This window comes from Mesoplodon densirostris, chromosome 1 (genome assembly GCF_025265405.1).
Source record: "Mesoplodon densirostris isolate mMesDen1 chromosome 1, mMesDen1 primary haplotype, whole genome shotgun sequence".
Lineage (NCBI taxonomy): Eukaryota > Metazoa > Chordata > Mammalia > Artiodactyla > Ziphiidae > Mesoplodon > Mesoplodon densirostris.
In genome coordinates, this window is record NC_082661.1 from 220,706,498 (window position 1) to 220,778,586 (window position 72,089).

A 72,089-nucleotide genomic window follows, 5' to 3' on the forward strand; every position below is an offset into this window, starting at 1 on the left:
CAACACTGACCCAACCATAATATATGCCAGTGGATAGGTCAGCTGGAAGATTATCTACTACTTGTTCAGGAAAGTTAGCTGTAGGGATGCCCAGCTACTTGGAGCTGCGACCGAAGCCCTGCACCACCTGGTTGCGGCAGAAGTACGGCAGGTGCCTCATGACGCCATCAGCTAGGGGTGCAGGCTGTGGTCCAGTCCGCGCATCCTGTGGAGCCGCCGTTGAGGTGGTGCCTGGACACCCTGGACCAGCCAGGGGACACGGGTGGGAGCTCCGCAGGCCTGCCGGCTGGCTGGGCAAGCACACGGGCATACAACAGGCCTAGTGGCACAGACCACACACCATGGCGAGACCCTCACGCCACTGACCAAACAGCAGGTGCCGGGTGACTCAGATGCTGCCTCTGGGCTCTGGAAGGCCGGCGACCACGGAAGAGCGTGTTTCTATGTATTTTTTAATTTCTTCTTTGATTTCTTCAGTGATCTCTTGGTTATTTAGTAGTGCACTGTTTAGCCTCCATGTATTTGTGGGTTTTACAGGTTTTTTTCCCTGTAATTCATTTCCAATCTCATAGCATTGTGGTCAGAAAAGATTCCTGATACGATTTCAATTTTCTTAAATTTCCCAAGGTTTGATTTGTGACCCAAGATGCGATCTGTCCTGGAGAATGTTCCATGTGCAGTTGAGAAGAAAGTGTATTCTGCCACTTTCAGGTGGAATATTCTATAAGTATCAATTAAATCTCTCTGGTCTATTGTGTCATTTAAACCTTCTGTTTCCTCATTTATTTTCTGTTTGGATGATCTGTCTACTCATGTAAAGGGGGTGTCCCCTACTATTATTGTGTTACTGTTGATTTCCCCTTTCATGGCTGTTAGGATTTGCCTTATGTATTGAGGTGCTCCTATGTTGGGTACATAAACATTTATAATTGTTATGTCTTTTTCTTGGATTGATCCCTTGATCATTATGTAGTGTCCTTCCTTATCTCTTGTAACAGTCTTTAAAGTCTATTTGATATGAGAATTGTTACTCCAGCTTTCTTTTTTTTTTTTTTTTTTTTTTTTGTGGTACACAGGCCTCTCACTGCTGTGGCCTCTCCCGTTGCAGAGCACAGGCTCCGGACGCGCAGGCTCAGCAGCCATGGCTCACGGGCCCAGCCGCTCCACGGCATGTGGGATCAGCCCGGACCGGGGCACGAACCCGTGTCCCCTGCATCTGCAGGCGGACTCCCAACCACTGCGCCACCAGGGAAGCCCCAGCTTTCTTTTGATTTCCATTTACATGTAATATCTTTTTCCAGCCCTTCAGTTTCAGTCTGCATGTGTCCCTAGATCTGAAGTGGGTCTCTTGTAGACAGCATATAAACAGGTCTTGTTTTTGTATCCATTCAGCCAGGCTTTGTCTTCTCGTTGGGGCACTTAATCCATTTATATTCAAGGTTATTACCAATATGTGTGTTCCTATTACCATTTTCTTAATTGTTTTGGGTTTGTTTTTGTGGGTCTTTTTCTTCTCTTGTGTTTCCTGCCTAGAGAATTTCCTTTAGCATTTGTTGTAAAGCTGGTTTGGTGGTGCTGAATTCTCTTAGCTTTTGCTTGTTTGAAAAGCTTTTGATATCTCCGTGGAATCTGAATGAGATCCTTGCTGGGTAGAGTAATCTTGGTTGTTAGGTTTTTCTCTTTCATCACTTTAAGTATATCTGCCACTCCCTTCTGACCTGCAGAGTTTCTGCTGTAAAATCAGCTGATAACCTCATGGGGATTCCTTTGTATGTTATTTGTTGCTTTTCCCTTGCTGCTTTTAATACTTTTTCTTTGAATTTAATTTTTGTTAGTTTGATTAATATGTGTCTTGGTGTGTTTCTCCTAGGGTTTATCCTGTATGGGGCTCTCTGTGCTTCCTGGACTTGATTGACTATTTCCTTTCCCATGTTAGGGAAGTTTTCGACTATAATCTCTTCAAATATTTTATTCTTCTTCTCTTCTTCTTGAATGATAGGAGACCCCTATCATTCAAATGTTGGTGCATTTAGTGTTGTCCCAGAGGTCTCTGAGATTTTCTTCAATTCTTTTCATTCTTTTTTCTTTATTCTGCTCCTTGACAGTTATTTCCACCATTTTGTCGTCCAGCTCACTTATCCGTTCTTCTGCCTCAGTTATTGTTATTGATTCCTTCTAGTGTATTTTTCATTTCAGTTATTGTGTTGTTCATCTCCGCTTGTTTGTTCTTTAGTTCTTCTAGATCTTTGTTAAACATTTCTTGTATTTTCTCAATCCGTGCCTCCATTCTATTTTTGAGATCTGGATCACCTTTACTATCATTACTCTGAATTCTTTTTCAGGTAGATTGCCTATTTCTTCTTCATTTATTTGGTCTTATTGGTTTTTACCTTGCTCCTTCATCTGTGACATAGTTTTTTGTCATCTCTTTTTTTTTTTTTTTATGAGTAAAATTGTGTTCCTTTCTTACTGGTTGTTTGGCCTGAGGCTTCCAACACTGGAGTTTGTAGGCTGTTGGGTAGAGCTGGGTCTTGGTGCTGAGATAAGGACCTCCAGGAGACCTCACTCCGATGAATATTTCCAGGAGTCTGAGGTTCTCTGTTAGTCCAGTGGTTCGGACTTGGAGCTCCCACCACAGGAGCTTCAGCTGACCCCTGGCTCATGAGCCAAGATCCCGCAAGCTGCACAGGGTGGCAAAAAAAAAAAAAAAAAAAAAAAAAAAAAAGGAGGAGAACAATAACAAAGTAGAAAATAAAATTAGACTAGGAAACAAACAGATATGTTAGAAAGAAAAAAATATATATAGAGATGAAACAACAACAGGAAGGTAAAACAGAACCACAATAGTAAAAAAGAAGAGAAAAAAAAAAAAAGGTGGAAAGGCCTTGGTTGTGGAGGGCGGGACCTAAGCAGGGGTGGGGTTTGGGTGGTGGGTGGGGCCTCTGCTTAGGACCCACAGGGCTGGAAAAGGCCCTGGAGGTGTGGGGTGTGGGGCCTCGGCTCAGTGGAACAGAAGGGGCCCAGCCGTGCCTCCCACCTCTGGTCTCAGAGGACGGGGGACCCCACCAGGGAACTCAGCAATTTTCCCAGGCTCGAGTGGGTGAGGCAAATATCCTCCACTCCTCTCCCACTCCTCTGGTCCTGGAGGGCCCCTCCTGCCTGCCTCTTGTACTCCCCCCACCACCCCACCCTGGCCTCCCTCCTATGCCCCCAGGACCCACGCAGCCTGGAGGGGGCTTTCGAGCCCGTGAGCATCCCTCCAGGCATGGGAACCCCTCACCCCTCTCAGCCACACCCCTCAGGGGTACCAGTCCTGTTCGGCCTCCACTTCTCCTCCCCAACTCAGTCCCCACACATCCTACCAGTTTGCTTTGGGGTTCCTCCCATCTCCTTGGGTGTTGAGGTCCCCCATCCGCATCCTGCAGGAGCCCTAGTCGTGGGGAGATGCAAACTCCAAGTCTTCCCACACTGCCATCTTGACTCCGCCACCTAGGATTTACCCTTTTAACATCTTTCATATATAATGTACAGCAGTTTTAATTATATTTATCATGTGTGCATTATATCCCTAGTACTTATTTATCTTATAACTGGAAGTTTGTACCTTTTGACTACTTTCATCTAATTCACCCCCGCCACCCCTACCTCTAGTAACTACAAATCTGATTTTTTACTGTTCACTCCATGACGTTTAATCACCTTGTAGCTGCCCATGAGCTGCTATGATTGGTTGGAAAGGGAGGATTCCCACAGCATCTATTTTCTAATTGTGAATGGCTACATGAGAATCATCATAGTATTCCACTTCAGATGTCAGCTTCTTAGCTTCATCCCTCATCTCCTGTGGTGCTACACAGCCACTTTCAATAGCTGTAAAACAGTTCTCTGTTAGGAAGAATAATAAGCATTATACATTGTATCGTGGCAGGTACCCTAGATGTGTGCAGTATTCAAATTCCATTGTTCTAAATGCATTTGTAATATCTTGGCTCATTAACACGTGTTCTTATTTATTCATTTATTCAAACAGCTTTTTTTTTTTAACTGAGCCAATCCCATATTTCAGGCATTGCATTTGATGCTGTGGTAATGATGATGAATGTGATATTCAAAGAGTTCACAGTCTAATAGTGCAAACACATAATTAATCAGACAATTACAATATAGTGTTTGACATGTTATAATGGGGGGAGTACAGGGTGCAATAGGAACAGAGAGGAAGTATATGTAACCTAGATTTCTGGGAGCTCGAGGGCCCTGCTATAATGTGACTTGGACAATGGCTGGGAGTTAAGGAACATGGAGTTTGGTGGGGATGGGGTTTGGGCATGGATGGGTTTCAGAACAAGGAACTACATGTGTGAAGGCTCAGAGACAAGGGAGCCTGGTATCGTTTGAGGGGCAAGGACTGGGAGAAGGCTGAAAGAAGCTCAGTGTAATCGAGGCACTGTGCGCAAGGAGTGAAATGAAAGATGTGGGAGTAACATGGAAGATTCATGTAGAGAAAGGAGTGGTAAGAATACAAAATTTACTCAGCTGGTAATTGGCTATGTGATCCTGGTAAGTCACTACACTGCACTTACCTGGGTCTTGATTTTCTTCCCCGTAAAATGAAGGTGACAGCCAAATGGCCTCAGAAATTACATCTGCCCATATCCTATCAAAGCTAAGTTCAATAAGTCCCTTTGCAGAAAGGTTTCTACAAATGGCTTCTGTTAGTGGGGTTGGGAAGGGTTAATAATATTCTATCCCAGGAGTCTGCATAAAACCCAGAAGCTTGGTCTGCATTTTACTTTTCTCATGAAAGTTCATCTCAGTTTCTTTGCACTCCGTTTTGTTCTATTACTACATACACTGTTAATACTACAAAGAGTGATGTTATTTATTTTAACCTTTGGTACCAAAGTCTAATGTTGCTAAATCATAGATAATTATCAAGCCAACTCCAATAAAGTAAATTTAAAGAGAAGTAACATTTCCTCATATTCCGATTCAGTAATGTAAATTGCTTGAGGACTTTGTGAATAAGTTGGAAAAAACTGCCTGTTTCTAGGGTCAAACTCTGAAATTAGGTTTCAAGGTAGGCAAGATGACTATATTAAATTAATATCTGGGGCTTATTTATAGTCATTACCTGTTAGTCATAGTAAATGTGAAGAGCAGAAGTGGCAACTTTTCTGATCTTTTTATGTGCTTGTAAACTCTGCAGAAGTGGCCATTTAGCAATAAATGCATGTTCTCCATCAAATTAGCATCAATGCCTACCTCATCCCCTCAGGAAATTAGATTCACCTTTTGCATTTTCACCCACGATTTGGTGACCATGGTCTTTAAATATTTTGAGAATACTAAATTTAAAATGCTTGAAAATCTATGTGTTATTTAATTTTCAGTTTAGATTTTCTCGCATACACCATTGTATGAAACATTGTGTTAACCTCTTGCTTCAATGGAGAAGAATCTAAGTTCTAAATTCTCAGCATGCTTATCTTTTCCTATGAATGTGAAGCTTCAATCCACAGTCAATAATGTGGGAACTGTCTATTGTTGTTCTAGGCTAGTGATGGATGGATTTTGGTACTCTCTTACTGCTGGTGACAAAATAGGATACATTTATTTAAATACTGCCGGGAGATAGGACTGAAATATTTAGCTGAAGATTTTTAAAGGAGAGCTACTTAAGGGTCAGTTTCAGAGTTCTATAAAAAGTATTTGGGCCACATTGTTTCAGAACCCATAACCATAGTCTCATAAGCTCTGATCTCAATATACATAGAAGCATGGGCGGACTCATAGAGCTAGAAAGTGGCTTCAAGGTCAAACACTCCAAAACCTGTATTTTTGAGATGCTTTGTAGCTTGACTGATTTCAGTCAAGCTACAAAGTGCAGTTTAATAATTTCAACCAAAATTATTGTTGATTTATGTCAGTCACTACTAGGTGGGACTGCATAGCAATATCATATAGTAAGGCCCAGGAAATGCAAGATAATATCCTAGGAAAACCCAGTTCTCTTTAGATGTAAAAATTCTTGCACTCTTACTTGTTTACATAGAAAATATTTTGCAATCAAGACCTTTAAACTCACTCAGTACTCTATACAAATACAATCTTGCCCTTGCAAATGGAATTGTTTGCTGCTTACCATATGCAAGTTTTGTTCTCTCTTTTATGGGTTCTTACACACAGTTCCAATTTCTACAATGTCTTTTACCCTGTTATTCATGTTGTAGTTCTATAAGCTCCCAAGGCTCAGCTTAGGGCTGACCTGCTCCCCGAGGGCTTCCCCAGTCTTCCAGTCAGAAATGAGGTCTCTATGCCTTCAATCTGTAGTCTTCTGGATTTCATTCAACTCTGCTTTTCCAGTGTGTCTAGCACAATGTTGTTATTAAATATTTAATGAATGTATGCTGAAGAGAAATATTTCTGAAATATCAAACAGTAAACTGTTGATTGAAAATAAACCCATAAAAGCAGCACAAATTGTACCTTGTAAATAAATAATTTTCTGGAAGAAGTTAGGTCATTTCAAAATTGTGTTATAGTCGGTTGCTAATTAAGTTGTACTATAATTTAATTTAATTACCAATTAAATTTAATTTATTGGTCATATATATCAGTACTCAAACAAATCACAATGAAAATTTTATTATAACATAATTTTGTAGTATTTTTTCTTTCATTGGTCTTTCCTTTTATTTTCACATTTGTTCTTCATACCTGTTTCTCAAGAAAAGGGGTATCATTATCCCCATTTTATAGATGAGGACAGTGATGACATGGGCAAAGGTAGCTATCTGGGGTCACACAGTGACTGCTTAAAGGGCTCTTCAAAACTGACTTAAAGCTCTTTTATTGCCATTCTCTAAATGGTTTCCCACAGCCACCCTCTTTTATACTTGATCTGAGACCTCTCACTTCTCATAAAATCTTGGGTGTAAGAGTCATATGCATAAGATATTTCACATTACACAAACACACATACACACAAATGCCAATTTCCATCTTGGAGCAATTCAAATGCCTTATTGATATCTTTCAAAAGGCAACTTATAGGGGGGACTTCCCTGGTGGCACAGTGGTTAAGAATCCGCCTGCCAATGCAAGAGACACAGGTTCAAGCCTTGGTCCGGGAAGACCCCACATGTCATGGAGCAACTAAGCCCGTGTACCACAACTACTGAGCCTGTGCTCTACAGCCCACGAGCCACAGCTACTGAGCCTGCATGCCACAACTACTGAGCCCATGCGCCTAGAGCCTGAGCTCCGCAACAAGAGAAGCCACCGCAATGAGAAACCCGCACACCACAACGAAGAGTAGCCCCTGCTCGCCGCAACTAGAGAAAGCCCGCGCACAGCAACAAAGACCCAATGCAGCCAAAAGTAAATAAATAAATAAATAAATAAAGGCAACTTATGGGTTATAAGTAGATCTATGTTAATTTTTTTTACAAGTAGTCAGTTACCAGTTTAGGAATAGAGTCTGGTTTTAAACTCTGTAGAAGGAGAGATCAATAATAACAAGACTTGGGGAAAAAAGAATCAAAACTAAACAAATAATCAAATGAACTGTTTATGTAGAAAATTGGCAAAAGCATTCATGGGGATAGTAAACCATTTACTTTTTGACTCCTTTCCTAATCATCAAAAGCAAGGTAATTTAATTCATAGCAGAATCCAGTTACTGCTCAGTAGCACTAAGATTACCAATATGGTAGCTGAGCCCTACATGGGCTATTGTGGTCTGTTGGAGTGGATCCAGTACTGCCATGATTGCAGACCATCAGCCCGCAGCTATCCTTTGTGTTCAGGGCACCAGTGATTTCCTATAACAGCTTATCCTCCAGCTGGTATGATTTGAGTTACCATGTACCAAGCCTCTCTGAGGCTCTAGATGTATCTCCTTCACAAACCTAACATTTCAACCTCAGAAATAAAATTCTGTACTTTAATAGTGTTTTGAGAGTAACGTAGTAGAGTAGTTGCAGAAGGTGCTGGTGGCATCCTGCCTAGATCCCATTTACTATTTGATCACAGTGAGTAAGGCAGAAGCAGGTATTATTTTCCCTATTTTTCTAACTTTGAGGGGACTGATGTTCGGAGAGGTTAAATATTTTTTACTGATTGTATTTATTATGTTTTTCTTTTTTAAAAATATATTTTAGAATACTTTGATATCTTGGGACCTTGTGGACCCAGCGAGGGACTGCCTCTCCCAGGGTTAGCTAATTTCCAGAGAGAGCAAACAGCTTGCTTCAGTACATCTTTGATATGCAAGCCAACCAATCTCAGTCCTTATCCCCCATCCACCTCCTTTTGTTGGTGCCAACATTCTGGGACACTATCCTCCTGCCCTAAATCACCCCAGGGCCAGTTACCAGATAACTGGGACCACCCCTATGGCCCAGAATCCACTGAAACTCACTTAGCTTGCCTACCCCACCTTGCCTGTTCCTTTTCCTGAAATCCACATAAAGCCCCTGACCCATGGTTTTCCTTAGCTCTTTCTGCCTCCTGACTGACCCTGGGCTTCTCCATATGGCCCTGCATGGCGTGGCATGCTCCCTTCTTTTGGGGGAACTGTGGGCAATAAACTCTTCTTTCAAGGCAGCTGTCTCTGTGTCTGTCATTGTACCATATCTGACTAAATCAAATCCTGGGTACATTTTAAGACACTGATGCACATCTAGAAAGTGGAAGTGCTGAACCTAGAACCCAGGTCTTTTTTTTTTTTTTTTTTTTGCTGTACGCGGGCCTCTCACTGCCGTGGCCTCTCCCGTTGCGGAGCACAGGCTCCGGACGTGCAGGCTCAGCGGCCATGGCTCACGGGCCCAGCCGCTCCGCGGCATGTGGGATCTTCCTGGACCGGGGCACGAACCCGTGTCCCCTGCATCGGCAGGTGGACTCTCAACCACTGTGCCACCAGGGAAGCCCGAACCCAGGTCTTTATATTCCTAGCAGGGTTGTGTTTCTACAACATTATGTTCTTTATAAATGTTATGTAAAATTGCATTTAAGGCTATTTTGAAATGTTAGGATATGGTAAAAAAAAAAGGGGGGGTTGACTTCTTTTTATAAAAGATAGCTAGTACACTTTATCAGAGCCTTGGCCTCAAATATTTTATGTTGCCTAATGGGACAATTTTTACTAAAATATTTGAATATTATGTAATTGTTATGCAAGATTTTGAGTAACTTAGAAACTTGTCAGCATGGAATTGAACGATAGGAAAAACCCATCACAGATTTTTCCATCCAAAACAAGAATCTTATTAAGGGTGATTTTCTTCAGTGTGTTGCATATAGTGAGAGAGGATGGAGACATGGCAGATAGGTGAGGAATGTTAGAAAATGTGAATAAACTCCTTCAATGAAGCAAAGGGTTAGTGCTGAGAAGAAATATCAGTGTCAATTATACTTAGTCACTCCAAGCACCAGCCTCATCACTTCTGAAATGGTTTAATTTTTAAATTGGGTTTTTCTTCAAATTGGAAATTCAGACATCTAGAGTTTCTGGAAAAAGAAACGTTCATGATGGGAGGTTGGTCAATGGTAAAGTTTTCTCTAGTATTTGACATTGAAATACTTATACAATCTTATTTACATTTAATCAACTCATGGGAAACCGCACCAATGAAGAAATAAAAGAGCACCCAGATATCTTAAAACAGCAAGAAATCCTTCATTTATCTTTTGCAATATATGTGCCTTCCTCCTCAACTTTTTTCTGAAGCTACTGTTATCATTATTGTTTCTGCTTCAGTTAAACGTTAATTTTGTGCCTAATATGTGTCAGCTTGTTTGCCAAGTGCTTTACCTGCATTTTCTCCTTTAGTTCTTACTACACTAGGTAAGAAAAGAACTACAATATTTACCCTGTTTTTCAGATGATGGGACTGGCAATTAAGGAGTTTAAAAAACTTGCGGGCTTCCCTGGTGGCGCAGTGGTTGAGAGTCCGCCTGCCGATGCAGGGGACACGGGTTCGTGCCCCGATCCCGGAAGATCCCACATGCCGCGGAGCGGCTGGGCCCGCGAGCCATGGCCGCGGAGCCTGTGTGTCCGGAGCCTGTGCTCCGCAACGGGAGAGGCCACAGCAGTGAGAGGCCCGCGTACAGCAAAAAAAAAAAAAAAAAAAAAAAAAACTTGCTTAAAAAATGGTTATGAAGAACCTAGGGGCAGGACAGGAATAAAGACGCAGACATAGAGAATGGACTTGAGGACACGGGGAGGGGGAAGGGTAAGCTGGGACGAAGTGAGAGAGTGGCACGGACTTATATATACACTACCAAATGTAAAACAGATAGCTAGTGGGAAGCAGCCGCATAGCACAGGAAATCAGCTCAGTGCTTTGTGTCCACCTAGAGGGGTGGGATAGGGAGGGTGGGAGGGAGACGCAAGAGGAAGGGGATATGGGGATATATGTATATGTATAGCTGATTCACTTTGTTATAAAGCAGAAACTAACACACCATTGTAAAGCAATTATACTCCAATAAAGATGTTAAAAAAAGAAAACAAAACTTGCTAAGGTCGCATGTCTAGTAAGTGATCTGAAAGCGAAGCCCATGTGTTTAAGCTTTATGCCATAGTTTCCTCAAATTAATCTTATCTAAGCATCTGAGCAAAAACCAGAGAACAAGATACTCTCAACTGTGCCGCTAGCTGTATGTGCCTATTGAAATTTAAATTATGTGAACTTAAGTATAATTAAAAAGTGAGTTTTCCAGCTGCACTAGCCATGCTTCAAGTGTTCAATAGCTGTATATGGCTTGTGGTTAATGAGTTGGACAATAAGCTATAGAACATTTTCATCATCGCAGAAAATTCTCTTGGACAGAGCTGGTCTGGAAGCATACTGGCTGTGGGTGTGAGGGGTGGTGAGAGAGAGATTTGGAGGTGTTGTTTGGAGAAGAGAAATGCAAATAACACATTAGAATTGTCTGTTTTGTTCTTAAATAGCAAATTAGGGTGACAGTTAAGGTGAGAATTGCAGGTCAATACAGTGAGATTGTCTTCTGGATTTATCCTTTGCTGGGGAGTGGCCCAGAGACTTAAGATGACTTCCCAATTATGGAATGTCTGGGTGCCAATAAGAACACTGAAATGTGACTGTTCTATATCTTATTAATAATGTCAGGATATTAATCTGTTTTTGTTTCCACAGGACAGGTAAGAAATATCTGTGGGGAAGGTAAAGTTATGCTTCTCTATTTTAACACATTGTCTTCTATTCCTTTCATGGAGGAATATTTTTCCTACCTTTTCACCCCTCCATTTCTTGCCAAGGAGAATGCAAGGTATCCAGATTTCTGGAAAAGACGATGTGAAGTCAGAGACCTACCTCCCATGACATCACCTTTTATGGTTCTCCCAGAGAAAATCAGCATTGGGTCAAAGGAGAGTTGTGCATTTGACAGAGCTACTCCAATAATCATGTGTACTCCATAGTTCCAATGGCATGACTCCAAAACCATGACCTAATTTCAGAAATAGACTGATTAGCATCTCAGTGGCCCCAAATCACACACCTCTTCTTACTCACAATCCTAAAACATATTTTCCAGGTAGCTATATGAGAAAAATAATATAGAGTAGAACATATGGCACACGCCCTGTGAGATCTTAGGCAATTAATTACAATTAAGTTTTTCAGTCTTTAAAATGAGGATGTTAGTACTTAATTCATAAAATGATGTTAAGATTAAATGGGATAAAGTATGTAATATCTTGGCATAGTGCAAGGCACATAAGATGTCCTCAAAAAGACTGGTTAAAAATTATAGTAATATCATATCTTCATAAAGTTAATTTAATGTGTACCCACACGTTGTCAGGCAGCTGACCATCACTCTGCCCCAAGACCACATACCCTAGTATCACTGAGTCTGATGGCCTCAAACGCAAAGTTGACCCCAGAGCGCATCATTTCCACCACTACGTGCTGGATGGGCTTCTTGAAGTTCTGAGGGTTGAGAAAATCAGTGACCCCCTAATGCTCTTGCCCGGGGAAATTTCTCCTCATTGATGTCAACTCTGGTGATCCCAGAAGCAACAAGGCTTTGCATGCCATAACAATGGCTGAGTAGATTCCTCCAAGTCCAAAGACCATGTAGGTAGAGGGGGGGTGACCTACAAATTTAGAAGATAAACTTCTATTAGTCATTCAAAGCTGATGCTCCTGTGTTAATAGGAAAGAAAAAAGTCACTTTGGTTTTATCTCCAGTGGGAGAAGCTCTCTGACCGCATGGCTCCCTGAATGTTGATAGAGTCATGGAAAAACAACACAAAAGTATATTCTTACCTTTGCAGTGTTAAACATAGGTCCAAAGCCTGTAGACACTTCACAGCTTATGATACAGACTTTATCTTTGGGAGCAGCAGCAGCAATTTTACCCACTGCAATTTCATGCATAACAGTATATTCAGTGAATGTGCTAGTGCCATAAAGGTGATAAGTCTGCCTTCCTCTGCAGGTAAATCTGCTGGTTCCATCTAACATTAATCCATTTGGAGAAAGAATACTGCTTCACAGATATATAAAGTGACAAGGAGAGAAATATAGGATTTTAGCTCCCAGTCAATACGTGCACCAGTGAAAGCAAATTAGATGAAAGGAGGTCAAGGGAATTGGAGCCAACTTTCCTTCAAGCATAAATTGCTCTTGAGGCACCCGCAGGAGCCACAGTCTCTGGAAGAGGGAACATTAAGACTTTATCTCCTGAGGAAAGACTATCAAAGAAAGTGATTATCAGCTTGGGTGGAGGCATAGAATGCGATAACTACCATATTTATTGATAGGAAATTGTTATTACTAGATATCAGTTTGTTGTGAAGTTAATTATCCTTTTGCTTTAGAATAGAAACAGATCAATTTTAATGCAAATGGACCTTCAAAATACAAAATAAAAATTAAGAATTTGTCTCTAATAACATTGAAGTTCAAAAGTAATAGCGAGCTAAGTCTAAGAATGACACCAATATTTGTGGTATGAAGTTTATCTATTTTAGTTAGTGTTCTATCCCAGGAGCTTAGCAGAGTGTTGTACCTATTATGTGCTTAATTAATATTTGTTGAAAGAATGAATTAGTGCTCCAGTATTAATGCTAGTATTAGTACTCATTTTGAGATATTATAGTATTGATTAAGAGCCCAGAATTTGAGGTAAGGAAGCCTGTGTTTTAATCCTAACTCTGCCATTAAGTTGCTAAATCAACTGAAGATAAGATAATTAATTTGCCAAAGCTTCTATTTCTTCATACATAAAAGGGGCACAAAATATCTATGACATATGTTCATTGTTAAAATAATTGTTGTTAGAATAATAATTCCTCCTTCAGACAATTTAAAGGATTATCATGTGCACATGTGTGTGTGTGTGTGTGTGTGCATATGTAGAAAAACTCTTAATCATACACACTTTTTTAGATCCCACATGCCGCAACTAAGAGTTCGCATGCTGCAACCCGCGTGCCACAACTAAGACACAGCACAGCCAAATAAATAAATAAATAAATATTTTTAAAAAGACATTTGTAATTTAGATTCAGTGAAATGTTTCATGTAGGAAGTAAAAATTTGCACTTCAAATTTTTCATTCAAGAAATATTATTACTCTTGTAATTCAGCCTGAAGACCTTCCTTGAGTATTTCTTGTAAGTCAGGCCTGTGAGCAACACATTAACTCAGTCTTTTAAAATCTATGAATGTATTTCACCTTCACGTTTGAAAGATAGTTTAGTTGGATTTTTGGCTGGCAGTTTTTTTCTTTAAGCACTTTATATACTGCCCTCTGGAATTCATTGTTTCTGATATTAATTGTTAGTCTTATTGGGGTTCCTTTTTATGTGATGTGTCATTTTTCTCATGCTTCTTTCAAGATTTTCTCTTTGTCTTTCAACATAGACTTTGGCTATGATATGTCTAGGTGTGGATCTCTGCGTTTATCATACTTGAAATTCACTGAGCTTCTTGGATGTGTAGATTAATGTTTTTCAGCATATTTGGTAATGTTTTCAGCAGTTAATTCTTTCAATATTTTTTTTGTTTCCTTTTCTCTCTCTTCTTCTGAGACACCCATTATGTATATGTTGATAGGCTTGAGAACATACCACAGGTCTCTGAGGGTCTCTTTGTTTTTCTTCATTCATTTTTCTTTTTGTTCTTCAGATTGTATAACCTCTAACGATCTATCTTAAAGTTTACTGATTTCTTCTGCCAGCTCAAATCTACTCCAGTGAGCACCTCCAGTGAAATTTTCATTTTGGTGATTATACTTTTCAAATCCATTTGGTTCTTTTTTTTAAAAAATGTCTACTTTGTTGATATTCACTTTTTGATTAGTCATTGTCATCATGCTTTCTTTAAATTATTTCAATATGATTTTCTTTAGTTTTTTGAATATATTTATAATAGCTGATCTGAAGTATTTGTCTGCTAAGTGTAATCTCTGGGACCTCTCAAGTGTAATTTTGATTGTCTTTTCTTTTTCTTTTTAAGGGTCACACTTTCCTGTTTCTTTATATGTCTTGTAATATTTTGCTCAAAACTGGATATTTTTAATAATATATTGCAGCATCTCTGGATTCTGATTAGTTTCCCCTTCCTCATCCATTCCCATTGGGGCTTGTTGATGTTGTTGTTTTTGTTAGTTTGTTTAGTGGCTTACATAGACTAATTCTCTGAAGTCTATTTCCCTCTCCCCCACTCTCCACCAATGTGTAGTCTCTGATGTCATGTTCAGGTTTTCACCTTTTTCCTTTGGTTTCATTTTTAAATAAAATAAAACCTAAAAGTTACCCTTGGATCAGTATGGCTTACTGTTTGACTAGTGCTTGATCAGAGGTTGTGCTCAAGCTCCTTGAGCCAGTAAGGCCTGTATTCTTTGCTGATGAATCTGCATATATCTTGGGGAATGCTTTCAAGACTTCCACATGTTCACCCAATGACTAGTAGCTCTCAAGTACCCACTCTGGTTGCTCCTGAGTGGGAGCAGCCTTAGTGCATGCCCACAGCCTTCTGGGACAAATGTGATCTTAGCAGGACCTCTTTTAACTGTTTCTTTCCACAGTTCTGTGTTAAAGTTGCTGATACTAGGTTCATGGAGCTTTTAGCCTTCTTTTATTTGTTCATCACTAAGACCTCTATTTTTTTTATATAAATTTATTTATTTATTTTGGCTGCATTGGGTCTTTGTTGCTGTGTATAGGCTTTCTCTAGTTGCGGCAAGTGGGGGCTATTCTTCGTTCTGCTGCACGGGCTTCTCATTGCGGTGGCTTCTCTTGTTGCGGAGCTCGGGCTCTAGCCACACGGGCTTCAGTAGTTGTGGCAGGCTCAGTAGTTGTGGCGCATGGGCTTAGTTGCTCTGCAGCATGCGGGATCTTCCCAGACCAGGGCTCAAACCCGTGTCCCCTGCAGTGGCAGGAGGATTCTTAACCACTGCGCCACCAGGGAAGCCCAGACCTCTATTGTTTTTGACAATGCCTTAAGGCCTGAGTTCCTCCACACTGTCTTCCCAATAAAGTCTGCCCACTCAATAGAACTGCAGTTGCCAGTTCTCCTTTCTTGCCTTCCCCTTAGTTAGATCTTCTACACTACTACATCAGAGTTGGGAGTGAGGGTAGTGAGCCAGCAAATGGTATCCTGAGTTCTTCTCATCTTGCCCTCCAGTGTGGAACCTAGCAGTGAAAGCTGGGGAGGAAAATGGAGGTTATCTGGGTCCCAGTAATCTAGGTTGGCCACGTCTTGAGTAGAGCCTCTATGGATGGGAGCCGGGTGGGAGAAGAGAGCCTCTGCCTTCTCAGCCCCTGGAGATAGAGTGTCTGATCTATTATATAACTGCATGTCAGAAATACTATATAATTGTGAAAAAAATAAGAAGCTTACGGTCAATAATTGCCTGTGTTAACTTTCATAATACTTAAAAACAAAAGTGTAGGGACTTCCCTGGTGGTGCAGTGGTTAAGAATCTGCCTGCCTATGCAGAGGACATGGCTTCGATCCCTAGTCCAGGAAGATCCCACATGCCACAGAGCAACTAAGCCCGTTCGCCACAACTACTGAGCCCGCGCAGCACAACTACTGAAGCCTGTGCACGTAGAGCCCATGCTCCACAACAAGAGAAGCCAACATAACGAGAAGCCCGCGCACTGCAACGAAGAGCAGCCCCCACTCACCACAAGTAGAGAAAGCCCGCACGCAGCAAGGAAGACCCAACGCAACAACAACAACAACAACAAAAACCCCAAAAAACCAAAAGTGTATCTAAAACATTTGATGACATTTCAGTATTTATCTATATTTGTGCCACTTTAACAAAATGAAATGATTTTTACTCTTATGTATGGTCCTGTAGATCTAAGTATAAATGGGAGGGAGCCTTAGTTATTTTTAAGTAGAAAAAATGCCATTTGTTCTCCTGAACTTATAAAATTATTGTAAACACATATATTCACATCCACACCTGCTAAAAGTCTCATTTATATTTACATTAATTCAAACTTCATCAGCCTTTGTTGGATCAACTTCAATCTCTTCAATGGATGGGGGGAGCATTTGCTGTCCAGGCAATGGCTGCCTGGATGTGATAATCTATTTAAAAAAAACATAAAATGGTGGGACTTCCCTGGTGGCGTAGTGGTTAAGAATCCACCTGCCAGTGCGGGGGACACGGGTTCAAGCCCTGGTCCGGGAAGATCCCACATGCCGCGGAGCAACTAAGCCGGTGTGCAACAACTACTGAGCCTGCACTCTAGAGTCCGCGAGCCATAACTACTGAGCCTGCGTGCCACAACTACTAAAGCCTGCGGGCCTATAGCCCATGCTCTGCAACAAGAGAAGCCACCACAATGAGAAGCTCGTGCACTGCAATGAAGAGTAGCCCCCACTCGCTGCAACTAGAGAAAGCCCGCATGCAGCAATGAAGACTCAATGCTGCCAAAAATAAATAAATAAAATTATTTTTTAAAAAAAGATAAAATGGTGAAATGGGCTTATTGCTATTAAACAAAAATTGGATGAAATATGTAGTTAAATTCACTTCTACTATGCTAACTGGTCATTCTGGTTATCTCACTTTGAAATGCAGAAAATCCATTCATTGAAAGCAATCACATATATACGTGTGAATATATAAAATATAAAACGTTGTAATGTGAAATCAGTGATATCTATCAATTTAGCTATCTGTAGAGAAAAGTAAGCCTATGTATATACCTCTCATATATCTCATGTCATTCTATGACATTGGTACATAGATAGTCTTTGTTTAAAAATTGTTTTATCCCAGGCATCTGATTGATATACTTTACTCTTAAAGGATTTCTTTTCATTCCAAATGGCATGAGAGGTTAATTGTAGCCAACTGATCTATGGAGCACAGTTCAGTTTATAGAGTCTAAATTTCTGCATTATAAGTTCTAATATTAGTCATTTATTTAAAATAGGGAAAATTATAATTCATCATGTAAAGAAAATTATAAGAAAAGTTGGATGTTAGTTTGGTTATAGGACAAAAGAAACAATATTAGTTTTCTTCTTTAGTCAAATTCATTCCTTTTTTATTTTTATTTAAATTTTTCTTTATTTTTTATTTTTTATTTTTGCTTTATAACAAATTTAATCAGTTATACATATACATATGTTCCCATATCCCCTCCCTTTTGCGTCTCCCTCCCACCCTCCCTATCCCACCCCTCCAGGCGGTCACAAAGCACCGAGCTGATCATTCTGTGCTATGAGGCTGCTTCCCACTAGCTATCTACCTTACATTTGGTAGTGTATATATGTCCATGCCACTTTCTCACTTTGTCACAGCTTAAACTTTATACAACTGAAAAACAAACCAAAAAAAAGGTTTTGTACTTCCATCATGTAGGTTCTAAATTGTCTACAACAACAGACAAACTTTCATGGACTTAATATTAGGACTCAAGGTATAGTTATAACTGGGGATCCTACTGCATTTAAACAAGGTACCCTCTACATGGAGATTTGACTAAATTTAAATAAAAGTCTCCCTATACTCTTAGGGGAGTTACCAAATATAAAATAGAGGAAAATTAGGTATTCCTCATCTTAACCATCAGAACTATTGCCTTGCTTAAATTTCCCATGGTTATATAGCGTCCTTGTCCTAAAATATCTCCTAGTGGGCCTGGATACTCTGGCCCAATAAGTAATAAATTAAATTAAATTAAAGCTATGGCACTTGGCTTGCAAAAATAACCCCTCACACCTAGTTAAAATAGTTGATACAGCACTATATAAATTAGAATAGGGCTTTTAAGGATTGAAACCCATTATAAAAGACCTATTTAAAAAAGGGATGATAATCTCCACTGTCTATCCATTTAAGCTCTTTGTCAGGCAATTTGCATATCTCCATTTCTTTGAGGTTTGTTACTGGAAAATTATGTTCCTTTGGTAGTGTCATGTTTTCTTGATTTTTTTTTTTTTTTTTTTTTTTTTTGCGGTACGCGGGCCTCTCACTGTTGTGGCCTCTCCCACTGCGGAGCACAGGCTCCGGACGTGCAGGCTCAGCGGCCAGGAGCAGCATGTGGGATCCTCCCGGACCGGGGCACGAACCCATGTCCCCTGCACCGGCAGGCAGACTCTCAACCACTGCGCCACCAGGGAAGCCCATGTTTTCTTGATTTTAATGTTTCTCAAAGTCTCGTATTGCTGTTTTCACTCTGAAGAAGCAGTAACCTCCTCCAGTCTTTACCAACTGGCTTTGGGTTCACCTGTTAGTCTGACTAGGTATTCTGAGACTTTCTCAGACCTCTCTATTGATGCACCTGCTGCACACTTCTTGTCCCCTCTTGGAAGAGCAGCATTCTTAAGATTGTATGCCTTCTCTCAATCCTGCAAAACCAGGCCAGGTGTTGAGAGCCCCTCATTTGTTTCCCTGGGATGGTGCCCTGGATTGCTCATGTTTCTGAGCCTTCTCTCCATTCTGCTGAGCTGGGCCAGCTTTCTGCACTTCCTCATTAGCTGCCTGCAAAGGCTTGCTCTTGCTGGCCATGGATGGACAGAGAGGATGGAGGGCATGTGTGAGGCACTTGGAGTGTTGGGGGTGACAGTGGGTCAGCTGGGGGTCCATAGATGAGGCACCCCTATGGCTCCTGGGCAGGATTCCTGATGGAGACCATGAAATGGTTGGTAGAAAGAACCATGAAGTGGTTAGTAGAGTCTCTGATGAGTTCTCAGCCCTGGCTGCTATGCTTCCAGCCTCTCCCAGCCCCTCCACTTTGCAGATTACCTCAGAAATTTGGGTCAGGTGAGAAAGGAGTGGGCCTCCTGGGAAGTGTTTCACATGGCCGGGGAAGCTGGATGCTCACTTCTATGCTCTCACTTTCCCCCTTGGGAGAAATTGTCTGTCACAGGGGTCTCTCCTGGCACCAGGCCATGCTGCTTCGGGGGAGGAGTAATGCAGACAAAGTGAAATATTCTGTTTCCCCTCTTCAATGTGTCTGTTCTTACAATTTTTTGCTCCAACAATATGCTGGAACTTCTCCCCTGGACTCTCAGACTCCCACGAAGGTACTCTCATCCCTGAGTGGCTGCCAAAATCAGTGTTATGTGGGAGGATGATGGATTAAAAACCTCTCTTTTGCCATCTTGCTGATGTCACTCCCAGACAACTCTCTTTTCTTAGCATAACAGTTCTACTTATTTTTTTAGTAGTTGCCCTAGGGTTTGCAATATACATTTGCAGCTAATACAAGTCCATTTTCAAATAACACTATACTGCTTCACTACTATATGTGGGTAGTGAGTACCTTATAATTACAAAATGATCCTAATTCCTCCCTCCTTTCTCTTGTATCATTTCTGTCCTTCATTTCACTTAAATCTAAGCATATAATGTATATACAGAAGCACAAATAATTGAATACATTTTGCTATTATTATTTTGAACAAACTGTTATCTGCTATTTCAATTTAGAAAAAGTAAACGTTTTTACTTTTCCTTCACTTGTTCATTCTCTGATGCTCTTCTCTTCTTTATGTAGGTCTGAGTCAGACCTATATACTTTTCCTTCTTTCAAAAGAACTTCTTTTAACATGCCTTACAAGGCAGGTCTCCTGGCAATAAATTCCCTTAGTTTATGTTTGTCTGAGAAAGTTTTTATTTTGCTTCAGACCTTTTCTGTGGATGTGTTTTCTCTGAACTTGTGTATGTAAAGTGCTAATTAGAGGGATTTGCCAGTTTCTTTTTTCAGGAGCTTTTGTTATATCTTGTTTCCTCTGTTTTCTGTCTGTGGCTCTGCAGGTTCTCTGATTCTACAGTAGCAAGCCATTCTATTCTCCCTGGTCTACCAGGCAGCTCCCTCATCAGGGCCCTGAATCAGGCCAGAGACATTTCAGCCCCTTGAACACTCCTCTGAAATGCCTGCCCCTGGATGCACACCCTGCTCCTAGCCTTCTCTCACACTCTGAGTGAGGCGAGACAAAGATCGGTCCGTCTGGCAGGCTACTCTCAGACAAGTTGGCATGTTGGTGGCACAGTCTACTCCTTTCTCTTCCTCCTGGGGAGAAGTCTCAGGTTGTGTACCTTCTCTCCATTGCACAAAGTTGTGCCAGTGCTAAGCTGCCCACCACTTTCCAGTGTCTCTGCTGACCCCCAGGCCGTCACACTGTGCTGATTCCATCAGCCCTGATTGAGGGGTGAGGAGAGACAGAAACTAGTCCTTCACGCAGCTTTCAGAAAATCGCAGATGTAGGAGGCATGTTTTACTCCTCTTTCTTCCTCTCTCCCTCCCTCCCAGAGAAGTCTCAGGGTGATCGATTTATCCCAGTTAAGCAAAACTGCACCAGCAGGGCCTTCCGGTTTTCCACTGTCCTCAGCTGCCTCTGGGCCTCCAACCTACGGTGGTTCTGTTAACAGCTCTGAGTGAAAAGTGAGGCGAGGCAGAAACCAGGGCTCTGGAAAGCTGGTGTGGGGTGCAAGGTCCACTCTCTTTTTCCCCCCAAAGCAGAAGTTGCAAGTTGAGGTCTTTCTGTCTTGGCAGTGAGCTATGTTAGCTTGGGGGTGGAGCTGATACAGATAAAGTGATATTGCTTTTCTTAACCTTTTCAATGCAGCTGTTCTTGGTTTTGTGTTTGCTTGTGGTACTGCAACTTCTTAACTGGGATCTGGAATTCACATAAAGATGTTTGGGTTTGTGTATCTTTATTAAATTGATGTTTCTGTGGGGAAAGGAGGACTAGGACTCCCTGTCCAGCCATCTTGCTGGTCTCACTCTCTGGGATTAGTTTTTCATTTGTAATCCCAGGATTTATTTTCAGTTTTATGTTGCAGGTAATGTATCATTAGATAGAATGGGCTTCAAATTTTGTCTTGGTATCTAACAAGATAATATTACTCAGGTAACAACTTGAGTTGTTATGGAGAAAATGTGTTAATGGTTTAAAGTGTCAGTTTTTAATCTATAAAACTTGATTTTTGCTGTTTAGACAGTTACCTAGGAGAGTTTATAGGAAACACTTCCTAAAATTCTTATAAGTAGTGCTCAAAAGACCACTTATTATAATTAAAAATTTTTTGTCTACATGAGATCAATTCAGTGTGTCGTCACAATTGATATTTGATACCCTTTCTCTGTGTCCAAAACCAATATTCAGTGTATTGATGAGCTTGGTTGCCTGAAATGCAGAATCAGTGCCCAAACCAGTCACTTCCACCACCACCTGATGGATGAGCATTTTGAAGTTCTGAGGGTTGAGGCAGTCCCTCAAAGCTTCTCCTGGGAGTTTCTCCTCACATCTGACATCAGTGCTGATGAGCCCAGTGGAAGCACCAGGTGCTCTGAACTTCAAGATGATGGCTGAACACATTCCCCCATGTTCACTGGTCATACAGGTGGAACATGTTGTGACCTGAGCACTCAGAAGTTACATTGTTCAACTTGTTTTGCTGGATGAACCTGTATCATCAGCAAAACCACCACTGCTTTGACTGACTTGGCAATGTTAGTTCATTGTATAGACAGTGTCTCTGAAATATTCAGGCCTGCCTACCAATAGCTCTGTAGTGTGTGGACAATTCACCATTTTTACACCTGTACTCTCCTATCAGGTAGTACATACTGTGAACATTCCTGTGCCACAAAAATGTTAAAAATCTTCCTCTGAAAATAAACCTATTACTTCCATCCAGTCCATCTAGCTAGAGGGAGTTTCTTTTTCTACAATGACACGGAAGCATACAGTAACAAGAGTTAAATAAAACAGCTCAGTTCTGGATAAATACTTGTGACAAAGTAAGCAATTTTGGTGAGAAGTTGTCAATGAAAGAAACCAACTCTTCAGTTTTAGGAAAAGACATGTTTGGGGGCCTAAAAAGGAGGTATACTCTCTGCACCATCAACAAGGAAACATGAGAATATTATCAGCAAGAAGAGGAAAATGTAAGGTGATTATCAGTTTGAACTGACTCATAAGAGAAGCTACTATAAATATATATTTAAAAAATTTTATTGAAATATATTTGATTTACAATGTGTTAATCTCTGCTGTACATCAAAGTGATTCAGATATATATATGTATATTTCTTTTCATATTCTTTTCCATTATGGTTTATCACAGGACATTGGGTATAGTTCTCTGTGCTATACAATAGGATCTTGTTGTTTATCCATCCTATATATAATAGTTTGTATCTGCTAATCCCATACCCCCAATCCTTCCCTTCTGCATCCACCCTCCCCTTTGGTGACCACAAGTTTGTTCTCTGTATCTGTGAGTCTGTTTCTGTTTCGTAGATATGTTCACTTGCATCGTATTTTAGATTCCACATATAAGTAGTATCATATGGTATTTGTCTTTCTCTTTCTGACTTACTTTGCTTAGTATGATAATCTCTAGGTCCAACCATGTTGCTGCAAATGGGATTAGTCCATTCTTTTTTATGGCTGAGTAATATTCCATTGTGTGTGTGTGTGTGTGTGTGTGTGTGTGTGTGTGTATACACACACACCACATCTTCTTTATCCATTCATCTGTTGATGGACATTTACATTATTTCTGTGTCTTGGCTATTGTAAATAGTGCTGCTATGAACATAGGGGTGCATGCATTTTTTCGAATTATAGTTTTGTCTGGATATGTACCCAGGAGTGGGATTGCTGGATCATATGGCAACTCTATTTTTAGTTTTTTGAGGAACCTCCATACTGTTCTCCATAGTGGCTGCACCAATTTACATCCCCCCAACAGTGTAGGAGGGTTCCCTTTTCTCCACACCCTCTCCAGGATTTGTTATTTGTAGACTTTTTAATGATGGCCATTCTGACCAGTGTGAGGTGGTACCTCGTTGTAGTTTTGAGTTGCATTTCTCAAATAATTAGCGATGATGAGCATCTTTTCATATGCCTATTGGCCATCTGTATGTCTTCTTTAGAGAAATGTCTATTTAGGTCTTCTGCCCATTTTTTTTTTTTTTTTTGCGGTATGCGGGCCTCTCACTGTTGTGGCCTCCCCCGTCGCGGAGCACAGGCTCCGGACGCGCAGGCTCCGGACGCGCAGGCTCAGCGGCCATGGCTCACGGGCCCAGCCGCTCCGCGGCATATGGGATCCTCCCAGACCGGGGCACGAACCCGTATCCCCTGCATCGGCAGGCGGACTCTCAACCACTTGCGCCACCAGGGAGGCCCTGCCCATTTTTTGATTGGGTTGTTTGTTTGTTTTTGTTGTTGAGTTGTATGAACTATTTGTATATTTTGGAAATTAAGCCCTTGTTGGTCCCATCATTTGCAAATATTTTCTCCCAGTCCATAGGTTGTCTTTTCGTTTTGTTTATGGTTTCCTTTGCTGTGCAAAAGTTTGATTAGGTCCCATTTGTTTATTTTTGCTTTTATTTCTATTGCCTTGGGAGACTGACGTAAGAAAACATTGGTACGATTTATGTCAGAGAATGTTTTGCCTATGTTCTCTTCTAGGAGTTTTACGGTATCATATCTTATATTTAAGTCTTTAAGCCATTTTGAATTTATTTTTGTGTCTAGTGTGAGGGTATGTTCTAATTTCATTGATTTGCATGTGGTTGTCCAACTTTCCCAACACTGCTTGCTGAAGAGACCTTTTCCCCATTGTATATTTGTCCTCCTTTGTCAAAGATTAATTGACCATAGGTGTGTGGGTTTACTTCTGGGCTCTCTATTCTGTTCCACTGATCCATATGTCTGTTTTCATGCCAATACCACACTGTTTTTTTAACACTTTTTTTTTTTTTTGGTGGTACGCGGGCCTCTCACTGTTGTGGCCTCTCCCGTTGCAGAGCACAGGCTCTGGATGCGCAGGCTCAGCATCCATGGCTCACGGGCCCAGCCGCTCTGCGGCATGTGGGATCTTCCCGGACCGGGACACGAACCTGTGTCCCCTGCATCGGCAGGCAGACTCTCAACCAGTGCGCCACCAGGGGAGCCCTGATGTTACTATTGAAGAAAGATAATGACTCACTGAAAGCTCAGATGATTAGCATATGTTAGCAATGAAGTATTTTTAAATTAAGGTGTGTACATTGTTTCTTCTAGACTTAATGCTATTGCATACTAATAGACTACAGTATAGTATAAACATAACTTTTATATGCACTGGAAAACAAAAAAATTAGTTGACTCACTTTATTGCAATATTCACTTTACTGTGGTGGTCTGGAACTGAACCTGCAGTATATCTTAGGTCTGCCTATACTCACTGTGACCCAAGCCCACACACCACGGTATCTGAGAGTCCCATGGCCTCAAGAGCAAAGTCAACACCAATGCCTGTCATTTCCGTGACCACCTCCTGGATGGGCTTCTTGAGGTTTCGAGGGTTGAGACAATCAGTGACCCCTAATGCTCTTGCCCAGGGAAATTTCTTCTAATTGATATCAACCCCGATGATTCTAGAAGCACCAGAGCCTTTACAGCCCATGGCAATGGCTGAGCTGATTCATCCAAGTCCAAAGACCACGCAGGTAGAACCGGGAGTGACCTACAAATTCACAAGGCATGTTGTGTTAGGAATCAAACCTGGACACATGTATAATTAAGAAAACAAAAACAACCATTGAGACTGTCAGAACTATATACGAAGTTGAAACATTTGAAACATTTGGACTGTTTTGGTCTTGTTTTGATGTTTTCTAGGTAAATCACTATGACATACTAACACAGTTATTTTCCTCACCTTGGCTGAGTGAACAGCGGCCCCATAGCCTGTCACAGCTTATGACATAAACTTTGTCCACGGGAGCAGCATCATCAGTTTTTACCACAGAAATTTTCATGCACAGCAGTATATTCAGTGAATGTGCTTGTGCAAAAAGAGTGATAGATCTTTTCTCCTTTGCAGGTAAATCTGCTAGTCCTGTCCAGCATTAATCCAGAAGGTAGAACGCTGTCCTGTAGTGACACAGGCACCGGCACCAGCACAGGCACACGGAGTTGTAAAGAGAGAAATGAGCACTTTTGCTCCAGGTCAGTGCTTGCACAGTATAAGTGATTTAATAAGAGAGTGGCAAAATAAATAAAAGCCAGGCAAATCTACTAACTCTTGCTTCTCACAGAAGTTTCCCTTGGGGTGCAAGCAGGCACTGCATTCTCTACTCTGTGGAATAATGAGTGTGAGGACTTTATCTCCTATATATACAAAAAACAGATCATTAGTTTAAAATATTATTGGAACAGAGATACAATAATATCACCACATTATTATATTTTTAAAATTTCATATAAAGATTTCATTGATTGGTTTGAAAACTTGCTGCGGACGGATTATGACAACCAGTATAACGTAGCCCATGGCTGTTTTGAAGGAGAAACCATATAACCTGGTTTCAGAAATCCCATTATTCTTTTGGGCAAATGATGGAAATATGGGGCTATTCCTTGCTGGATAGGTAATTGTAGGTCTGCTTTTACTCTGGAAATAGACTAAAAAACCAGGAATGACCCTTAGAGATGTCATCTACTTTAACCCTTTTGTTTTTCATTTTGAAAGATTTAAATCCCGCAGTGGTTGTACCTGCCTGAAGTGGCCCAGCTGGATAATAGCAGAGCCCTTTCCATTGAGTCTACCTGCCCCATGATGGCTCACTGACCCACAGCAGGCCTCTGACATGTGTTCTTTAGTGGGACTAAGGTCCAAGATATGCTGACTTCAAGAGAGTAAAAGGAATAGCTTTCCCTCTGCAGAGAGTGGCTGCTTCTGGGGCACTTACTACAGAGGGTGGTTTTTAGGTTGCAGAGTTCTGGAGACGATTTGATTATGTTTGGACCAAGTCATTAGCCCTCCTGGGCCCTAGAGTGACAGGCTGGGTAGGGTCTAAGCAGAAAATTAACACAGTCATCACAGACTTAAAAAGCCTTAAAAAGCCTTGTCAGAGGTCTACAACCTTGTCCGTATATTGGTCCTTACAAATGTTTATAACACAGAAATAATCCCTTTGGCCTCTTGCAGAGTTTAGATAGCTTTAAAAATCTCTTGTAAGTTTAGATAAGGAACATCTTACCTTCATTGGCCCTAAAAATCCCAAAGGTACTGGATCTCAAATTCAGGAGAATCTCAAATTCTGCTCTTATCTTTTCTCTTCAAATACTCATCATTGTCCACAAAACTTCCAATGGAATTTGTTTAGTTAGAGAGGAATTAACTAACTACTATTTGCATTATCTTCTTGGAGATGTGGAGACTATGGAAAACAACATGGAGGTTCCTCAAAAAATTAAAAGTAGAACTGCCATATGATCCAGCAATTTCACTTCTGGGTATTTACCCAAAAAAAAAAACAAAACGACTAATTCAAAAAGATAGATGCACACCAATATTTATTGTAGCATTATTTATAATAGCCAAGATTTGGAAGCAACCTAAGTGCCCATCAATAGACAAATGGATAAAGAAGATGTCGTATATGTGTGCATGTATGTGTATATATATACATATATATATATATATATACGTGTGTGTATACATGCATACATATGTATATGTGTATATATATATATATATATATACACACACATATATATACATGCATACACACAATTGAATATTATTTAGCCATAAAAATATGAAACCTTGCCATGTGCAATAACGTGGATAAATCTAGAGGGTATTACGCTAAGTGAAAAAGGTCAGAGAAAGACAAATACCACATCATCTCACTTATATGTGGGATCTAAAACACAAAACAAACAAAACAAGATGAAAACAGACTCATAGATGCAGAGAACACTCAGGTGGTTGCCAGAGGGGAGGGTGCGAGGGGGCAAAATAGGTGATGGGGATTAAGAGGTACAAACCTCCAGTTATGAAATAAATAAGCCAAGGGGTTGTGATATACAACATAAGGAATATGGTCAATAATATTATAATAACTTTGTTGGGGACAGATGGTTACTAGACTTATCATGGTGATCATTTCATAATGTATGCAAATATCAAATCACTCTGTAACACACCTGAAACTAGCATAATATTGTATATCAGCTATATTTCAATAAAAAAAGAAATACTGAATTCTTTTGCAACTATGTCAGAATTAACTTGCCAGATTATAGAAATTTCCCTTTCTGCTGACAATTTATTAGAAAAAGTTTTTATTGAGATATGTTTGATATACAAAATTGCATGTAAGTTTATATTAATTTGATACATTTATATTGCAATATGACTGCCATTATAGCATTAGCTAACCCTTCTATTGTGTCATATAATTATAATTTCTTTTAGTCTCGGGAACAATTAAGATCTAGTCACTTAGCAAGTGTAATGTTTATAATACTGTTTTATTGTCTATTTGAAAAAAAAAAAAAAGAAGCAGTCCCTGCTCCTAAGGAGATTTTAATCTATTTAGAGGTACACTAGTCCTATCTCAACTCTCTTTCGGCAGTGAATGCATACTTGGCTCACCACTGCCCCTCTGGATTGCTAGCAATGACAGCAGAGAAACTGTGTGGCTCTTGGAATTACTGGGTACATTTAATATCATGATATGTGATTACTTAAAAGAATTTAGAGTCAAATCAACTTATTCTCCTGTAAATATGTTAATGCATTTTATTTTATTTATGTATTTTTTTATTGAAGTACAGTTGATTTACTATGATGTGCCAATCTCTGCTGTACAGCAAAGTGACTCAGTTATACACATAGAGACATTCTTTTTAAATATTTTCCATTATGGTTTATCACAGGACAATGAATATAGTTCCCCGTGCTATACAGTAGGACCTTGTTGTTTTGTTAGTGCATTTTAATGGCAGGCTGTTGGTGTGAAGGTTTTTGTGGCCCATTTCCTGCCTGGTTTCACTGAGCTCATTCCTTCACCAATACTCTTCACAATCCCAGCTCCTTCATGGCCTGTTATTAAGGGAAAGTTCACTGGGAATAATCATTTTAGAGCATGATCATCAGAACCACAGATACCTGAAGATATCATCTGTATAGGAATTAAGTAACCAAGGATCAGTTGGTTTGGAATTTTTCTTTTTCTTTTATCTGAGACTGAGTATTAACAATTTTTTTACATGAATGATCTCAGTTGATCCCTATAACAGCACCCAGAGAAACACAGGGCAGGTCTTATCACCCCCAATTTAGAGATGTGGAAAGGGAGATTTGAAGGCTTAGAATGACTTGCCCAAAGTCACATCATGCATGTTCAGACCTGGAAATAAACTAGATCTTTTGAAATCTACTTTGTACACCCTATGTCATCAACTAGTTTTGAAATATGAGGGGCAATTGCATACAACGAAGGACTTTTTGACAACATATCAATAGCAGCACCACTGAGAAACGAAGAATTTTAGGCCCAATATTGTGGAATGTTTTCCCAATGCTCTGGGAAAATTGATGTTAAACTAGTATATTGAAAACATTCTTTAAGTTAATAATGTAAAATGAGTTTGAGTTAAACTAACTGTTGCAAAATTTAATTGACATTGAGAAGTTTTAAAACTTCTTAGTTAATGGCCTAAGTTTTCTTGTCTGTGGATAGACCCAATCCACTTATATTGATCATAGAAATTAAACATTTCCTGTACCATAGCCACTATATTACTGCTCTGCCTGGAATTCAGCCAGCAAAGTATTTGCCCAAGCATACTGACTAGTTTTTCCAGTATCTGTAGTGGGAGAGGCAGCATTTATAGCTGGAACACTGGGAACAACTTTGGTATATGATTGTGGCAAATGGGTGAAGCGATATTCTCATGAGAAAAATGCTGTGGTTTTCATTTCCACAGTGCAGTGCTAAAATGGCTTCAAGATTCTATCAAAGGCAAGGAGTGTTATTTTAGGTATGCAGCAGGCTGGAATCTCCTTAGTTTATTCTACATACCAAATAAGAAGGCACAACTTTTTCTGGGAAGCTGTCCATAGCATAAACCAGAGGTGGGATTGTCTGTCATTATGGGCAGATCCAGTCCTCAACCTCAACTTTGATTTTATTCTGGGTTCAGGGTGATACTGCTCAGGTCCTTGCTGCTGCAACTTCCACCTTGGTGGGCTATTCTGGATTTATTATTTACGGTGTAACCTTTGTAGTAAGGAGACTATCAATGTAGGAACGGGAACATTGGCTAATTAACTAGTAAACATTTCATCAGATGACCCAGTATGCAATAAGCAATAATTAAGTGCTGTTTGTGTGAATGATTAATAGAAAAGTATAGCTTCTGAATAGCAGTCAGTTATACTAAACTCGTTTCTTTGTGTACATTCTTACAACTTTTCATTTTGTTCTTTACCATCTCTGATGAAATAAAGTCTTTAACATAATGCCAGTCATAGAGATAATCATTTATTTAGGGTTAGTTCCCATATTCTCCTATTTTGTCTTTCATTGCCCATCCATCTTTTTTTACTTTCCTCCTTCACTCATCTCCTTTTCCTTCTGGTATCATTCCTTTTCTCTGTTACTCTTCTAACCACCCCCTTATACCTTCTATTTTGATTAGGTACAGTGTGGACTAGAAGCATATAGTTTTCAGTCTTTGTTGTATTCACTGAATTGAGTGTTGAATTTCCTGAGCTTAAATTAGAAGGTAGGTGAATTTAATGTTTAAAAAGACTGTAAGCAATAATACTCTAAATCTTGGGTATTTAATGATTTTGTAAAATGTGAGGTATATTGATTCAGAGGTTGATTTGAGAGTGGCAAGGCTGCTAAGACAGGTCAGTGTTTACCCATCCCTGGTCTAGGCTCTGTTCAGTAATTATTAACTCTTCCAAATCACTTTGAAGTCCATCATGGAGTCCTAGCTGCTCATTCCTAGACACTGAAATTTACCACATGGTGTACTTTTTCAGACAAATTCTGAGACAAATTCTGAAATTATAATTAGTGAGAACAAAAACAATAGAGATGAAAAATTCATCTTTTAGTTACTGAATATTTCTTTTTTTTAATTTTTTTTTTTTTTTTTTTTTCTGAGTTGGCAGTACATGTGTTCTTTTTTTTGGTACGCAGGCCTCTCACTGTTGTGGCCTCTCCCGTTGTGGAGCACAGGCTCCGGACGCGCAGGCTCAGCAGCCATGGCTCATGGGCCCAGCCGCTCCGTGGCATGTGATATCTTCCCAGACTGGGACACGAACCCGTGTCCCCTGCATCAACAGGTGGGCTCTCAACCACTGTGCCACCAGGGAAGCCCCTGAATATTTCTTGATATCAACTTTTTTTTTGTGGTATGCGGGCCTCTCACTGTTGGGGCCTCTCCCATTGCGGAGCACAGGCTTCGGACACACAGGCTCAGTGGCCATGGCTCATGGAACAAGCTGCTTCATGACATGTGGGATCTTCCCAGACCGGGGCACGAACCCGTGTCCGCTGCATCGGCAGGTGGACTCTCAACCACTGCACCACCAGGGAAGCCCAGATATCAACTTTTTATCATAGAAGTATGGGGAAATGCATTCCTTGTCGCTTTTCCCTCAGAAATCTAAAGAACCTAACAGAACACCTTCTAGGTCACACTGTAAAGCATTGAGGCCTATGATATTATATGACTTAAATAAGAGCTAACACCCATCCTTCTCAAACTCTTCCAAAAATTGCAGAGGGAGGAACACTCCCAAACTCATTCTATGAGGCCACCATCACCCTGATACCAAAACCAGACAAAGAAACTACAAGAAAAGAAAATTACCGACCAGTATCACTAATGAATATAGATGCAAAAAACCTGAACAAAATACTAGCAAACAGAATCCAACAACACATTAAAAGGATCATACACCATGATCAAGTGGGGTTTATCCCAGGAATGCAAGGATTCTTCAATATATGCAAATCAATCAATGTGATACACCATATTAACAAATTGAAAGAGAAAAACCATATGGTCATCTCAATGGATGCAGAAAAAGCTTTTGACGAAATTCAGCACCCATTTATGATAAAAACCCTCCAGAAAGTAGGCATAGAGGGAACTTACCTCAACATAATAAAGGCCATATATGACAAACCCACAGCCAACATCGTCCTCAATGGTGAAAAACTGAAACCACTACCAGTAAGATCAGGAACAAGATAAGGTTGCCCACTGTCACCACTATTATTCAACATAGTTTGGGAAGTTTTAGCAACAGCAGTCAGAGAAGAAAAAGAAATAAAAGGAATCCAAAGCAGAAAAGAAGAAGTAAAGCTGTCACTGTTTGCAGATGACATGATAGTATACATAGAGAATCCTAAACATGCTACCAAAAAACTACAAGAGCTAATCAATGAATTTGGTAAAGTTGCAGGATGCAAAATGAATGCACAGAAATCTCTTGCATTCTTATACACTAATGATGAAAAATCTGAAAGTGAAATTAAGAAAACACTCCCATTTACCACTGCAACAAAGAGAATAAAATACCTAGGAGTAAACCTACCTAAGGAGACAAAAGACCTGTATGCAGAAAATTATAAGACACTGATGAAAGAAATTAAAGATGATACAAATAGATGGAGAGATGTACCATGTTCTTGGATTGGAAGAATCAACATTGTGAAAATGACTCTACTACCCAAAGCAATCTACAGATTCAATGCAATCCCTATCAAACTACCACTGGCATTTTTCACAGAACTAGAACAAAAAATTTCACAATTTGTATGGAAACACAAAAGACCCCGAATAGCCAAAGCAATCTTGAGAACGAAAAATGGAGCTGGAGGAATCAGGCTCCCTGACTTCAGACTATACTACAAAGCTACAGTAATCAAGACAGTATGGTACTGGCACAAAAACAGAAAGATAGATCAACGGAACAGGATAGAAAGCCCAGAGATAAACCCACGGACATATGGTCACCTTATCTTTGATAAAGGAGGCAGGAATGTACAGTGGAGAAAGGACAGTCTCTTCAACAAGTGGTGCTGGGAAAACTGGACAGCTACATGTAAAAGTATGAGATTAGATCACTCCCTAACACCATACACAAAAATAAGCTCAAAATGGATTAAAGACCTAAATGTAAGGCCAGACACTATCAAACTCTTAGAGGAAAACATAGGCAGAACACTCTATGACATAAATCACAGCAAGATCCTTTTTGACCCACCTCCTAGAGAAATGGAAATAAAGACAAAAATAAACACATGGGACCTAATGAAACTTAAAAGCTTTTGCACAGCAAAGGAAACCATGAACAAGACCAAAAGACAACCCTCAGAATGGGAGAAAATATTTGCAAATGAAGCAACTGACAAAGGATTAATCTCCAAAATTTATAAGCAGCTCATGCAGCTCAATAACAAAAAAACAAACAACCCAATCCAAAAGTGGGCAGAAGACCTAAATAGACATTTCTCCACAGAAGATATACAGACTGCCAACAAACACATGAAAGGATGCTCAACATCTTTACTCATTAGAGAAATGCAAATCAAAACTAAAATGAGATATCTCACACCAGTCAGAATGGCCATCATCAAAAAATCTAGAAACAATAAATGCTGGAGAGGGTGTGGGAAAAAGGGAACACTCTTGCACTGCTGGTGGGAATGTGAATTGGTACAGCCACTATGGAGAACGGTATGGAGGTTCCTTAAAAAACTACAAATAGAACTACCATATGACCCAGCAATCCCACTACTGGGCATATACCCTGAGAAAACCATAATTCAAAAAGAGTCATGTACCAAAATGTTCATAGCAGCCCTATTTACAATAGCCCGGAGATGGAAACAACCTAAGTGTCCATCATGGGATGAATGGATAAAGAAGATGTGGCACATATATACAATGGAATATTACTCAGCCATAAAAAGAAACAAAATTGAGCTATTTGTAATGAGGTGGATGGACCTAGAGTCTGTCATACAGAGTGAAGTAAGTCAGAAAGAGAAAGACAAATACTGTATGCTGACACATATATATGGAATTTAAGAAAAAAAATGTCATGAAGAACCTAGGGGTAAGACAGGAATAAAGACACAGACCTACTAGAGAATGGACTTGAGGATATGGGGAGGGGGAAGGGTAAGCTGTGACAAAGCGAAAGAGCGGCAGGGACATATATACACTACCAAACGTAAGGTAGAAAGCTAGTGGGAAGCAGCCGCATAGCACAGGGAGATCAGCTCGGTGCTTTGTGACCGCCTGGAGGGGTGGGATAGGGAGGGTGGGAGGGAGACGCAAAAGGGAGGGGATATGGGAACATATGTATATGTATAACTGATTAAATTTGTTATAAAGTAGAAAAAAAAATTAAAAACTTAAAAAAAAAAAAGAAAATCTGAACAGACTACCTACTAGTAAGGAGATTGAAACAATAATCACAAACCTCCCTACAAATAAAAGTCCAGGACCAGACAACTTCACTGATGAATTCTACCAAACATTCAAAAAAGAATTAATACCAATCCTTCTCAAATTCTCCCCAAAAATAGAAGAGGAGGTAACACTTCCTGATACCCAAATCAGACAAGGATACCACAAGAAAATAAAATTACAGGCCAAGATCCCTGATAAACATAGATGTAAAAATCCTCAACAAAATATTAGTAAACTGAATTCAACAATATATAAAAGGGTACATACACCACAATCAAGTAAAATTTATTCCAGGGATGCAAGGATGTTTCAACGTCCTGAAATCAATCAATGTCATATACCACATTAACAAAATGAAAACTAAAAATCATATAATCATCTCAACAGATGCAGAAAAAGCATTTGACAAAATTCAACATCTGCTTATGATAAAAGCTCTCAATAAACTGGTTATAGAGGGAACATACCTCAGTAAAGGCCATATATGAGAAGCCCAGCTGACATCATTCTCAATAGTGAAAATCTGATGAAAGCATTTCCTCTAAGATCAGAAGCATGACAGGGATGCCCACTCTTGCCACTTTTATTCAGCATGGTATTGGAAGGCCTAGCCAGAGCAATTAGGCAAGAAAAAGAAATAAAAGGCATCCAAATTATAAAAGAAGGAAAACTGTCACTATTTGCAAATGAGATGATAGTGTATAGAGAAAACCCTAAAGACTCCACCAAAAAAGCCTGTTAGAACTAATAAATAAATTCAGTAAATTTGCAGGATATAAAATCAATATACAGAAATCTGTTGCATTTCTATACACTAATAATGAGCAACAAGAAGGAGAAAGAAAACAATCCCATTTACCTGAAACCAAAAAACACCTAGAAGAAAATATAGGCAGTAAGCTCCTTGACATTGAACTTGGTGATAATTTTTTGTATTAGACGCCAAAAGCAAAAGCAACAAAAGCAAAAATAAACAAGTGGGACTACATCAAACTAAAAAGCTCTGCACAGGAAAAAGACTATCAATAAAATGAAAAGCCACCTACTAAATGGAACAAAATATTTTCAAATAATCTATCTGGTATGGTGTTAATATCCAAGATATATAAAAACTCATATAACTCAACAGCAAAAAACCAAACAATTGGATTAAAACTGGGCAGAGGACCTGAAAGACAGTTTTCCAAAGAAGAGATCCAAATGCCCAACAGACACATGAAAGGATGCTCCATATCTTTAGTCATCAGGGAAATGCAAATCAAAACCACAATAAGATACCACCTCACACTTGTCAGAATGGGTATTATCAAACAGACAAGAAATAACAAGTGTTGGCAGGGATATGGAGAAAAGGGAATGTTTGTACAATGTTGGTGGGAATGTAGAAATTGATGCAGCCACTATGGAAAATAGTATGGAGGTTCCTCAAAAAATTAAAAATAGAACTAGCATATGAGCCAGCAATTCTACTTCTAGGTATATACCTGAAAAAAACAAAAAACTAACTGGAAAAGATATATCCATCCCCATGTTCACTGCAGCACTATTTACAATAGCCAAGATATGGAAACAAACTAAATGTTCAGATGAATGGATAAAGAAGAAGTGGTCTATATATACAATGGAATTTTATTCAGCCATAAAAGAGATGAATACTTGCCACTTGTGACAATATGGATGGACCTCGAGGGCATTATGTTAGGTGAAATAAGTCAGACATAGAAAGACAAATACCGTATGATCTCACTTATATGTAGAATCTGAAAAAAAAACCCACATAGATACAGAGAACAGAATATTTGCCAAAGGTGGAGGAGCCGGGGGGTGGGCAAAATAGGTGAAGGGAGTCAAAAGGTACAAACTCTTAGTTATTAAAAAAATCCTAAGGATGTAATGTACAGCATGGAGAATATATTAGTTAATAATATTGTATTGCATATTTGCAAGTTGCTAGGAGACTAAATCATCACAAGACAAAAAAATCAGTGTCAAAAGAAATAGTCTTCATGTTATTTCGCAATCTCTCTCTCAGCCATGCTGAAACATGAAATTACCTAGGAGATATTCAGTATTTAAAGTTAGAATGAACTAAAATTCTTCTTGCTTCAAAGCTGTAGTTATGACCCTTTAAGGCAATTAGACATCTCCCAAAACACTATAAGTTATTGGTCTATGATGAGTAGTAGTTTTTTTTTTTTTTAATTTTTGGCTGTGTTGGGTCTTCATTGCTGCACTCAGGCTTTCTCTAGTTGTGGCGAGCAGGGGCTACTCTTCGTTGTGGTGTGCGAGCTTCTCATTGTGGTGGCTTCTCTTGTTGTGGAGCATGGGCTGTAGGCGTGCAGGCTTCACTAGTTGTGGCACGCCCTAGAGCACGTGGGCTTCAGTAATTGTGGCTCGCGGGCTCTAGAGCGCAGGCTCAGTAGTTGTGGCACACGGGCTTAGTTGCTCTGTGGCATGTGGGATCTTCCCAGACCAGGGATCGAACCTGTGTCCCCTGCATTGGCAAGTGGATTCTTAACCACTGCACCACCAGGGAAGTCCTGAGTGGTAGTCTTTAAACATCATTTTTAGATAAGAATTGTCTGATGATTTCTGACTTGCTTTTGTTCCTAATAAGTCTACCGAGTTATTTGTTGACACGGCAAATACCTCAAAGAGCAAGACTGGAAAAGGAAACCAGATGCTTTACTCTCTCTAGTTATCTTTGCTCATGAGTTAGTTTTGTTTACGAGTTATTCAGCAACCTCTGGGTTCTTTTGATGACTGTGGTAGGGCTGTGCAAGATGATCTTCTGGCCCTTGGATTCCAAGTGAATGAAATGAGCAAACCAGGTAGACATATATGACAAAAAATTTCATCAAAATGGTGTTTGGCCTCTAGTGCCCCCACTCTAGTTTTATTCTTGCCACACTAATTTTGGTTTCTCTTCCTATGCAATGGTCCATTTCCTGAATGTTTGCTGGGTATTTGACAGATAAATATAATTTGATATACTTCAATGAAATGGTCAATTTCACATTTTTTGGAGAATACTTAATAGAGGTTATTTGTGCAATAATCATTTGCTAACAGAATTAAGTAGTCAGGTGTCTAAGAATGTAATTATTAAATACATACTTGCTCTTACTCTACTTCAACTTCTGAGTAATTTTTTAATGATTCTGTCAAAGACTTTTTTTCTAATCCTAGAGTAGCTTGTGTGATTTGTAAAGTAGCAAAGGGTTAAATCAGACTTTGATTATATGACTCCTTTCTGTTTATTTACTACTTCTAGAGGAGCTAAGTCACTGTATCAGAGCTATTAGTTAAACTATCAACATGAAATTCTTTCTCTTCAAATTTTGAAAATTTTCTTCATTTTGACTAAGTTTTTTTGCAGCTGGCTAAAAGTGAGTGTGTTATGTGCATTTCTAGTTACACTTTTTAAAGCAGACCAACAAATATGGAAATTCTTGATTGTAGAGTCAGAATTATTGCTGGAGACCAGCAGGACACACTGACCATGTGTACCATTATAGGTCTGTCAGGATACCAGCCACTCTGTGGTTCCATTTTTCTGTTTTGATTTCAACATGCCTCCTTCCCCACCAATGTCAAAGTAAATAGGGAGGAAGTTCTGAGTGCAAAAGGCACCTCCCACCCTCCCCCGCTACACCTCATGGAGCACTGTGCCCCTCTATGAGAAAACTGACATGCCGCCAAATCCTGCTCTCCACCTGCTCCCCATAACCTGGGAGGAAGGAGGGTTGGAGCTGGATGCAGGCCTCTGTGCAACCAGTAGGATTTTATGCCCACTATTGTGACATGGGCATTTAGAACCATCTCTTTCTCCTCTGAATCTCACATTATCAGCACGAATATAAAAACATTGGAGCACCCAGTAACATGGGAACATAGTGTTCCATGATGTTAGGACATTCTGAAAACTTAGGGACATTCTGAAAGCTCCCCTAACCCTCAATATCTCCTTCAGTATCTTTGACAAAAGAATTAAGCTGTTCCCTACATTTACGTGGCACTTCATAGTTGACAAAGCCTTCTCACTAGCATCATTCCATCTAATCTTCATGAAGCTGTAATGGGTTGGTAAAGTAATTTTTTAAAACAAAGGATAAAATGGGTTTAGAGAGGTTGGGTAATTTACTGAAGGTCACAAATAAGTGGTAGATCACTTGATCTAAGTCTAGAGTCCTTTCCACAATATCAAACAAATTGTAGACATGGAAACAAATCACACTTTTAAAGATAGCTAAAACTCCTTAAAGGAATAAGCTTTTCATTACACATTTAGAGATGAAGCTCAAAGTGAAAATCTTCCCCTGAGAAAGCACTAACAAATGGGGACCATAGACTTTCACATGTTCAAAGAATTAATTCCAGGGTTATAGACTTAAGACATGGTAGTTAATAGAAAAGTTCTAGTTTGAAAAGATTTTTGCAAAAATGTACATCTCTATGTGCTTTGGATGTTTGTGCCATTTCTTAGTTACACGCTGTGTCCACAGCTGCTTTATTCCCATCCCTAGACTTCAAGCCACCATATTATTTTTAATTACCTTATGACTTACTTTCAGTCAATTGTAATAACTAAGATCATTTAACCAATAAAGTACTTTCTTGAGTAAAAATTATAGACTTTTGGAATATGGTTCCAAGAGCAGTTCAGTTTTCAGATTTACTATTCAGACCTCACATTTATCACATGTAGTATGAAACTGTAGTATAAAAACACTTCCCTTCACCTTAAAAATATGTGACATTTCCCTAAGAAATTCCCTGCATTTAGAAGTTCTGGACCTTCTCCACTGATAAATCTGAGTGTATCCTTTTGCAGACTACATGTGGTTTTTACTGTAGGATTTTGCTACATTTCATAAAAAGGAAAATACAGACAGTAGAAGTACAGGTGGAAGACTTGGAGCACAATAGTCCATCACATGTATGTTGGGGAATAAGTATCATGAGGACTTTCTCAAAGACTAAGTCTTCAAAGACTAAGGGTGGCAAAGATACAAAAAGTGCAAAAAGTCAAAAGAAATACCTTTCCTCAGTGGGAAAGATGACACGATTCAACATGAGTAGAATGATTAAGAAGGAGGGTTTATTGGACTCAATTACCCATATGATGGTTCATCTAGCTCTCACTTGAATTTTAAGCATTTGCTTAAAAAACGATTTCACATTAATTTTATTTCTTTTGGAAAGCCCCCATGTGTAATTTATTGGTAGTATCTCTGAAGAATAGAATTATTGATGATGTTTGGCTGATGTTTCAGATGATGGAGCCGGAAGACTGCTACAAGTGAAGCCATGTGTATAGTCTCAAAATGTCAGGATGGTACGGACACTGAAACAGAAAATAAAAGATACTAATTGTTTTAATGTTTAGATAATATACACTCTTACATGTGAGAGTACAAGGAGCACTAGATTTGTCTCTTTGAAAAGCTATCTTTGTTTCCTACTATTTCATTCCCATCCGTAATGCACTCAAGTCAAGTCAAGTAAAACATCATCTCATCTTTTCCTGTTGTGTTTTCTCCAACCTGAGGCTCTATTATATCCTGAATGTGACTGCCATTTAGGCTTCATTATGTATTAGATTTTCAAAATATAATTTTTGAGATCCCACATGCCTTGTATATAAGGAATACAAAATAACAATGTGTAATGATATGTAATAAGTTCATGCTATTTGTCACATACTATGTAGATGCTTTTCATGTATTTTATCATTTAAACCTCTACTTAAACAACAATGCTAGGAGGCAGTTTCTAATATTATTTCCATTTTAGAGATTGTAGATACTGAGACTTGAAGAGACTTGTAACTTTCTTTAGATCACACATCTAGTGTGGGATCCTGGGATTTAAATCCAAATACAAAGTTGCACAAATTACAAGATGATAGGTAATGTGCCTAAAGGTGCTGATAGTGTAATAAAGTTAAGCCATGTTGAAAGTTTAATAGAGCTTTGGTAAAGAAATATTTAAGGAGACTTAGAAGTAGAAAAAAGAGAATTGATTTGTACTGGGTGAGACTTTGTTCTTGGAAAGATCAGAAATGTTACATTTTACTGGAACTAATGTCCTTTCCAAAAACCATCTTCTGATGGGTAAATACTTTAGAAAAAGGTGGTCTTTGTATTTAAAAAAATTATATATATGTATACGTGTGTGTATATATATAATATATATGAAAAATGTATGTAGATAATTTAGAAAGTAAAGGACAGTATAAAGAAGAAAGTAAAGATAACCTGTAATCCCACAACCCAGAAGTAATCAGTGTTAATATTTTCTTGAATTTTGATCAACTTTTTCTAAACATATGCAAGTTTTTATTGCTCTTATTGAAAACTTGGAACCATATTGTATGTATAAGTTTGTTTTCTCTACTCTATAGCCTAAAATTACATCAGGAGAATTTCCCAGTTTAATGAAATCATTCCTTTTTAAATGGCTTCATTGATTTCTATTACATGTTTGGAATTTATTTAACTATCCCCTTAATGTTAACCTTTGGGATGTTTCCAATTTTTGATATTATAGATAATAGATGAACATGCTTAAACATATGTACGTTTGCATATCTCATAATTTCTGTAGAATATGTTCTCAGAAATGGCATTGCTGGGACATAGGATCTAAGTTTTATTTTTTTGTTTTGTTTTTTAATGTTTCTGATACAAATGACCAAACTGCTTTCTAGAAAGGATGTAATCTGGTACTGTTTGGATGCTAGTTTCTTTCCTTCCTCAATAATATTTATCAGACTAAGTGCCTAGTATGTGTTATGTGTATGGATGCTAAAGAAATATTGTTTAAAATTGAAAACCTCATGAGAAGAAGTGTGAAGTTGCAGAAAAAGCAGGAACTATGGAACAAGAAGGGCAGAGTTAGGTAAAACTGCCTATTATTAATTGTGCCCCATATATAAATGCAAATGATAAAATTCTTCTTTTTAGGTGGTTGTAAAAGTTAAATGTTAGAGGTAGAAAATGGAACTGGCTTGTTTTCCTAAGCTTTGAAGAACATGTAAGATTTAACGATTTAAAATAGATTATGTACCCTTCCTCTTTGCAATAATTTTTATTTGTGAAAACTTCTTTGTAAATGGAAAAAAGGAATAACAATAATAGCATTTTAATGAAGAAAGTAATATCTGTATAGAAAATAATGCCTATATAGCTTCACCAGCTCCCATAATGAGTTTTTGGGATGTCTTGAATGTAATTTAAATTTATAGCTATTAATAGTCAACCGTTTTAGGTGGCCAGGCAGGGGCTGCAGTCACTCCATGTTATAACATGACTATGTGGCTCATTCATTTTCCTTGCAAAGGTAAGAGTTCTCTTGTAAAGAAGGCAGAGGGCTCTGATCATTCAGATTTGCTCTGACCAGCATAATTTGGCTTCAACAAAACAGGCAATGCAAAGCATTTAGCTTCTCACAACGTGATCTTAAGTGTTCTACATGCAACGATTGAACTGGGAATGGAAAACCAAGGTACTGCACCCTTGTCTTTCTCTCATCCTTCTACTTTTTTTCTCTGTTAGTCCAACCGCACCATAAAAAGAAACTTAAAGTCTACCTCTTTCCTGAGCGAAGCAGGTCAAATCCTTCATTTATTTTTTCAAAGGGTAAAACATGGGTTATTAATGCATCCAGTGGAAACTTCTTAGCCATAAAATCAGCCACAAGTTTGGGGACAGAATCTCTACTTTTAAAGCCTGAAAAGGAAGTGACATCAATGTTAGATTCAGCCAGATATGAGGAGAATTGGAGAGGAGACTTTCCACATAGAATTTAAATGAAAGTTTATAAAATGTCCACAGACTACTATTACTGAGGTTAAGAAGAGATGGTGTGTTTCAATATCCTTTTGCAGTGATTTGACTTTTTAAAACAATCTCCCCAAACAAACTAGGGCTCTTGGTTATTAGTTCTCTCATAGAGAAATTTTAGTGCAGATGGTTATTCTCAAAGTGAAGAAGAAAATTTAATAGTTGTCTAAATTTGGGCAGTGAGTGCAGACATAAATTATCGCTATGAATTTCCTGGATCCTCCTAGGTATTTCAGTGCATTGTGCAGTCACAAGTATCAAAAGGGATGATGCTGAAAGATCCTTGTTAGTTTATGGGGACTCCATTAAAATCTGTCTTGGGACTTTCTTTGTGCATTAGTTCCACATCTAGTTGATTTGGAGCCTATAGATACAAAGGGATTTTAGTTTATTTTTAAACTACATTGCATTTTATTTTTTAAACTAATTAATTAATTTTGGCTGCGTTGGGTCTTTGTTGCTGCGCGCGGGCTTTCTCTAGTTGCGGCGGGCGGGGGCTACTCTTCGTTGCGGTGCGTGGGCTTCTCATTGCGGTGGCTTCTCGTTGCAGAGCACGGGCTCTAGGCGCGCAGGCTTCAGTAGTTGTGGCATGCGGGCTCAGTTGTGGCTCGCAGGCTCTAGAGCACAGGCTCAGTAGTTGTGGTGCACGGGCTTAGTTGCTCTGCGGCATGTGGGATCTTCCTGGACCAGGGATCAAACCCATGTCCCCTGCATTGGCAGGTGGATTATTAACCACTGCACCACCAAGGAAGTCCCTACACTGCATTTTAAAACCTGGCCTTGTCACATGTAAAAAGGAAGAAATCCTGACGTTAGTAAGCATTTGGCCCTCAAGCCTAACTACGTACCACCAAAAATAGCTCCTTTCCAGGTACGTCCAGTCAACAGCAACATGGGGTTCATAGAGAGATTTTGGGTACTAGGAGATATTCCTACAATGACGCTTACTCCATATGCTTCTTGACAGCACAGCAAGGCAGCCATCTGGAATACAATTAATATGTAGCATCATTAAAGTGGATTTTCTGGTAGTCCCAACTTATGATACACAGTATCATGTAATATGGATCTAGCTAAATTGTGAGTGTGTGGTGAGAAGAGATTATGCCTTTTTCTTCATTCTCCATTATTTCCTAAAGCCACTAGATGTGGCTTTAGAAGATGCCCAGAAAATATTTTTGAATGAGACAATAGATGAATGAATTTGTATGTTTGTATGTACTTAAGTCTTCTTTAGAAAGTAATAAAGAGGCAACTATCATTACATATATATAATCTGATTCCTCAAATAAAGGTAATGTTTATCATCACATGACCCCTGGGCAATCTGAGTTAGTTAACTCATTCTTCATTTACTTATTAAGTAGATATTTTGAACTCAGTACTTTGAACCAGGTATTTTGATGGTGAACCAGATACAAGGTCAATTACATCATCAACATTTCTCTCTTTCCCATTTCACAGTCTCCCTTTTTAATGGATCCCCATTTCTACCTCCCATTTCTAGTGGACACGTTTTTCCTAATTTATGTACTTTATTTTTTTCCAGTTTTGTTGAAGTATGATTGACAAATAAAAATTGTTTAATTTTAGGTTGTATAACGTGATTTTTAGGGTGAACAATGTGATTATTTAATATACATCTGCCATGTGAAATGATTACCACAATCAAGTTAATTCACATTCATCACCTCACATAGCTACTACCTTTTTTTGTAGTGAGAACATCTGAGATCTACTCTCTTACCAAATTTGAAGTATACAATACAGTAGTATTAACTATAATAACCATGCTGTACATGGAAGTCTCCAGAACTTACTCATAACTAAAAGTTTGTACTCTTTGACATCTACCCATTATTCCTCTCCCACTCCTCCAGACCCTGGCAGCCACTGTTCTACTCAGTGGTTCTAAGAATTTGATTTTTTTAGTTTACACATATAAGAGAGGTCATATAATATTTGTCTTTCTGTGTCTGCCTTATTTTACTTTGCATAATGTCCTGCAGGTTATTCCATGTTGTTGCAAATGACAGGACTTCTTTTTTATGGCTGAATAATACTCATTCATATGAATTAATATTATATATATTATATATACATCACAATTTCTTTATCCATTCATCCATCAATGGACATTTAGGTTGTTTCCATATCTTGGCTATTATGAATAATGCTGCAATGAACATGGGGGTGCAGATAGTGATTTCTATATTCTTTGGATATATACCCAGAAGTGGGATTGCTGGATCATATGGTAGTTCTATCTTAAATTTTTGGAGGAACCTTTATACTGCTTTTCATAATGGCTGTACCAATTTTACATTCCCACCAACAGTGCACAAAATTCCCTTTTCTCACACCTTCTCCAACACTTGTTATTGCTTGTCTTTTGATAATAGCCACTCTAACAGGTATGAGGTAATATCTCTTTGTGGTTCTGATTTGCATTCCCTGGTGATTAATGATGTTGAGCACCTTTCCATATAGTTGTTGGCCTAAAACAGGCATGTTTTAAATGTGCTTTTAACTCCTGTGTGACTTTACTTTAAACTACACCTATTACTCTGGAACTTGAAAAGAAAGCCTTTCCCCTCCAGTCAGGTTTTTAAGCAGGTTTGCAGTAAGAAAGTTGTTTAGGATCCCCCCCGAAATATATAATAATCAGTCCTTTGATTTTGGAGTATGACATTTGGAAGACCATAGAACTTTAGAACATGTGGCTATCAGATATTTAAAACAGTCCAATTCCACAAGAGAAAATGGAGGGAAAACCATAGAAAAATGGCATAAGGAGAAAGGCTAGAGCCTTGGAAAAAGTTGGATTGTGTTGGAACTTCAGTCATCTATGGCATATTGTCCCAGGTCAAGGCTGCAAAGAGCTTTACTCTTTAGGTGCTGCTTCCTACTACCAACACTGCTGGGACTTACTGGAGAACCTTAAAAGGGGGCTTTTTTGTTGTTGTTGGTCTCTGGGGGTTTTTTCATTAGGATTCTAGAGAATTCTGGTTAGGTGAAATGTAGCTAGGGATGTGTTCTCTGTTGCAATTGATAATTGTAATTATTTGAAAGTAATATCATGTATATTTTAAAGATGATGTAAGTGCTGCAAGATTGCAAACAGTACTGTTTGTTGATGACACCAGCTGACATTTATTAATAAGAGCTTGCTACTGACAGGTGGCACGTGCTAAGTATTTTACATGTTTATCTCACTTAATCCAGAAACAACACTATGAGATACGGTATCACTTAAATTTTTTTGGTGGAAAAACCTGTTGACTTTTTAAAGTATTCAGTTCAACACACAGATTTGGATGCATATTATGTACCAGGCACTGTGCTGCCTGCTGTGGTAAAACAGGGCATATTTTCTGTTAATAAAATGATACGGAGCCTAAAGTTGCTCATTTTTTCTTTTGGCCAAAATATGATATCCATTAAAACCTATAAAAATTGTCAAACCATTTTTTGTTAAGAATGTGGGGGAGAAATCAAACTTGCCAACTTGAAAACAGAATTTATATTCTTTATATTGACTTGAGTTTGAATTTGTTTGAACTAAAAATTAAAATAAATTTATGATGGCTCAATAAAAAAACCCTCTTCTGTCTCTAAAAAGGAAATGATACTTGTGACAGTTATACTTAACTGATGGAATGAGGTTCCTCATAATAATAATTAAGCAATCCAGGTAACAAATAGGAGATGGAAAATTGCCATAGTTTAAAAAATATTCTTTATATATAATGTTTATATTCTGCTGCATAAAAGTAGACTCTAGAATGCAGAAGCTGATAGCTCAAGGCATTTCAGGGTACATACCATGGTGTCAAAACGACCGATGACTTCAAATGAAAAATCCACACCTCCACCACTCATTTCCTTCAGCACCTCCTCGATGGGTTTCTCATAGTCCCGAGGGTTGATGCACTCGGTGGCACCCACCTCTTTGGCCTTTACAAATTTGTCTTTGTTGATGTCCACTGCAATGATCCTGGCTGCTCCAGCTGCTTTACAGCCCATGATAACAGACAGACCAACTCCTCCGAGGCCAAACACGGCACAGGTGGAGCCCGGGGTGACCTGTGTTTTCAGAAAATGCAAAAACAGGTTAAGTAATGATTGTTAGAAAGAGCCTAAATTGTATAAAGTGCCATGCTTTTCCCTTGTCAGGAGCTACTCAAACTATGTCCATCTGTTGTCAAAACTTCTTTTGGCTTCAGCTGCTTCATGTTTAAAATGAAGGGGTTGAATTAGATGAGTGGTTCTCAAATTTTGCTAGACATTAGACTCACCTGGGGAGCTTTGAAAAAAAATCTCAACTCCCAGGTCACAGCCCATAAGCAATTAAATCAGACTCTCTGCAGGTAAGACCAAGTCTCCAGGTGACTCCAATGGGAAACCCAAACTGGGAGCCAGTGGACTGGATGATCTTTGAGCTCTAAATGCTAGTGACCCCCTCTTAAAGAGAATCTATTGATAGCCAGCTTCAGTCCATCACACATACACAAACACAATTTTGGGGAAATTAAATAATGAGTAGAAGAGAGGAGACTGAAAAAAAATAATCCAATTGAACCCTCAATAATTAACTCCTTGGTTCATTAACTTTAAGTAGTCATGACCAGTATAATGAGAGCAGAAATTATCTGTGAAACATAGAAGAGTTATCCTCGGCTTAAAGCAAACTTAACAACAGGGGAAATTTAACAGGTAATTTTAAGATAATACTGCTTGGGACCAGTGTGCTCTGAGTGGGTCTTTATGTCTGCTTTTTAAAGTACACTAATGAAGAATAATGCAATGAAAAGCTAGTCTATACTTTAATAATGGATGAAATTCATCATCACAAGTGCCCTTGGCTTCTGCTCTGTGTGTAGGTTCAGTTGGACCACCTGCTCAGATGAGGCAATTGCACAAGGGACTTAGTGCTAGGCTCACAGAAATTTGGAAAACATGTGCTCTCAATTGTTTAACTTGCCTAAGGAACTGTTTAATAAACCTAGTCTGCTATAGTTAGCCTTCAGTGTGGGTGAAATGTTCCTCCTGTCCCAAGTAAACATTCTGTGGGGTACAACACCACTTTTTTACCTTAGAAAAACATGAGGCTTGTGATTGTGATTTAAAAGTGCTTGTAATTATGTATTACGGTTTATGATTCAGCAGGAGTTTTGAGAAAGAGGCTAGTCACAGCTGGCATATGAACCAGTTGTGAGATTTTGGGCAAATAGCTTTATGTCTCTGGACCTCAGTTTCATAAGATGAAAGGATACTACTAGATTTCCAACCTTTTGGGAAGAGGAGCCTTTAAAGAATTTCTCCTTAAAATCTACCACTTCTGAAGTGTGTGTGTGTGTGTGTGTGTGTGTGTGTATTCGTGGCAGGGGTGGAGGTATAGCAGTGGAATAAATGCTTCATGCATCATTGAAGCTTCATTGCTTTCCTCATAGAGATCCATAGAGTGGGTATGTTGGCGACCCTCAGTTTGGAAGTATATCGGGATATCAGGTAAGGCTTTGAAATCTACTGTTCATCCTAATTCTAGGAGTAGAAGATCCATGGACTAGATGCTCCTCAAAGGCAACCCCTTCATTTCATTTACTTTTCCTGACTCAGAACTTAGTGGAAACTGCTGTGTATGGCTCATGTTGGTGCTAACTACAAAATGAATGATGAAACGAGCTCCCAGCTCTAAAATTTAGTAATCCCATAAAAAAACACATGTAGAAGAATAATTATGGAAAACATCTTTACTTTCTCTTAGTTAATTATCAACAGCTTTTCATTTGTGATTAACAGATAAATTTTCTAGGATGTGCTCTCAGTTCCTTCTGAGGGCGTTTTCTACTTATAATCAACAGCCTCAATTCTATGGAGCATGTCAATGTTATTACGGTGGTGGGGGGAGAGGCTACCAGTAAATCTGTGTAGCATGATCTCTGATTCCTGTGAGAAGCTGCTCTCCTTTTAGCTCCTGACAGTCTGAGTGTAGCTGGTTTTATCACCCATTGTAATTCCTACCTTGGCAACTTTGACTGCAGACCCATAACCAGTAGAAAATCCACAGCCAATGAGACAGACTTTCTCCAGTGGTGACTCTGAATCAATCTTGGCCACTGACATCTCATCCACCACTGTGTACTGGGTGAAGGTGCTGGTGCCGATGAACTGGTAGATGGGCTTCCCTCTGCAGGTAAACCTGCTGGTACCATCCATAAGGGTCCCCCGAGGCTTGGTCAGACTGGTCAGTGCAACACACAGGCACATGAGGGTATGAGACAGGAGTATAACTGATGTGCAAATTCCTTGGCTGTGTAAGAAGAGTATCAGAAACTTACCTGTTTCTCAGGCAGAAATTGCCTTCCGGGTGTTTACAAACACTGCACTTTCCACACTGGGGAACAAAGAGTGGGATGACTTTATCACCTGGGGAAGGGGATAAAACAAATTCTTCTTAAATTTCTACCCAGGCATTAATAGAGCTAGAGCTTAAAGCTTACACATATGTATTAGAGGCACTTGACTTTGAAAAGTCTCCAAGAATAGGGTCCAGTCAGCACTATGTCTTCGCCATTGCCTGCCAGCATCGTTACCAGTTTGGGTTTATATATGCCTGAAGATGCCCAAAGAAAATGCAAATGTGGAAAACAACATGGATTTTTAGAAGTGGTTCCACTGTGTTGATAGTTATCTTTTATTGTGTGCCCTTTCTCTTGGGGATTTTATATGTATCATCTCATTTAATCCTTAATAATTAAAACAAATATTCTCACTGTAAGTGTAAATATAAATTTAAGTTGTGAGCAGGCTGCCATAGTTCCACTAGATGATCCAGTATTTTGTAATAGTTTGGGATACAATAACAATGAGAATCTCAACAACTATTTCTTGGCTTTTCAAGGTGATTATGCTTATCTCTACTATGAAATGAGTCCTTTTTTAAAAAAAAATTCTTTTTTAAAGAAAACAAACAAAAATAGGACACATAAGAATTTAAGAAATGCCTTTGAAAACCTCAACCCTCAATAATAAGTTAGACACTTTCTTTTAGGATAAGAACTGGCTTTCCAATGTTTGTAGCTGATAATTTGTGAATAGTTCATTTTTACTGCTATGGTGGAGGGAGCAGGGGTGAAAAGTAGGGGTGTCGGGCTTCCCTGGTGGTGCAGTGGTTGAGAGTCTGCCTGCCGATGCAGGGGACATGGGTTCGTGCCCCGGTCCGGGAAGATCCCACATGCCGCGGAGCGGCTAGGCCCGTGAGCCATGGCCACTGAGCCTGCGCGTCTGGAGCCTGTGCTCTGCAATGGGAGAGGCCACAACAGTGAGAGGCCCGCATACCGAAAAAAAAAAAAGTAGGGGTGTCATTTATTATTAATAGATTTCTAACTAAAGGAAACGCTGAGAGCTGAAACTCAAACCAGACAACTTATTTTATTTTTTCTGTCCACAGGTCAATTAAGTATTTGGTAAGCAGGGAGGTCAAATCTACTGGCTAAAGTGATTTTTTAGAATTAAAAATATTTATTTTTAATCATCTATACTACTTATCCAAAAGACTCAGAAAGATAACATTTACTAGATAAACTTTATATGAGATGATAGCATGGAAATTTTCTGTTTATTCACAGTTTACCTCTAAAAATATTTATCTGTATTAATACACAATAATATTAGGATACAATAAATATTAAAGAAAAATAGTGCTTAGTAACCAGCCACATTTAATCATGGTTAAAGGTAATAAAACAGATATTGTTTATGGCAGGATGCCTCTGCTAGTTCTCTTTCATTTCCTGCCAACTAGTCTGTTTAATTCATTCTGTGTTCAGGAAAGAAGGCCATATTGGAAGGGGAAACCAGTGAATGGGCTCCACTTCCCACCTAAGAAGAGATAATGTTGATTCAGTCGTGGCCTCACAATCCCCATTGTGTGAAGTCAGCACAGAACAGGTTCCATACACTGATCTAGAGGCTCAGGCCACAGACATGTTTTTTCCCTTGTCTTATTTGTAGTTTTCTTTGGACCTGATAGAAGACACTGCTTAGCAACACTAAAATGGGAACTAATTCATTATGAGATCCACCCTGGCAGGCACTGGGTCTTTTTTGATCCTCATGTATTCCCAGGATCTAACATGGTGGCTGACATCTACTAGGTCCTCAAGAAATACTTGCTGAAGGAGAGAATACAGGAGTGCATGGATGCATATATGCCTGAGACAGGCAAGGAGGGAGGAAAGGAAGAGACCTCTGGTCAAGTCCTAGCTCAGCCTTGAGCAAATTCTTTCATCTCTTATTAATTCAGTGTCATCATCCAGGCTGGATCATCTTGGGGTCCTGAACCAAAGCACATTCCCCAACTGTGAATTCTGTACCTGGTTTTACTGTAGTCACCCCTTCTCCAATGCTCTCCACAATGCCGGCTGCCTCATGGCCTATGATCGCAGGAAGAGGTGTGATCAAAGATCCATTAATCGCATGGTCATCTGAGCGACAGACTCCTGCGGCCACCATCTACAGGGTAAAGGGAGGATGATTAGATTCAGAAAAGATTATGACCCTCACTCAGATGGACTTAACGTAACCAGTTTCCGGAATTTGTGCTAAAGAGTTTTCACGGGTTTTACTGATAATTCCTACTCTTCCCAAATACAGATTCAATTTATACCCAAGATTATTCAGCCTAAAACCCTCCTCTACTTTCCTTTCATGCATTAAACAATTTGGAGTAATCGGTGAAATAATTGTTTCTGAAATATTTAAGTCATATAACATACAAGGAGGCGATCTTTTGTATAGAAGTAGGAAATGCAGATTAGCACCAAGAAAATAGTTACTTAAATGCTACCGTCTAGTGCTAATTGGTTTAAAATCTGGATATATATTCCTTTGCACTTATTTTTCTGTATTAACACATAAATTCTTTTTTATTTTACTAGGTTTATACTGTATATACTCTTTGGTCTCTTTTTAAAAAATTTAACAATTTATACTTACAACTTTCCTTGGCAATGAATGTAATTCCACTATCTGGATAACCATATGAAAAGTGCCTCTTAATGGATTTTGGTTATTTTCATTGTTACTCTCTGAAATTTTTAAACCTAAGATTAAATAGAAATGGAAGAAAGTTTTACCTTAATACGAACTTCATAGGCCTTAGGGGGTGCAACCTCCACCTCCTCAATGGAAAATGGTTTTTTGAGCTCCCATAGCACAGCTGCTTTGCATTTTATTACCTGAAAATTGAACAGAAAAATGATACCAGTTTTTCCCCACCCTTGAAGTCAGGGATTGTGTCTTTTACCTTTTTATGTGCAACATCTAGCCCCATGTCTAGAACCTAACATTGTTCCACAGAAATGAAAACCTTTGATTTGCAAAAAGAATAATAGTATCTCTTTATAAAAATGTGTAAAGCAATACCACAAGGAAAGAGAAATAGAATTAACTATAGTGAGACACTGAGATAAAACGGAATATATTCTTTTATGAAGAAAGAACACCATGGGTTTTTTTTTTCTCTAAGGATTGTTTATTGCTTCTATTTCCTAATGCAGTCCTGAAATAGGTTGTTTACCCAAAACTATTGGCTCGTACGTGAAGTTCTAAATCACTATCACTTTGCTGACAGATTCAGTGTCTGTTCACATGATACTGATTTCTCCCTTGCTCAGTTCTCCACTTAAGCCAAAATGATCTGACTTTATGACTCCAGTTATGGACTTGCCTCCCTGCCTAGGGTTTCTCTCTCTCTATTTGCCTGTTCCTCTGATTTTCTCTCTACACTTGTTCTATGTGCTATTTGTTTGCATCACTTATTTGAAAGTTAGCTTTGGCAGCTCTGTTTTGTTATATAATTTATGTATAGGGATTTCTTCCAGATTACACTTGAGCCCAAAATTGTAGAGTTTAAAACTCTACACACACACAACACACACAAACACACACACGCATATATTTAAAAATGGGACAACTGTGTATTTCACTTTCTAGCTAGCATAGCTTACTTACAGGTGTTCTTACAAATAAAAGTTGAACGCATTTTTAGTGCTTGGGAATGTAGTATAAGACTTGTGTTCATTTTTGCAAGGCTTGTATAGTTGACAGTTTTTTCTAGAGAGTTAACATATTGCAAATATGATAAAAATTCAATTGAAATTTATCTGATAATTTATTTTCATTATTTGTATGCCAAATCCTTCTACTTTGCAAAGTGTTTGTCATGGTCAATTCCACAATAAATATAAGAGTACTTGGAAATAATACACTAATGGTAGATAGGTGTTGATTATTGGGTGCCAATGATGTAGCAGGCACAAGTGGCTGTGCTGGGTGAGTTATTGATACATGTTTGACTTTTAAACTTCACAGGGCAGTATTATTGAATTATTAGTCTTATTTTACAGATGAAAAGATTGAGGCTCAACTGATTTAGTAATTGACTAAACACTTTTCCCAGAATCACAAAGCTGGGTGTCCAAAGAATTAACATCATTTTATCTTTTCACTACTTGATGGTAGTAAAAGATTAACAAAAGGTTAGAGGTTAGATAGCAATAACAACAATAATAGCAGTGACTAATATTTATTAAATTATTTCTATGTACCAGGCACTATTTTCAATGCTTTCCAGTATGAAAAATTTAATATGAATTTATTAAATTCTCACAACCACCTTATGAAAGTAGGTATTATTATTGTTGCCATTTAGCATTTGAAGAACATACAATACAGGAAGGGTAAACATAAATGAAGTGTTATCATATAGCTAAAAGTTATTGATGTTGCACCTGAGGAGTGAGGATTGATTGTCTATAATTTATAATTATCATTAATACACTTGGTTTACCCTTTTGATCTATGAACTCTTTCAAGCTGAGTTTTGGAAAATATAGTTTTTCTTTTTCTTTACTATTCTTCATTTGAAATGTAATATGCCACTGTAAATGCTAATCAGTAATGGATGAAAATAAAGTTAGAATAAGAAAACTGACAATTGGTTACCCATAAGATTTCCAACCAATCTCATTGATATAGGCCTTTTGTGTGTCACACAGTGTGTGTAGAAACCTCAGAATCTTTCAGTTGAGTCATGATAGCAAGATATTATATTGTGCAATCAACTCCTAATACAGCAAACCTACTGGAAACAGTTACACAGGCTTTTGCCATGAAGAAGTTAAACAACATGAATTGATTGTATTGAATAACCACATGTATTTCTCTGCACCTGTAAGCACATTGAACAAATAAACATAAATCTATGGAAGACTTAGAACCAAATATCTCTGTTCCCAGTGCTAATAAGTGGCTCAAACTGTTTCAGTATTAACTTTTTTTTTTTAATCACATTGACTTTTACATGAAGAAGATGTCATTCTTTAGCAGTGGTCCCCAACATTTTGGCACCAGGGACTGGTTTCGCGGAAGAAAATTTTTCCACGGACTGGGGGGTAGGGGAAGGGGGATGGATTAGGGGGTAATTCGAGCGATGGGGAGCAGCAGATGAAGCTTCACTGGCTGGCCTGCCTTTCACCTCCTGCTGTGAGGCCAGGTTTCTAAGCAGCCCAGGGGTTGGGGACAACTGTTCTATAGGATTTCTATGGAAATTTCCTGAATTGTGCCATAATAGGACCCTTTTAAATCAGAATTTGCATGTTGATGTTGGTTTGTTTAGTCTTGATGGTTCTAATGCTTTGAGATCAATAAAAGTTCTGTCACACTTAACTTTCCTGTATTCATAAAAAGAATATGATTATAAAGAATAACATTCATATGATGGTATCTTAGCATAAAGATAACTTCTTGATAAAAACATTTCATTTCTAACTTTAGATTTGAAAATTACTCATGATTGGATGTACTACTTCACATTTATTTAATATATGAAATATAGACTGTAATAGGTATAATGCTATACATTTTGTTAAAGATATTTAGGTATTGCCCATCTCAATTGTAGTTAAATATACCTTGTATATTGAAGCATATATTCTATGTTGTATTTCAGTATATATTATTTCTAATTTATATATGAATTTTAAGTTATTCATTAAATACTGTATCTCTTTGTGTATTATATTAATTAGAATATAATTCCAAAAGTAAAAAAAAAAAATTGCCTTACTTTTCCTGCTGTACTCATGTTTCTGCTTTCTCTGCAGGCCAGGAGACGTGAATTCTTACAGACTCTTCCCTGCTTAAGTATGTACAACAGATATATTGCACAGATTATTGTTTGCTTGGATAATGCCCAATTCTACACATGTGATCTGGGACCTTTAAGCCCCTCCCATCAGCTTATTTTTGACCAAGTCAAATCAGGAAGAACAGGGCACTCAAACACTGACTTTGTTTGCAATATGCTAATTTCAGGTAACATCTTGATTTCATCAGGTTAAATATTTCCCTAGATATATCTTTTTCATGGATTACGTATTTCTCCTCTCTCAATCCCACACAGGGTGTTCAGAGTTCTGTTTTCCCTTTGTGTGAACTAAGCTCCAACTTCTAATCCACATAATGCAGTTAGCAAGGAGGAGGAGTAAGAAAGCAGCACAAATGCCTTAGGACGGAGAGAGTTACAAGCCTGAGGAATGTGTTTGCTTCAGCACTCTCCTCCTCTTCACAGCAGAGAAGTCACTGTCACAGTCCGTGACAGCAAAGGTGCTCACTGTTTCTGGCATTTCTGCTCCACTCAATACCAATTAGCACCGGCTGGGAACTTCCCTGTTCCAGACACTCACTCAGCTGGGTACTGTGGGGTGACAATGATGGATAAGAGATGGCCTCTACCCGTGCCAGGAGGCATTACGAGGCAGTGGTTATAGCATGACCTTGGATTTGAGCAGACCCTATCCTTACTAGCTGTGTGAACTTGGTCTTGTTACTTAACTGTCCTTGGCCTTAGTTTCCTTATCTGTAAAATGAGGATGAATAGTAGTGCCACCTGAAAAGGTTGTTTGATGGACAAATGAGTTAATCCTTTTAAAGCACTTAGGGTGCCTGACACACAGCACAGCCTTTAATAAGTGTTAACTACAATGATCATCCATAAAAGTAAACTCACAATCTATGGGGGAAAAAGACACAGGCAACCAAGTCAGACCATCTGTGATGTTCTATATCAGAGGGAGGGCATTCTGACTGAAGGACTCAAAGGAGGCTTTGTAGAGAGAAGACATTTAAGTTAGAAACTAAATGATCATTTTGGCAATTAGTCAAGAAAACTCCTGTGCATTTCCATTGTCCTTTGTTCAGTGCAGTGAGTATGAGAGTTTGATTTTTAATAAATCTCAAGTCTTTTACCAGCACTTGGAGGACATAGTGCATTCAACTACTTAATTAGATTTAGTCTGTCAACATGTATATGTTAACAAAAAGGGTATGTTTCTCTGGAATTGTCAAGGGAACAACACTATTGTCTGTTTCCAACTTTACTTATGCAGGTGTAGAAAGCCATACTAGGGTTGCACTACATCCACCAAGAGGAGAGGCAAGAAAGGTCTTCCATCTCACTGTGGTCTTATAATCATTGAGTAGGCACCACTTCTAAGGAATGGCCACCACCCTGCTCTCACCCACCTTAACTTGTGGAGGAGAGCAGTGCAAAGAAAGGGAGTCTGACCACTTTTCAGAGATTCTGGATGGTATCAGGGGGCTGATATATCCTAATCAATTTGAAAGACTCATGGGATTCGTGTGTTTATAGGATAATGGAAGGATAGGGTATCAGGAATAATGTAAATTCTTAATAAATTGGTGGTTTATTTATGAGATATAAATTTACAGGAAGCTAATGGCCACCATTAATTGAGCACCTGCTATGCTTCCAGAACTCTACTGGGAGTTTTTCCTACATTCTCATATACAATCCTCAGAACAATCCTACAAGGAAGATACTACTAGTATTCCCATTTTACAGATGAGATAAGAGAAGCTCAGAAATTATACATCCCTAAATATCCTTTCTACGTCAGAAATATTGGCTTCAAGAACATCAAGATACTCAGGCTGATGTTAATAAGAGTGTTAGGGTATGAATATAATAGGCAATCACATAAGCATCAAAGGACAAGAAGTGAATGGTATGCCCTGAAAAAGTGAAATATCAGGGCTAACTGACTATTTCATATCTTTGATTCCCTCTCCCTCTCTTTCTCTCTCACTCTCTCTTTCTCTCTCAGAACATAGCTTGGCCGTAAGTCTTCTATCTTTTGACTAAAGTCTCTCCATCAAGCAGTTGGGTCAGGTGTTGTCTTAGTCTGTCTGGGCTGCTATAACAAAAATATCATAGACTGGGTAGTTTAAACAATAAACATTTGTTTCTCATAGTTCTGGACTCTGAGGAGTCCAAGGTCAAGGTGCTGGCAGATTCTGTGTCTGGTGAGAGCCTACTTCCTGTTCATAGATGGCCGTCTTTTCACTGTGTCCTCACATGGTGAAAGGAGCAAGGGAGTGCTCTAGGGCCTCTTTTATAAGGGCACTAATCTCACTCATGAGGGCTCCACCCTCATGACCTAGTCACCTCCCAAAGGCCCCACCTCCAAATACCAGCTATTGGGGATTAGGTTCAAACATATGAATTTTGGGGAATGCAAACATCAGTCTGTATCAGGTGTCCAGCCATGAAATAGTCAGTTAAAAACAGATGGTTGAATTTATGCAGCTGTAGAGAGCTACACCATCTCTAATGGTATCATGAAGCTGGAAAGTGGCAGTGGAAGAATCCTAAATGAGGTCTGCCCAATTCAGAAGCCCATATTTCCCTCACTACTTTATAAAAAGAAGGCAGGGCAGAACAGGGTTTGAATAAGACATTCAGCTATCTATCCACAAAGGTGGACCCCACATTTTATAAGGCCTGAGAACTCTTTAGCAAGGAGATCAGAAACCATCCAATCCAAACTCCTTATTTTATAGGCCAAATGACTTGGCAAAGCAATGTGGTTAATATTTACTTAAAAGATATTTGGAAAGGAAAAAGATGTAACTCTTCTCATGGGTGCATAAATAATCTAATAGCTTTCAAATATTGTGGGGTTTGGGCAAGGTAAAGAGGGAGGTTAGCAACAGCCAAACATTTAAGTTGCTATGGCAGTATGTTTAAACTGCCCAAATCCAATACTACAAATCAAGTATTGGACTTCCCTGGTGGCGCAGTGGTTAAGAATCTGCCTGCCAATACAGGGGACATGGGTTTGAGCCCTAGTCTGGGAAGATCCCACATGCCATGGAGCAACTAAGCCCATGCACCACAACTAGTGAGTCTGCGCTCTAGAGCCCGAGCCACAACTACTGAGTATGCATGCCACAACTACTGAAGCCCACACACCTAGAGCCCATGCTCCACAACAAGAGAAGCCACCGCAATGAGAAGCCCACACACTGCAATGAAGAGTAGCCCCTGCTTACTGCAACTAGAGGAAAGCCTGCAAGCAGCAACAAAGAACCAACACAGCCAAAAATAAAATATAAAATAAATTAATTAATTAAAAAAAAAACAAATCAAGTATTTACTTAACATTTTACTTTGACATTGAAGCCTAAGTATTTTTTGTTGTTGTTGTTGTTGTTTTTTCTTGCGGTACGTGGGCCTCTCACTGTTGTGGCCTCTCCCATTGTGGAGCACAGGCTCCGGATGCGCAGGCTCAGCAGCCATGGCTCACGGGCCCAGCTGCTCCACGGCATGTGGGATCTTCCCGGACCAGGGCACGAACCCGTGTCCCCTGCATTGGCAGGCGGACTCTCAACTACTGCGCCACCAGGGAAGTCCTGAAGCCTAAGTTTTTGAGGGAGTTAAAGTTATCTCCTTTTCCCCCAAGTTAGAAAATATTTTGGCAACTTTGACCCCTGATCCTGACCTAAAGAGCATGTATAGAATGTTTAAAATATTTGTTTGTAGATCTCCTTGTGAAAGGTCTTAGGAAATAATCTCAGAGAAGTGTTAAGACAAAGCCATGCAGACTTTCTTGACAGTTTTCTCTGAGTTCCAAATTTGAATTATCTGAATGCGTAGCAGATGTTTTAGTGAAATATTATGGATCAGTATGCTGAAGTGCTACTCAAATGATAATTTTGAGATGATGCAGAAACAGAAATATTATCTAATGATATTTTTTAAAATTGAAGTATAGTTGATTTACAGTGTTGTTTTAGTTTCAGATATACAGCAAATTGACTCAGTTATACATATCTATCTATCTACCTGTCTATCTATCTTTTCTTTTTCAGATTCTTTTCCCTTATAGGTTATTACAAAATATTGAGTATAGTTCCCTGTTCTATACAGTAAGCCCTTGTTGGTTATCTATTTTATATATAGTAGTGTGTATATGTTAATCCCAAACTCCTAATTTATCTCTCCCCCCTTTCCCATTTGGTAACCATAAGTTTGTTTTCTGTGTCTGTGTCTATTTCTGTTTTGTAAATAAGTTCATTTGTATCATTTTTTTAGATTCCACATATAAGCGATATCATATAATAATTTTAAAGTAATGCAAAATGGCATGAATTCCGCACTTTAAATAATATGAAAGTATGTACCAGGGAAAGATGCAATCTACACACTGAAAACAGTTGTTTAACCATGAAGAATCTATGGTGATTTTCCACAGGATAGTATTTTTTTTATTGATCATCATGTTATATTACTAAATATAGCCAAATTTTATAGAGTGATTGCTTTATTAGTGCTTTATTTACATTGTTTAGCTTAATATTTATTAGGAAGATATTATCATACATCACCCTTTGTAGATAAGAAACTGAAGATAATACATTAAAAAGTTTTCTCCAAAGTTCTTAATAAAGAATAATAACGATGATACTAGTAGCTAGCAATTATGTCGATTTAGCATGTGCCAGGCACTAAGTGCTTTATATTTACTAAAAAATTTCAGTTCAATCCTATACAGTACTACTATATTCCTTTTTATAGATGAGGAAACCGAGGCCCAGAACCAGGTTCACTTGCCAATGTGGGGCAGAATCAGGATTCGAACAGTTCAGCTCCAAAGTCTGCAGTCATCTGTTTATTGCTCTAGTCCCAGGGCTTCGTGAAAGTAGCAAAGAAAGAATGCAAAGAGAAATTACAAAGGAAAAATGAAAGTACGGGTGATAAATCCAAAACAACTCAATGTTCCAGTGCGAATGCGTAGGAGAAAGTGGTTTTATTGACTAATAGGGGAGGTTGATTTGAACATGTTAAATTTTAGATAACCTTGAAATATTCTGAGTGGAATATCCGGCTAGGAAACATGGGAATGTAATAGGCAATATAAAATGACTCAATATGTAGATTCGAGAGTGTGCAAAGAGAGGTAAGAGAACTTCTGGTTTTCAATCTGGCACTCAAGAAGCTTGGAAGTCACCACACCATCCTAACAACAAGTAATATGCTAAACAAACTGAGAAATCAACAACTCTTCTTAGATCCATAAGAGAAATGAGGTCTCAGGGCAGACTGCTGCCCCCCAAATTGGAGAAACCAATTGGAATACAGAGGATCACAGCTACCTGGAGCAGTGACTGCCAGGGAAACCAGCACTGGGTAGGAAAAACTGAACTGCAACTGAAGAATTGCTGGAGGCTCAGTTAAAAACTGAGAGAGTTAGGGCTTCCCTGGTGGCACAGTGGTTGAGAGTCCGCCTGCCAATGCAGGGGACACGGGTTCGAGCCCCGGTCCGGGAAGATCCCACATGCCGCGGAGCGGCTAGGCCCGTGAGCCATGGTCGCTGAGCCTGCATGTCCGGAGCCTGTGCTCCACAACGGGAGAGGCCACAACAGTGAGAGGCCCGCGTACTGCAAAAAAAAAAAACCAAACTACAGAGAGTTAAACAACTCCAGGGGGACTCAGTCAGAAGGAGACCTCCACACTTCTTTGAATTTTACCTCCTGGATCTTGACCAGATTCTCAGTTACTATTGGAGAAAAATGCCCTCCTGCTTCCTGCAGCGGGCATGAGAAGAGGAACCTTTTTGAAATATGCCAGCATATTTTGTTCCTCTCAACAAGGCCTTCCCTCAGGAGTAGCTATTTAACCAAAGCCTAACCTTCTGGGGTTTTTATCAGAGCCTAAGTTACCTGGGGGGAAGGGAAATACCCAACTCCAGCCAGCTCTAGCCATCCTGTCCCACCTAAGGGAGGTGGGAGGGGGACTGAGAAGCCCTGATGAAGTTCACAGTGCAGGGGCACAGGCTCACTGAAAGACTCATAGGGCCACAGAATCCTCCTCCTCTCCCCACACCTTACCACCGCGTTACTAAATCATATTTTCATCAGTTCCTTTTACCCAGCACAGCATGTCCAGATATCAAGAAAAAATTACAAGGCGTACTAAAAGAGACAGAGGAACCAGACTCTAGGAACCAGACTCAGATATGGCGGGAATGTTGGAATTATTGGACTGGGAATTTAAAACAACTCTGATTGAGTTGCTAGGAGCTCTCATGGATAAAGCAGACCGCATGCAAGAGCAGATGGGCAGTGTGAACAGAGAGATGCCCTGTCCTTCCCGAGAGGGAAGTCAGGATGAGAGTAGTTTGGCATTAAGTAGGTATAAATGCTTTGCTGTTAATATTGATCTACTGTAACAATCATTTTACCCTTTTGTAGTCTACTCTGTGATGCTGGAGCTGTGACTCTCCAAACTAAATTTCCCAGAGTCCCTTGACATGTAGTTTCCCTAAAGTTTCTGTCACAGAGAGATTTGAACATAGGAGAAGGGAGAGGGGACTTTCTTTCCAGTTCCCATTAGTGTCACACCGTGTCACACGGTTGGCTCCATCCGCCAGCTGCTTTAGGTGCTCGGAGCGCCAGTCTTTTTTTTTTTCTAAAGACTTTTTTTTTTATTAGTTTCTGCTTTATAACAAAGTGAATCAGTCATACATATACATCTGTTTCCACATCCCTTCCCTCATGCATCTCCCTCCCTCCCACCCTCCCTATCCCACCCCTCCAGGAGGTCACAAAGCACCGAGCTGATCTCCCTGTGCTATGCGGCTGCTTCCCACTAGCTTCCCACTACCTTACGTTTGGTAGTATATATATGTCCATGCCTCTCTCCCGCTTTGTCACAGCTTACCCTTCCCCCTCCCCATATCCTCAAGTCCATTCTCAAGTAGGTCTGTGTCTTTATTCCTGTCTTACCCCTAGGTTCTTCATGACATTTTTAAAAAAATTCCATATATATGTGTTAGCATACGGGATTTGTCTTTCTCTTTCTGACTTACTTCACTCTGTATGACAGACTCCAGGTCCATCCACCTCGGAGCGCCAGTCTTGCTTCACCCCTCAGAGGTAGCAGCAGCAGCTGGGCCCAGCTCTCTTGGTAGAGTGAGTGTGAGCTTTGCCTTCTGAGCAACCACTAGGCTGTACCCTCTCCTCACGTGGTCTGACCACAACCCCAAGGGGCCCTTTTGCTCAGGTTTCTGTTCTGGCAGCCCCACTACTTTCTTTTCATTCTCCCAGCCCTTTCGGGGCTTAATGCTTTTAATGTTCTTGGTGACTTCAATATGCCCTTTGTGATCTTTCTAACAATTCTATAACCAATTTTTCTGTATTAAATTCCTCTTTATTTGAAATACAGAGTTGTCTGCTTTCCTAATGGGGCACATTGATACAGCTCTGGGCAGCAGGAGTGGTTCCAGAAGCAGACCCTCAAATAAACAAGTGTTAGCGCAGATTGAGTTGATGTCTTTTTAATGGTCATAATTTGCTGAAATAGAAAGCACTGGGATGAGTATGTTTAAGGGATGTGAGAAGAAAGAGATCCAGAATCGTCAACTAAGGAGAAGCCACTAGAGATGACTAACAGGGTCCAGTTCCTCTTTCCCATGACAGATTTATATGGGTCTGATCTGCAGTGTTTTGCACACCCTACATGTGCTTTCAAGCAGAAGTTTTCCAGAACATTCCAAGGTGTTTGCAATATAGTACCTTTTGAATCTTTATCTGATACAGTCACTGAAAATGACTCAGCTACATATACCTATTTGTACGGTGCTATGAAATTGGTTTTAAAATGTTCATTCACTTTGTATTTTATTAATCCTAGAATATAACCAACTCTTAATGTCTTCATTTGTCCAGTTTTTTATTTTCATTTTACCAAAGTGATACATGAATATACACACGCAAATTTTTTTTTCCTACGAAGTCTAACAGCAGTATTTGCTTTCCCACTTCTTCTTACAATTACTCCTCCCTAGAAGACACTGCTGTCAACTTTTGAAACTTATCATTTTGTGTTTTATCTCTACATCTCTAAATAGCATGCATATATTCCTAACTTGGCTTTTCTTTGGGCATTTTGTTCTCACTTTGAAGGATGAGAATTTGGGGCAGTCATTACCACAAAAAGACTCTAGTTCTCCCCTGTTTCCCAAACGAGTAATAGATATTAGAGTAATTTATATTATTATGACAATGTAAATGCTACTTACAGATGAGCCATGCAGTTTGCACTGCTTTTTTTTTTCTTTCTACCTGAACAATTTCATTTTTCCCTAGGATTAAATACTGGCTTTACAAAAACTAGTTTGGTTTTGTCTTTATATTTAACAAGTAATTCAATGCCCAAAGCATAGCCAGTTGTCTAATTCTCCATTCAAGACATGCAGATGTATCAAGTATCCCATCAATTTTGTCTTGACAGAAGTCTCTCCCATAGTCTTTGACTTGCTCCAGAATGGCCTGGGTGCACTCTGCATCTGGGGCAGTCTGTTGTGTTGCTTTCTTTTGGCTGCTGTAACAAATTACAATAGTCCCCCTTTAGCTGAGGGGGATACGTTCCAAGACCTCTAGTAGATAGATGCCTGAAACCTTGGATATATACTGCCTGAAACAATATATATGGTACTAAACCCTATATATTCTCTTTTTTTTTTTTTTTTTTTTGCTGTACGCGGGCCTCTCACTGTTGTGGCTTCTCCCGCTGCAGAGCACAGGCTCCAGACACGCAGGCTCAGCGGCCATGGCTCACGGGCCCAGCCACTCCACGGCATGTGGGATCTTCCCGGAGCGGGGCACGACCCCGTGTCCCCTGCATCGGCAGGCAGACTCTCAACCACTGTGCCACCAGGGAAGCCCCTCATTGTGGTTTTGATTTGCATTTCTCTAATGATTAGTGATGTTGAGCATACTTTCGTGTGTTTGTTGGCAATCTGTATGTCTTCTTTGGAGAAATGTCTATTTAGGTCTGCCCATTTTTGGATTGGGTTTTTTGTTTTTTTGATATTGAGCTGCATGAGCTGCTTGTATATTTTGGAGATTAATCCTTTGTCAATTGCTTCATTTGCAAATATTTTCTCCCATTCTGAGGATTGTCTTTTAGTCTTCTTTATGGTTTCTTTGCTGTGTAAAAGCTTTTAAGTTTCATTAGGTCCCATTTGTTTATTTTTGTTTTTATTTCCATTTTTCTAGGAGGTGGGTCAAAAAGGATCTTGCTGTGATTTATGTCATAGAGTGTTCTGCCTATGTTTTCCTCTAAGCATTTTAGTGTCTGGCCTTACATTTAGATCTTTAATCCAGTTTGAGTTTATTTTTATGTATGGTGTTAGGAAGTGTTTTAATTTCATTCTTTTACAGGTAGCTGTCCAGTTTTCCCAGCACCACTTATTGAAGAGGCTGTCTTTTCTCCATTGTATATTCTTGCCTCCTTTATCAAAGATAAGGTGATCATATGTGCATGGGTTTATCTCTGGGCTTTGTATCCTGTTCCATTGTTCTGTATTTCTGTTTTTGTGCCAGTACCATACTGTCTTGATTACTGTAGCTTTGTAGTATAGTCTGAAGTCAGGGAGCCTGATTCCTCCAGCTCCATTTTTCTTTCTGAAGATGGCTTTGGCTATTCATGGTCTTTTGTGTTTCCATACAGATTGTAAAATTTCTTGTTCTAGTTCTCTGAAAAATGCCATTGGTAATTTGATAGGGATTGCATTGAATCTCTAGATTGCTTTGGGTAGTATAGTCATTTTCACATTATTGATGCTTCCAATCCAAGAACATGGTATATCTCTCCATCTGTTTACATTGTCTTTGATTCCTTTCATCAGTGTCTTATAGTTTTCTGCATACAGGTCTTTTGTCTCCTTAGGTAGGTTTATTCCTAGGTATCTTATTCTTTTTGTTGCAATGGTAAATGGGAGTGTTCCCTTAATTTCTCTTTCAGATTTTTCATCATTAGTGTATAGGAATACAAGAGATGTATGTGCATGAATTTTGTGTCCTGCTGCTTTACAAATTCATTGGTTAGATCTAGCCATTTTCTGATGGCATCTTTAGGATTTTCTGTGTATACTATCATGTCATCTGAAAGCAGTGGCAGTTTTACTTCTTTTCCAATTTATTTTCCTTTTATTTCTTTTCTTTTCTGATTGCTATGGCTAGGACTTCCAAAACTATGTTGAATAAGAGTGGTGAGAGTGGACATCCTTGTCTTGTTCCTGATCTTAGTGGAAATGCTTTCAGTTTTTTACCATTGAGTATGATGTTGGCTGTGGGTTTTTCATATATGGCCTTTATTATGTGGAGGTAGTTTCCCTCTATGCCCATTTTCTGGAGAGTTTTTATCATAAATGGGTGTTGAATTTTGTCAAAAGCTTTTTCTGCATCTATTGAGATTATCATATGGTTTTTATTCCTTAATTTGTTAATATGGTGTATCACATTGGTTGATTTGCATATAATGAAGAATCCTTGCATTTGTGGGATAAACCCCACTTGATCATGGTGTATCATCCTTTTATATGTCGCTGGATTCTGTTTACTAGTAGTTTGTTGAGGATTTTTGCATCGATATTCATCAGTGATATTGGTGTATAATTTCCTTTTTTGTGATATCTTTTTCTGGTTTTGGTATCAGGGTGATGGTGGCTTCATAAATGAATTTATGAGTGTTCCTCCCTCTGCAAATTTTTGGAAGAGTTTGAGAAGGATTGGTGTTAGCTCTTCTCCAAATGTTTGATAGAATTCACCTGTGAAGCCTTCTGGTTCTGGACTTTTGTTTGTTTGAAGATAATTAATTACAGTTTTAATTTCATTACTTGTGATAGGTCTGTTTATATTTTCTAATTCTTCCTGGTTCAGTCTTGGAAATTTGTACCTTTTCAAGAATTTGTCCATTTCTTTGTGGCTGTCCATTTTATTGGCCTATAGTTGTTTGTAGTAGTCTTTTATAATCCTTTGTATTTCTGCAGTGCCAGTTGTGTTTTCTCCTTTCTCATTTCTAATTTTATGGATTTGCATCCTCTCCCTTTTTTTCCAGATGAGTCTAAGGTTTTATCAATTTTTTTTATCTTCTCAAAGAACCAGCTTTTATTTTTACTGATCTTTGCTATTGTTTTCTTCATTTCTATTTCATTTATTTCTCCTCTGATCTTTATGATTTCTTCTACTGACTTTGGCTTTTCTTTGTTCTTCTTTCTCTAGGTGCTTTAGGTGTAGGGTTAGATTTTTTATTTGAGATTTTTCTTATTTATTGAGGTGAGATTGAATTGCTATAAACTTCCCTCTTAGGACTGCTTTTGCTGCATCCCATAGGTTTTGGGTTGTCATTTTTTCATTGTATTTTTTTCCTAGGTTTTTTTATATTTCCTCTTTCATTTCTTCAATGACCTCTTGGTTGTTTAGTAACGTATTGTTTAGCTTCCACATGTTTGTATTTTTTACATTTTTTTCCTGTAACTGATATCTAGTCTCATAGTGCTGTGGTCAGAAAAGATGCTTGACGTAATTTCAATTTTCTTAAATTTTCCAATGCTTGATTTGTGACCCAAGATTTGGTCTATCCTGGAGAATGTTCCATGTGCACTTGAGAAGAAAGTGTATTCTGTTGGTTTTGGATGGAATGTCCTATAGATATCAATTAAATCTATCTGGTCTATTGTGTCATTTAAAGCTTGTGTTTCCTTATTATTCATCTCTGTTCACTCTTTAGTTCTTCTAGGTCCTTGTTAAACGCTTCTTGTATTTGCTCTATTCTATTTCCAAGATTTTAGATAATCTTTACTATCATTACTCTGAATTCTTTTACAGGTAGTTTGCCTATTTCCTCTTCATTTATTTGGTCTTGTGGGTTTTTATATTGTTTCTTTGCCTGCAAGTTATTTCTCTGTCTTCTCATCTTGTCTAATTTACAGTATTTGAGGTCTCCTTTCCCTAGGCTGCAGGGTTGTAGTTCCTCTTGCTTCTGCTCTCTGCCCCTCGTGGTGAGGTTGGTGCAGTGGCTTGTGTAAGCCTCCTGATGGGAGGGACTGGTGCCTCCGTTCTGGTGGGTGGAGCTGAGTACCTTCTGATGAGCAGGGACGTGTCAGGTTGTGTGTTTTCGGTTGTCTGTGAGATTAGTATGCCTGTAGTAGTCTGTGTGCTGATGCGTGGGTTTGTGTTCCTGTCTTGTTTGTTGTTTGGTGTCAGGCATCCAGTGCTGGGAGCTGCTGGCAGTTGGGTGGAGCCAGGTCTGGATTCATTTAGAGGCTTCCGTGAGAGCTCTTGGCGATTAATCTTCCCTGGGCCTGGGAATTCTCTAGTGGTCCAGCTTCCTGGACTTGGTGCTCCCAGCCCCGAGCCTCAGGCCCGACTTCCAGTGCAGGAACCAAGACCCCACAAGTCGCTCATCCCAGCAATAAAGAGGATTAAAAAAAAAAAAACTAACAAAACCGCAGACAAATGGTAAAAAGTAAAATCAAACAAACAAAAACAAACAAGGAAACATGCACACACACAAAAGAAACAGAACCAAATAAAACAAAAAGCAAGAGAACAACCAGTCAAATAGAAGAACTCAAAAACAAAATCAAAGAATTACAATCAAACTAACAAAAACACAAAACCTAAAAACAAAACCCAAAGCAGTGTGCCAACCGAAGAACAAAGCAAGGAAACAGAACTAACTGATAAAAATGATTTAAAAAAATAATAATAAAATAAAATAAAAAGGGAAAAAATACAGGAAAACAGAAAAGCAAAGTAGAAATGGAAATTTAAAAAAAAAGAGAGAAACATATATTAAAGAAAAAGAGGAAGAAAAAATAAGGGAAAAAAACAGAGAACAACAGAAAAGCCAAGTAAAAATAGAAATGTGTAAAAAAATAAAAATAAAAAATAAAAATATGTTATAAAACATGGAGATCCCAAAAGACTAAATTAAGAAAAACTAAACAACAACAAACAAAAAAAAAGAAAAAGAAATCAAAAAAAATTCTAGAACCAACAACAGAATGAATCAAAACATAATAAAATTAATAGTAATAATTATGTTTCCCTGGGGTCTCCACTGTGAGTATCCTTGCACACGCTGTGAGCCACAGCCCCCCTCCACCTCCCCAGGAGCCCCTCCTCTGCCTCTGGGTTGGTCTCTGGACCTGCTGTGGGCCCTGTGGGGACCCCTCAGACTCTGATCTGGCCCAGTTCCCGTGTGTGCTGCCCCCAAAGTCCACAGCTGCCAGAGCTAGACCGTTTTCATTTGTGGGAACACTCATTGTCTACTCAGATGTTGCATAGATGCAGGGTCTTCCTAGCTGATCATGGGGATTTAATCTGCAGCTTGTACAGCTGATGGAAAGATTTTCGATCTTATTCCTTAGTCACCACATCCCTGGGCTTCAGCTTTGGTTTTATCCCCACCTCTGCGTGTGGTCCGCCCACAGGATTCTGGTCCTGAGGCTGCCTTGTAGCTCTTGGGTCTGCCCCTGTGAGGACCGGGTGCAGAGGTGGTATGACTGCTTGGATCATGGGATCCCCAGCAGCACCAAATGCACAGGGAAGCTGGCGGCCATGGGTGCAAGAGATATGGCCCTAGTGAGGGACTTTTCTGGTGCCCAGCATAAGGCACGTGAGGGCCAGCCCTGGCTGGGGTTTTTCTGACACCTGGCAGCAGGTGTGCAAGGGCCAGCCCTGAGATGGCTTTCTTTTTTTTTAATTGCCTTGCAGCCAGCACATGAGGGCCAGCTCTGAGGGGGCTTTTTAATGTCTCTGCAGCCAGCGCACAAGAGCCAGCCCTGAGCAGGCTTCTTTTATTGTCGTTGGCAGGCGGCGACATGTGGGGAGGGAGAGGTTACAATAGTGGCTCCTCCCCCTGCATGGGACTCAGCAGTAGTGCCCTGCTTCCATGGCAGTCCAGTCTTCCTCCGTAGGCAAATCCCTGTTTCCTCCTTCCTGTCCCCTCAGTCCCTTTCCCCACAGCCAATAGCAGTTCTTGCTCTGGGCCTGTTCTCCAATCCCCATGCACCAGCTCCCAGCCCCCTTGCACACCTGTGAACACACGTCCCAGTCTGGGGCATGTGGGGCCGCAGTACGGACCATCTGTGTATTTCTCACTCTGTCTCCTCTGACACAGATTGGCCACTTCACCCTCTTCCTACAGCCTCAAATGCTTCCCTTCTGTCCCAATCGAGTTCCCTGTTGGAGAGGGGGTTCCCCGCATTCGGGAATCTCTCCTCTGCTTCAGCTCCCCTCTCCCGGGGGTGCAGGTCCCATCCCACTTCCTCTCCTCCTCCTTCTTCCTTCTTTTTTTCCATCTCAGTTATGCAGGGATCTTTATAGTCCTTTTCAGTGTCCAAGGTCTTATGCTAGTTTTCAGCTGGTGTTCTGTGAGAATTGTTGCATCTATGGATGTATTCCTGATGCATCCATGGAGAGAGATGAATTCCATGTACACCTACTCCTCCACCATCTTGAATCTCCCCTCCATGTCTGTTTTACTCACAGCTGTGAGCTAGATGTTTACCTAACTCAGTGCTTGGTACATGGTTGAAGTGAAAAAAAAATTGCCTAATAAATTAGTACTTTTCACACATGATTTAAGTGTATAAAATTCTAGATTATTTTTTAAGCAAGAAGCTGGATATTTTGTTTAACATGCCTCTAACTGTTTCTTACTCATTTATCCTCTGATTTAATAGCCAAGAACTCAGTTTGACACTGCTCCATTGACTAGAAATGAAAAATACATAAAAACTATCAATTTCCTGATCTCTCCTTAAGACCAGCATTTTCTGATGATATGAAAAACTACTCATAGGCAGGTTTCCCTGGAAAGATTGTAGAAGGCCTTTCTGTTCACTGTTTGGCTATGACAAGCTCAGAAGTGAGAAATGATTGCACAAAGTTTCATAATAAATACTAAAAATATAAAATTGTGACATACATAATGATTAAAAAATATAATTGATAAGAAACTCTAGGCATAAAGTGGAGTTCATTTCAAAAACTGTGATCTGAGAATATAAATGTTTATTCCTTTTGGGATTTATTTCTTCTGATGTAACTATATTTGTATATAACTTTAGGTATCCTTATGTAATAAGTTTTTTCAAAATTTGAGATAAGGTACATAAACATTAACCCATTTTACATATGGATTAAAAATGCTTTTGGGGGGGTCAGTTTTCCTTCATTAATTAGGTCATAGGGTCCTAACTATAGATGTTGCTAATGGACGAGGGAAATCTCTCTGAATGATGCTCAGGTGAAGATTGTGTGTGTGTGTGTGTGTGTGTGTGTGTGTGTGTGTGTGTATGCCTATATGTATATATTTTTTTCTAATAAACTGTGACTATTTATAAATGCTTTGAGAATTGCCATACCTAAACAGCTTGATGAAGGGATTTCATATACTTTTTAGATATTTCTCCTGTTTTTTGTTTTGCTTTGTTTTTTAAACCTAGATTAAGCAGACCAACAAACTGGTAAAGAGACCTTTTACCCCTTGAGTTCAAGCCACTTTTCATTGGGAAATATTCATTGTGTAAAAGTGACTCATAATTACCTGGACCTTTTGCAATCTCCCAAGGCAGGACTGTCCAAGCTATATGACAACATTATATTGAAACCTTCTATTTTGGCTATTCCCACCTTACTTATTTTTCTTATAAAGTATTTTGTACGTTTTTCAGGTGCCTTACTTTAGTCAATAAAAGCTTTATAACAAATAAAACTGCCCTCTTCAATAAAATATAACACCACAAAACATTTTATAAAACATTTAAATTTTATTAAGAATTCTAAGTATATCATATTTATAGATATAGCTAGATATGCCAGTGCAGTTGTACCAAACTGAAAACATTTTTTGGTTAAATGAGTCATTACTAAGTAAAGTGGGACTTAGGGATTTATAATTCTACTTTATTGAACTGAACATTAGTATATGTATGATTCTAGCTGTACTTTTATATTTAAGTAGTATTACAAAAAGACATTTTCTGAAATGTTAATGTATGCTGGCAAGTAGGCTCATGACCCCTTATAGGATGCTTTTCAGTTTCAACTAGTTATAAAATGATTCTTAAAGTTAATCATTTAAAGTGTGCCCCTCCCTTATATTTCACTATTTCTTTTCTAAACTAATCAAGTAACTGGTACCATGCAATGAGCTGATTTCAAAACCTAATCCAAGTTAATTTGTAACAAGTGCTTTTTAAAAATATTTACATTTACATCCAAAAGGAAAGGTTACAATGTGTTAAAGACTATCCATAAAATTAATATTACTGTAGGAAATACACGTACCATATCTTTATATGCTAAATCTGCTCTAAATGGTGGCAGCTGGGTAAAAGTCTTTTTTAAAAATCTCTATCCTGGGCTTCCCTGGTGGCGCAGTGGTTGAGAGTCTGCCTGCCGATGCAGGAGACACGGGTTAGTGCCCCGGTCTGGGAAGATCCCACATGCCGTGGAGTGGCTGGGCCCGTGAGCCATGGCCACTGAGCCTGCGCGTCCGGAGCCTGTGCTCCACAGTGGGAGAGGCCACAACAGTGAGAGGCCCACATACCGCAAAAAAAAAAAAAAAGAAAAATCTCTATTCCAACAAAAAAAATCCAAGTGTGTGTTTGTCTGTGGGTGTGTGTATACACATATATATATCTCAAAATATATAATTATGGCTTTAGAACATGTAAATTAAAAATTTTAATATTGTTGACCTAAACGCCCTGCTAATTCCCAGGTCCTCATAAGACACTAAATCTTTATTTCATAAAGATTATATATCTTCATCAAATCTTGTACTTCTGCTTGTATTTATGAAACAGATCCATGGTCACAGCAGAGGAAATGTGAAAAGGGAAGCCCAGATCACCATCACGTGACACAGACCTTCTGTCACTTAGAATCTCAAAATGTCAGGACAGTTCAAATGCTGAAGTGTAAAATGATGGTTTTTAGTGATTTGTTTCCACACCTTCCAAACAAGAACATTTTATACAATTGTCCTTTCTGCCTGGTTTAGGAAACTTCAGGTAAATTCTGTTACTGGAAATCCTTCTGGGCCTGAGGTCCCCACCAGAAAGAAAATGAATCGGTATATGAGTATATGAATATGGGTATCTGAGCTGGTTCTTGAAGCATCGGTACAATTGCAAAGGCTGACAAGAGGAAAGGGGTTTCCTTGCTGAAGGGAAAGCATGAATATGCTAGGAAGGTGTGAACAGGAAGGATAATCCAGTGTGCTTAGACTTCTAGGTGCCAAGGAGAAAAGTAGGTGAGCCCTGCACCCTTACTTTATCCCCAGAGCCTAGCACACAGGCTATGATAGAGTGGGTGCTAAATGCTCAGTTGTTGAATAGCTGGGTATATTAACAAAGTAGGTTGTGGTCCAATAGTAAAGGCTTTCAAAACCATGCTAAGGCATTGATATTTGGGGGCAACTTGAGTTTTAGCAGCTTAGTGAAGGTCTGGCTAATATGGTAAAATACGAAAGGCAGGAGACATATTATCATGCTACTGTGTTAACATGTCCAGGTGAGAAATTACTGGCCTGAACTAAGGTAACAATCATGGGCAATGAGATGGAGGATCCTGGAGGAGAAGCTGGACCGTGCACTCTCAGAGCTCAGCATCTGTTTGCATGTTGTAGGCAAGAGTGAAGAAGGAGTCAGACGTGATGCCCTGGCTTCTAGTCTGTAAAAGCAGAATAAGTGGCATTATTTGCTGAGATAAGATGTACTGGTGGAAACATTATTTTGAGTGAAGTTGATGCAAGTGGGACATTCAAGTGGAGCTGTGTGGAAGTCGATGGAAATTGAAGAGCTTAGGTTTATAAATGTCAATTTAGAAGCCACTGCCTTAAGGTAATACTTGAAACAAAATTCCTAAGAGTAGAATTTATGTTTCTTTGGATAACAGCTAGTAACTATTTTTCAAAGTGACCATATTAAGCTATTAATATTGCTTGACTAAGTAAAAGTGTATGTCAGAATAGACATTTTTCCAAAGAAGACATCCAAATGGCCAAGAGACACATGAAAAGATGCTCAACATCATTAATCAGGGAAATGCAAATCAAAACACAATGAGATATCACTTCACACCTGTTAGGAGGGCTACCATCAAGAAGATAAGTAACAAGTGTTGGCAAGGATGTGGATAAAGGGAATCCTCATGCACTGTTGGTGGGAATGTAAAGTGGTGCAGCCACTATAGAAAACAGTATGGCGGTTTCTCAAAAAAATTAAAATAGAGCTACTCTGTGGCCCACCAA

At 39.1% G+C, this 72,089-nt stretch overlaps 2 protein-coding genes and 1 pseudogene across 2 annotated transcripts in view; all 3 read right to left on the reverse strand.

Moving 5' to 3' along the window:
- Positions 1–24,696: 24,696 nt before the first annotated feature.
- LOC132489111 (alcohol dehydrogenase 1-like) lies at positions 24,697–28,432 on the reverse strand (annotated as a pseudogene).
- A 10,648-nt stretch (positions 28,433–39,080) lies between these two features.
- LOC132500333 (alcohol dehydrogenase S chain) lies at positions 39,081–53,756 on the reverse strand. Its single transcript, XM_060115309.1, has 9 exons — positions 53,739–53,756; positions 50,746–50,847; positions 49,984–50,122; positions 47,947–48,034; positions 47,630–47,849; positions 45,431–45,691; positions 42,454–42,589; positions 41,353–41,491; positions 39,081–39,105 (listed from the first exon to the last, which is right to left on the reverse strand). Exons 1-9 carry the CDS (start codon positions 53,754–53,756, stop codon positions 39,081–39,083), a joined length of 1,128 nt encoding a protein of 375 aa, XP_059971292.1.
- Positions 53,757–68,099: 14,343 nt separating this feature from the next.
- Positions 68,100–72,089, reverse strand: part of LOC132489117 (all-trans-retinol dehydrogenase [NAD(+)] ADH7-like) — a gene marked incomplete at its 3' end in the record, with an annotated part of 21,261 nt that continues 17,271 nt past the window's right edge. The window contains 1 exon segment of the mRNA XM_060098067.1: positions 68,100–68,127. Coding sequence (XP_059954050.1) covers positions 68,100–68,127 — 28 coding nt within the window.

Coding starts and splice junctions, on each gene's coding strand:
- LOC132500333 (XM_060115309.1), bottom strand. Junction 48,035..49,983: donor GGTGACTACAGTAAAACCAG/GTACAGAATTCA, acceptor CCCCTTCCCCAG/GTGATAAAGTCATCCCACTC. Junction 45,692..47,629: donor CTGCAGTCAAAGTTGCCAAG/GTAGGAATTACA, acceptor CTGAAAACACAG/GTCACCCCGGGCTCCACCTG.